This window comes from Gymnodraco acuticeps, unplaced genomic scaffold, assembly GCF_902827175.1.
Source record: "Gymnodraco acuticeps unplaced genomic scaffold, fGymAcu1.1, whole genome shotgun sequence".
In the NCBI taxonomy this organism is placed as follows: domain Eukaryota; kingdom Metazoa; phylum Chordata; class Actinopteri; order Perciformes; family Bathydraconidae; genus Gymnodraco; species Gymnodraco acuticeps.
This window is the reverse complement of record NW_022990986.1, coordinates 1-52,896: the sequence shown is the minus strand read 5'-3', so window position 1 is coordinate 52,896 and position 52,896 is coordinate 1. Positions and strand designations below refer to the sequence as shown.

General features: G+C 41.3%; 2 protein-coding genes across 2 annotated transcripts; both read right to left on the bottom strand.

Moving 5' to 3' along the window:
- Positions 1-42,680: 42,680 nt before the first annotated feature.
- On the bottom strand, positions 42,681-48,795 carry tap2a (transporter associated with antigen processing, subunit type a). The gene is made up of 11 exons (XM_034235773.1): positions 48,205-48,795; positions 47,543-47,657; positions 47,321-47,451; positions 46,760-46,965; positions 46,442-46,639; positions 46,080-46,208; positions 45,618-45,806; positions 45,210-45,383; positions 44,543-44,702; positions 44,154-44,290; positions 42,681-43,265 (listed from the first exon to the last, which is right to left on the bottom strand). Exons 1-11 carry the CDS (start codon positions 48,710-48,712, stop codon positions 43,059-43,061), a joined length of 2,154 nt encoding a protein of 717 aa, XP_034091664.1. The 5' UTR covers positions 48,713-48,795; the 3' UTR covers positions 42,681-43,058.
- An 891-nt stretch (positions 48,796-49,686) lies between these two features.
- Positions 49,687-52,169, bottom strand: psmb9a (proteasome 20S subunit beta 9a; the record flags this gene model as incomplete). Its single annotated transcript, XM_034235772.1, is given in 4 exon segments — positions 49,687-50,550; positions 50,742-50,883; positions 51,768-51,897; positions 52,038-52,169. Coding segments are annotated over 4 exon segments (532 nt in total), but the record flags the coding sequence as incomplete, so codon positions are not given.
- Between the last annotated feature and the right edge of the window lie 727 nt (positions 52,170-52,896).

Below are 52,896 nucleotides of genomic sequence, written 5' to 3'. Positions count from 1 at the left end.
AAAAACCATGTTAAAGAGAGAAGAAACCCGTGAGTCTCTTGCACTCTGTAAAAACATGGAAAACAGTCTCTCTAAAACCACAAAATGGACACTTGTTAAAAACAGCAGGATTAATAATGGAGATAAAAGAATTACAGGCGATGGCACCGTGTAAAATTCTCCACTGGAGGTCGGCAGTACGTTTTTTAATGGGAGGTTTTTATAAAATCCTCCACTGTGTGCCAGGTCCTTTTCTCCACCCTGTATGGTGCTCCACACCGTGGAGGCCCTGTCCTTCAGTGCATTTTTGTTGGTCGTCTTTACAATGTTCATGTATATTGTTTTCTTGTCAACTGTTGGATGTGTCATTTGTCCTTGGTTTGCGACCTTGAGCAGGGGGCCGGTCAGTTCTCCGAGCCCTAGGCTCAGGTAGATCTCCGGGAAAGGGTCTGCTGGGTCCGGCTTGGCTCTTCCCTGTCCGTAGCTCCTTAAAAGTATTTTGTCATCAGGGGAGAGGATCTGGCTCCAGAGTTGCAGGATCCTCTCGGCCACCCGGACAGAGTGCAGACACAGCAGAGAGCCCAAGGCCCGGGCATCGCTCAGCTCCGGCCCCACTGCATCCACCAGCTGCTGAAGGCACAGGGTCTTGGATCGGCACAGCGCCACCGTCAGGCCGGGTGTTTCGCTGCTGCTGACGTCCAACCTGGCTTTGTGAATCAGAGGCTCCTTCAACAACCAGTACAGAGAGTCAGTCTTTGGACACCTCTTATGGTTAAAAAGGGCCCAAGATTTAAAAACACCCTGATAAAAAGGAGGTAGCCCACTTAACTTTAAAATGTTTAAATCAGTTAAAAACAGAGCAGCATCCAGCCCCAGGTTACTCACGCGTCGGAGAATGCAGCTGCTCACATCTCTCCACACCAAATCAGCCGGGCCGGTCAGATACCTCTGTAAAAACTGTATCCTAAAAGTGGCTGTTCGGCTGGCCAGGTGGATAAGGCCCTGTCCCCCCTCCTCTCTAGATAAAAACAGCACCCCCTGTGGCACCCAGTGTAGACCCTCCCAAAAGAAATCCACCAACTTCTTTTGTATTTGGGCTAGTAAGCCTGAGGGAGGGTCCACACAGGTAAGACGGTGCCACAGTTGGGATGCCACAAGGTTGTTTAAAACCAACACTCTACCTTTAAAAGACATCTGAGGGAGCAGCCACCTCCACTTGGACAGCTTTCCCTCTATCTTTCCTATGACGTCCTCCCAGTTCTTCAGGACTATGCTTTTATTACCCAGGAACACACCCAGGTACTTTAGCCCATCTTTCTTCCATATCATGTTCTGGGGAAGAACTGGGAGACCGCCACTCCACTCACCGACAGCGAGGGCCTCACTTTTCCTCCAATTCACCCTCGCTGCCGATGCTGAACTAAAATCCCTCACGATGTTAACTAAAATGTCTGTATCTTTTTGGTCTCTAATAAAAACAATGATATCATCCGCATATGCTGATAAAACCATGCCTCCACTAAAACCAGGTAAAAACAGCCCTTGCAGTTTGGAGCGTATTTTGTTGAGGAGGGGTTCTAGGGAGAGTGCATAGAGCATGCCAGACAGAGCACAGCCCTGTCGGACCCCTCTACACACTCTAAACGGAGCACACAGCCCACCGTTGAACTTCAGCACACTCTCAATCTATTGTACAACACCTTGATCTTGGCTATGAAACCAGCGCTGAACCCAAACTTCTCCATTACTTTCCAGAGGAAGTGTGCTCAACGCGGTCGAAAGCCTTTTCCTGATCTAGAGAAATCAGACCAGTATTAATGCCCAATGAGCTGGAGACCTCCAAAACATCTCGAATTAGGTGGACATTGTCCACCATGGACCTGCCGGGCACACAGTAGGTCTGGTCCCGGTGGATGACCTGCTCCACAGCCCTCACCAGCCTGGTGGCCAAAGCCTTGGACAGGAGTTTGTAATCCACACACAGCAGAGACACAGGGCGCCAGTTTTTGATGTCCTGCAGGTTTCCTTTTTTTGGTAGCAGCGTGATCACCGCTCTCCTGCAGGACATCGGCATCGAGCCAGAGGCCAGACTTTCATTAAAAACGTCTAAAAGGTCATGTGACAAGACGTCCCAGTAGGCTTTATAAAACTCTACGGAGAGGCCATCGATACCAGGAGCCCGCCGTCCCTGCATGCCTTGCAGGGCGGTCTGCAGCTCCTGGATCGTTAACGGCCCTTCGAGCTGTGAGTTGGTCTCCTCGGAGACCTGAGGTAGTTCGTTGCAGAACCCCTCGGACAGAGTTTCCCCATACTCGCTTGTGTAGAGGGTGGAATAAAAGCTCACAGCTCGCCTCCTGATCTGGCTTGGCTCTGTTATTTCTTGCCCTGTGTCTGACAGCAGTGAGTGGATCACTCGCCTCTGCCCATTCTTTTTCTCCAGGCCGAAGAAGAAGCTAGTGGGAGCATCCATCTCATTGGTGTTGAGGAACCGGGACCTGACTAGTGCACCCTGAACTTTAACGTCCAGCAGGTTGGCTAAAGCCATTTTTTTCTCTTTGAGGATTTCAATATATCCTCGATCTCCTGTGGTCTCACTTATTGTTTCTAGTTCCACGATATCACTCTCCAGGTCTTTCATAGATCTAATGATGTCTTGTGTGACATTGAGGGTGTGCTGTTGGCAGAGCAATCTTATCTCAGTCTTACCATGGTCCCACCACTGCCTAAGACTGCTAAAATCTCCCTCCTCTGCCTAAAAACACTCCAGAAATAAATAAGGGCCTCTTTAAAATGTTTATCAAATGTTAAAACCGAGTTAAAATGCCAATATGCACTTCTGGGTAAAACATTTCTAATAAAAACATTACATAAAAGCAAAGAGTGATCCGTAAAACCAGCAGGTGATATGCTGCACATTTAAAAATATTAAAATGATGCTTAAAACAATAAAAACGATCTAGTCTAGCTGATGAGATTCTATTCTCTCTGATGTGGGACCAGGTGTACTGCCTGTTGTCTGCGTGCATCCTTCTCCACATCCACCAGGCCGTGGGAGTGGACCAGCTGCCTCAGAGCATGCTGGGATGCTGGATGCGGCTCTGCATGGTTGCGATCCAAAGATGCATTTTCTGTACAATTAAAATCCCCACCCAAGAATAAAAAATCCTCCGTGGCACAACCGTTTAAAACATCATTAACTTTGAGTAAAAACAGCTTCCTCTCTGTACCGTTTGTTGGAGCATACACATTTATAAAAACAGCTGTAAAAAGGTCAAACCGTGCTTTTATTAAAAGCAACCTCCCATTGATAAAATGCTCGACCTCCAGAGAGACAGGATAAAAGACTTGGAGAGGAGGAAGCCCACCCCCCCACTGAGAGAGGTGTTGTGGCTTAAAATGACTTCCCCCTCCTACTCCCCTCTTCCAGTCCGTCTCATTAAAACATCGCTGTGCGTCTCTTGTAAAAAGAGGACATCGACATGTTTTTTTTTTACAGTCTGAAATATTAAAGCCCTCTTTTCTTTCCTCTCTGGCTCCATTTACAGTGGGGCAAAAAAGTATTTAGTCAGCCACCAATTGTGCAAGATCTCCCACTTAAAAAGATGAGAGAGGCCTGTAATTTTCATCCTAGGTACACTTCAACTATGAGAGACAGAATGGGGGGAAAGAATCCAGGAAATCACATTGTAGGATTTTTAATGAATTAATTGGTAATTCCTCTGTAAAATAAGTATTTGGTCACCTAAAACAAACAAGATTTCTGGCTCTCACAGACCTGTAACTTCTTCTTTAAGAGCCTCCTCTGTCCTCCACTTGTTAACTGTATTAATGGCACCAGTTTGAACTCGTTATCAGTATAAAAGACACCTGTCCACAACCTCAAACAGTCACACTCCAAACTCCACTATGGCCAAGACCAAAGAGCTGTCAAAGGACACCAGAAACAAAATTGTAGACCTGCACCAGGCTGGGAAGACTGAGTCTGCAATAGGTAAGCAGCTTGGTGTGAAGAAATCAACTGTGGGAGCAATTATTAGAAAATGGAAGACATACAAGACCACTGATAATCTCCCTCGATCTGGGGCTCCACGCAAGATCTCACCCCGTGGGGTCAAAATGATCACAAGAACGGTGAGCAAAGATCCCAGAACCACACGGGGGGACCTAGTCAATGACCTGCAGAGAGCTGGGACCAAAGTAACAAAGGCTACCATCAGTAACACACTACGCCGCCAGGGACTCACATCCTGCCGTGCCAGACGTGTCCCCCTGCTTAAGCCAGTACATGTCCAGGCCCGTCTGAAGTTTGCTAGAGAGCATTTAGATGATCCAGAAGAGGATTGGGAGAATGTCATATGGTCAGATGAAACCAAAATAGAACTTTTTGGTAAAAACTCAACTAGACGTGTTTGGAGGAGAAAGAATGCTGAGTTGCATCCAAAGAACACCATACCTATTGTGAAACATGGGGGTGGAAACATCATGCTTTGGGGCTGTTTTTCTGCAAAGGGACCAGGACGACTGATACGTGTAAAGGAAAGAATGAATGGGGCCATGTATCGTGAGATTTTGAGTGACAACCTCCTTCCATCAGCAAGGGCATTGAAGATGAAACGTGGCTGGGTCTTTCAGCATGACAATGATCCCAAACACACCACCCGGGCAACGAAGGAGTGGCTTCGTAAGAAGCATTTCAAGGTCCTGGAGTGGCCTAGCCAGTCTCCAGATCAAAACCCCATAGAAAATCTTTGGAGGGAGTTGAAAGTCTGTGTTGCCCAGCGACAGCCCCAAAACATCACTGCTCTAGAGGAGATCTGCATGGAGGAATGGGCCAAAATACCAGCAACAGTGTGTGAAAACCTTGTGAAGACTTACAGAAAACGTTTGACCTCTGTCATTGCCAACAAAGGGTATATAACAAAGTATTGAGATGAACTTTGTTATTGACCAAATACTTATTTTCCACCATCATTTGCAAATAAATTCTTTAAAAATGTGATTTTCTGGATTTTTTTTTCTCATTCTGTCTCTCATAGTTGAAGTGTACCTAGGATGAAAATGACAGGCCTCTCTCATCTTTTTAAGTGGGAGAACTTGCACAATTGGTGGCTGACTAAATACTTTTTTGCCCCACTGTATACATTTAAACGTCCCACTCTAAAAGTATCCATTGCGAGTGAGATATTAAAAGCAAAAATAAAAACAAATAAATTAAACACAGACATTGAGGTTTTTAAAATCACCGCTGCCCATTTGCTTCCTTACTTTAGTTACAATTCTTTTTAGTCTATAAACTTCCAGCTCATCCAAGACAGACTGCTCTTTTCGGCTTACGTATGTAGAGTCTTGTTGAGGCACAAAAAACGGCCAAATCTGGGAAATATTCTTCAATGATTACGTTATGTTGGTTTTTTGTCTGCACCAGGTAATTTTTTATCATTTCAGCTGAGTACATTTTTTTTTGTTGACTACTGCTTAAAAAACCTGGCACATCGCTGCTGTCAGACACACAATCATCCCAACTCTCATCCGCCTGTTCTTGCTCTCTTTCTTCCTTTCCCTCAATCCCTACTTTACTGCTTTTTGCAACGGTTGATACATCTTTTTTATTTCTCCTGCGTTTAGTAGCAGTCTTTTTTTTATTTATAATTTCTGTTGCCACCTCCTCTTCCTCCATCTCAGCAACCTCCACCTGCTCACCCCATATTTTCTTCTCCTCTCCTGTTTTGTCCATATGTGTTTCCCTATCCATATCCTCCTCCTGTGTTTTACTGACTTCACCTGTCCCTACATTTTCTTTTGCCAAATCACCTTGTGGTTCATTGATTATTCCAGTTTTTTTTTCACCATTTGTATTTGTATTTGTTTTTTTATCTTTTTTTCTCCCATCCCCCTTTTCTTCTGCTTCACACAAAACCACCACCTAATTTTCCTGGAAATAATCACCCACACCCGTGCAACACCACCCAACACATCCTCACTCCCAGGTCGGCCTATGTTGACGTTATGTCAAGTCCCCTGTCGGCTTTTTCCAACGCAAGGGGGGGGGCCTTAGCGTCCATTTTCAACGCAAGGGGGGGGGGGGGGGGGGGCCTTAGCGTCCATTTTCAGCTTTCCGGGATGTCCATATGCTTCTATGGACGCTCATGGAAGCACGGCATTCGTTTGTGTCGGCTGCCCTTAAAGGCAATGTGAGCGTCCATTCTCATTGGATAACGGAGAATTGTACACCCGGAAGTAAGTATTCCCCTTACTGTCGATTGATTTTACAGTGATATCTGCACTACTCATCGACTAAAAAACACCAGATTATCCTTGTTAATTACACAACATTGATTGGTTTAAATTGTGTGCAATGCTTTTGTATTTTTCCCCTTCGATTCGGAGAAACAAATATTTTTTCGGAGTAAATGATGGCAGAAGACACTACTACACTACCCAGACTCCCCAGCTATCGTTTGGACTACACCATGTGCTCTGTGTGACGTCACGTGATCTTCACATTTCTCCCTGCAGAAAAAAAAAACATGGCCGAACTTCGTTTGATTCTCGATGGAAAATGCCTATTTTAAAGTTAGTTTGGCCATTAAAACGCGTTTTGATGTCATTTCATGCGAGAAATATGAGTTGTTATTTCAGATTATGTGTGCAGTGGATGTACATGATCTTTAGTTTGCTAGTTATTACGAAGATTACTTCAGGAAATTGCGTCCATAACGTTTTCATTGTTACCAAGGTGGTTGCTAGGAACGCTGATTGATTGATTGATTGATTGAAAAGTTTATTAACAGCTTGTATATTGGGTACAGTATAGTACAGCTCAAAACATACAATTGTTAAGGGATGCAGACCAGAGAAAGACTTTCGTCTTGTTTACATCAGGGTCCCCCATTTCCAATTCATCATGTCATTTAAGACATATAAGACATATTTGACATACAGATGGCTTATTTACAATTATCGATATTATTTCTGTTATGTTGTGTAACTATTTAATGGTGTTATCTTTATTGCTACCCCCTTCCCCGTCAATGTATAGTGTTGGTCCACAGCGAAAAAATATTAGTCCGCATCTAAAGATAGCCTACGTTATTTTCCCCTGTGCAATTCCAGTCTCACATCTCACAGCGCATCGTCATTAACAAATACCGGAAACAGACCGAAAACATTTAAATAAATAAAAATAATACTTTATTCCGAGTGTGCTTGATTTTCTCTTTGGAAGTCATCACATAACGTCATTGTAATACACGGTTCGGCTGCATTAAATATTACATATCTGCCGTAGTTCTGTATTTATAGAGCCCTGATGAGAAGACTTCTCGACAAACATGAGGAACTGAAAACGTGACGTGGATCATAAATATATCAGCCATTAAACAACATCTTACATTTCTTTTCACACAATACGTCTCCTTGCAGTATCAACACTAATTCGGCTGACTTTTATATTTGATCCAATTGGTAGATAGGCTGTATTTACACCATAAAGGTGCACAGCTGATATAAAGGGACACCTAGTGGTTAAAGCATGTTATTGAATTTCATTATTTTTATTATTAGATATTAATAGGATCCCTATAAAGCATATTCACTACTCGTTATTCTCTACTAATAGTTAATTAAAGACTGTATATAATGACTATTTTGCACTTCCCTTTCAAGATTTTCTAAGGTTTATTGACATATCATATAGGCCTACACAACTATGGTGTAGTTATGCATTGAATGAAAAACTTGGGTCGCAGGTTCCTCAATAGTGCATTACAAGACATCTATCAATATTTGTGCATACCTCCAGCAATGTTAACTATGTTGAAGCACTTATTTTAACTGATATTATACATCATGTATTATACTCTTATAAGATGTATGTAGATATTTCATCTCCGGCCTTGTCCGGTATTGAACAATCAATAAATAAAGAACACAGAATTGTTGAATATAAAACACAGAATTTGTGTGATTATACTAATGATTTACAAATAAACACCACTGTATATTTAACTGTTACACATGCTGATGTAACGCAAATGTTCCAACTTGGGATCAATAAAGTATATCTTATCTTAAGCTGATCGATGGCTAAAGCCATATTTGCAAAATGTGCCTCTGAACCTTAACAAGTGCATGTTTCAGGCTTATCAATTAATGTAATGTAATGTAATGTTATCAATTAACAACAGGGGTCACAAACATAAGACCAGTTGTTAAATAAAGCTCTTCTGACCACAAGCAATTTTCACCCATTTATTAATTATATGTTTTAAATGTGAGTGTTTCCTATCCCCTAAACCTCCAGGGATGTACACAGTTTAATACTGGCAACTTCTTATTATGGGAAATACGAAAACGTCTTTTAAAACTACAACTCCCAGTAGAGACGTGCCATAGATAGAGAACAGGCTTGTTTGATACGCGTTGCGGCTCGCCTCGAAAGTAGACGAGAATAGACGATCGCAGCCGGGGGAGGTCTCAAAAAGCTCGCCTGAAGTCGGACAGCTCGGAGTCGGCTTCGTCTTCTTCTTCTTCTTCTTCTCTCGGTTTTTTTGGCGGATTGCAAACAACTTTAAGGTGCATACCGCCACCCCGGAGTCGGCTTGACTCGGTTTGCATTTATAAAGAATGCACACATGTGTTTGATCGTTACTGTCAGATATGTACTAAGTAAATACATTTGTTCCTGCTCAAGATTAGATTCAACTTTATTGTTATTGCACATATTACAGGTACTGAGACAACGAAATGCAGTTTAGCTTCTAACCAGGTGCAACAAGCAGTAAAGTGAAAAGTAATGTACACAATAGACAGAATAACATATAGAATGAATTGAATGATAATAAACAGTGAGGGTATGAATACACTAGATATCACAGCAGCCTGAGCAGTATGAACAGTGTGTATGAATATGGTAAGATATAAAGTATGAAAACGGTAAGCAGTGCAAGTATAGTATAAAATATATGGATATTAATTTAATGATGATAAATATTGTGGAACAATGATGAAAAATGTGAATGGAAGTGGCGACGTAAAACGGACACAAAACAACAACAAACTTTTGCCGAGCCAATTGGAGAGTTTCATCAGCAGCACGTGGAAAAATCCACCAATGAGCGCTCAGCTCGAGATACCAGCGAGTCGTTTCCATGGATGTATAATAAGAACTGGATACAGCGTGGGAGGCGGGGCCTCATTCATTCCTATGAGAGTTGCTCATTAGCGCATGATGATAAAATGGCCCAACTTTTGAGAGAGCGAAACGTCACAGATTACCCGGCATGCCTGAGAAGTACCCGTATGTGCGCTCATAGCGCATGCGCAACTTTAACCAAAATGCTCGTTCACATCAAGCACGTCAATTTGCGTACACGTAACAGCACTGCACGTTCATGACAGCATGGGTAATTATTTGTTATTATGATGGATTTGATATTAACGAGGCGGCAGTTAGCAGCTAGCGGCTAGCTAGTCATTATGCTAGTGTGCACATCAATCGTTATGTACTTATATTACGCAACAGGATCTAGTGATATCCAAGCAACAGAGCTTCATTTAGCATGCAATAATGATTGCACTGTGTATATATATATATATATTAGGGCTATCAAACGATTAACATTTTTAATCAGATTAATCACAGCTTAAAATTAATTAATCATGATTAATCACCATTCGAACTATGTCCGAAATATGCCATTTATTATGTATATTGTTGTGGAATGGAAAGATAAATTAAAGAAGGCGGATATATCCATTTAACATACAGTATCTATGTTTATTATAACATTTTTCTGCGTGTCAAAATGAAAGACAACCCACACACCTATCAATCATCAAACCGTGGGGTCTTAATTCATTACGTGTTGATTTCTATCAACGGGGGAGTACTTCAGGAAAGTCGACAGGGGGGGGGGGCGGCGGCGGCGCGGCGGCTAGTGGAGTAGGCCTACTTCGTGACCAAGAGTGTGAACGTTGTGATCAGCTGTTTTAGCGCAGTTCTCCAGTGAAGGGGGGAGTCTCCCTCCGCTGCCGGTTGGCGTAGTTTTGGCACAATTCCGTTGTACAGACCGACGTTAACAGCAGCCCTGTCTGTGCACACGGAGACCGACTCTGTCGTCCGGTGATCTAACCGCCTTCTGGAAAAGCTTCACAATCACAAGTACGTCGGTACGCAAATGCGCTTTGTGACACAAGTGACGGTACGCATTTCAGATTACGCACATAACCTGCGTACCAGTTATGTGCACCCCTGTACTACAGCAAAAGTATTCTCCGTCGGGACTTCCTGCAACAACACCACGCCGTTATCAAGATGTTCTATTGAGAAGACGATCACTACGTGACAAAAGTTTTCAAAACCGTGGCTACTGAAATCAATCTTACTAACTGCTGTCTGTGCAATTTACTCCGCGCGAGTTGGCAGACTTTATTTTGCTTACTTTAACATCATTTTTCATGGTGGGGCTAAGCCATTTCTTGGTATGGGTGTAGCCTACCCCAGCCATACCCTGGGGCTGCCACTGGTGGTACGTATGGGGCGGGCCATTCTGCACATGCGTTAAATGCGTTAAATATTTAACGCAATTAATTCAAAAAAATTAATTACCGCCGTTAACGCGATAATTTTGACAGCACTAATAGATATACTTATAATAATAAGCAATATTAACTTTATTTAATACAACATTTACGGTACAATATGTAATCATACAGCCCATGTAGTATGATAATGAATTACAGCCAACATGTGCAATATATCCATTATTACAGCTCCGTGGGCTGGCAGTAAGACGATATGGGTCCGTTCTTATTGTGCATCCATGGGTAAAGATAAACACAACTCACATTGGTTTTCTCAAACAGCATCTCTGTAAACTACGTGTATTGTATTCACTGAATTTCACTCTCTGCCTTTAACGGCTCGTTGTCGCTCCAATAGCTCCAGCCCCCCCCTTCCTGTGAGCACACTGTGCTCTGATTGGTCGGGACACGTAACATGAACGTGCCGGGCGACGCGGTCCCGTGGGTTAGATGCGCGTTCATAATGCAGAGGGAAATAACTCTCAGAATAACGTTATTAGCACATTATTACAACTTGAGGAACGAATGTTTTTAATAAGGGCTATACAAGTGTTCATACTTGGTAGTTTATTTAGTTTAAAAAAAATTATCCAACGATTTACAGACCACTCTTTCCCCCTGTAAGTCAATGGGAAAAAGTGTTTCCGGATCTGGCAACCAAACGGAAGTGTAGTACCGCCGTTTGGCCAGCACGAATATTTTCATCTGAGTCCGGCGCACTTCCTGGGGGCTTGGTCGTTTACCATCAAGCATTTCGCTTCCGCAGCCTGTGGAGAGGAACTGCGCCGCCTCGCTCTCAAGGCTGCGGGCGTCTTTGTCCCGCGAGATTTCAACGTCTCATGTAGAGCAAGTCGGACAAAATGACTAACCATCATGCAACGCACTAGCAACGTTGATCGAAATTGCGCAGGTCTGCGCAGGTCTCGCTCGTCTCAAACAGCCTAACATGTTGCGAAACAGAATAGCCAGCATGTGTAGTTCTGGGGACGGGGTGGGGGAGGGCGGGGGACGCGGGGACCCGTTTCAAATCCAGTTTTGGACAGTCTGCCGTGATTCCATCCCATTTTCAAGTGCTGTTCGAGGCTCGGCGTAACCCTCGGAGCACACTCTCCAATCACAGAGCTTGAGGACTATCACAGGGTTTGTCAAACAGAGCACATGGTGTAGTCCAAACGATAGCTGGGGATTCTGGGTAGTATAGTGTCTTCTGCCATCCTTTACTCCGAAAAACATTTGTTTATCCAATCGAAGGGGAAAAATACAAAAGCATTGCACACAATTTAAACCAATCAATGTTGTGTAATTAACAAGGATAATCTGGTGTTTTTTAGTCGATGAGTAGTGCAGATATCACTGTAAAATCAATCGACAGTAAGGGGAATACTTACTTCCGGGTGTACAATTCTCCGTTATCCAATGAGAATGGACGCTCACATTGCCTTTAAGGGCAGTCGACACAAACGACCGTGCTTCCATGAGCGTCCATAGAAGCATATGGACATCCCGGAAAGCTGAAAATGGACGCTAAGGGCCCCCCCCTTGCGTTGAAAATGGACGCTAAGGCCCCCCCCCTTGCGTTGGAAAAAGCCGACAGGGCTTGACATAACGTCAACATAGGCCGACCTGGGAGTGAGGATGTGTTGCACCACGCACCGCAAGCCGGGCACAGCAGCAGAACCGCGCTATGTAGCGCGCCCTCGCCGCGTCCGAGACGTCACATCGCGCGCCACCGCCGACTGCTCAGGAGCAGTGTTGCTGTCAGTAGCAGCGGCCCTACGTTTTTGTTCACCATTCATTTCCAATGGCTGGTGTCTATGTCACGTGATCTTCAAATTTCTCCCTGCAGAAAAAAAAAACATGGCCGACATTTGTTTTATTCTCGGTGGAAAATGCATATTTTAAGGTTAGTTTGGCCATTAAAATGCGTTTTGATGTCATTTGATGCGAGAAATATGAGTTGTTATTTCAGATTATGTGTGCAGTGGATGCACATGATCTTTAGTTTGCTAGTTATTACAAGAGTACTTCAGGAAATTGTGTCCATTCAACGTTTTCATTGTTACCAAGGTGGTTGCTATAGGGACGCTGCTATCGATATTATTTCTGTTATGTTGTGTAACTGTTTAATGGTGTTATCTTTATTGCTACCACCCTTCCCCGTCCTGTATGTGTATAGTGTTGGTCCACAGCGCAAACGTATTAGTTTAACAAAATCCGCATCTAAAATTGTGGCATAAGCCTACGTTATTTTCCCCTGTGCAATTCTCCTTTACTCAACAATAACACATCATTATTCTTGTGTTTATTTATTTGTTTGATTAATAAACACAGTTGGAGTCCGTCAGGACCGAGGGTCGGAGCAGCTCATTTGCTTTAGAGAATATTACACCCGGAAGTAAGTATTCTCTCCGCTTCGCTTGACAAACCCTGTGATAGTCCTCAAGCTCTGTGATTGGATGTTTGAATGTGCTCCGAGGGTTACGCCGAGCGTCGAACAGCACTTGAAATGGGATGGAACCACGGCAGACTGTCCAAAACTGGATTTGAACGAGTCCACCCCGTCCCCGTCCCCAGAACTACACATGTTGGCTATTGTGTTTCGCAACATGTTTCTCTATGGCACGTCTCTACTGGGAATTGTAGTTTTAAAAGACGTTTTCGTATTTCCCATAATAAGAAGTTGCCAGTATTAAACTGTGTACCCCGGTCAACCCGGTCCCTCAGATCCACCTCAGCCGGTTTGCTTTCCATCCCCAAGGCCAAACTCTGGAGCTTCGGGGATGAGCCTTCTCTGTGGCAGCCCCGAAGCTCTGGAACTCCTCCCCCAATACCCTCCGTGAGTCTGAGTCCCTCACCCTGTTCCAGTCCCGCCTCAAAACTCACCTCTTCAACTCTGTATCCATAAGCCCCCCCCCCCCCTCTCAACCAACTTCCTCCTGACTGCTTTTCTGTTTGGTTTTTTCTTTGTTTCTTTTTGGCTTTGTTTTTTGTTTTGTTTGTCTACCCTACCTCCCAAATGTAAAAGCGTCTTTGGGTTCAAGAAAAGCGCTATAGAAATTAAATGTATTATTATTATTATTATTACATCCCTGGAGGTTTAGGGGATAGGAACACTCAAATTTAAACATATAATTAATAAATGGGTGAAAATGGCTTGCCCATAATGGGCAGCATTAATATATACACACATGTCAGCTAAGGTCAGAAGCTTTATTTAACAGCTGGTCTTATGTCTGTGACCACTCATGTTGTTAATTGATAAGCCTGACTTGTCAAGGTTCAGAGACACATTTTGCAAATATGGCAGTAGCCATCGATCATCTTAATAGATATGCTTTATTGATCCCAAGTTGGAAACATTTGCGTTACATCAGCAGTTGTAAATATGCAGTGGTGTTTATTTGTAAATCATTAGTATAATCACACAAATTCTGTGTTTTATATTGAATAATTCTGTGTTTTATATTGAATAATTCTGTGTTCTTTATTTTTTGATTGTTCAATACCTGACAAGGTCGAAGATGAAAAACTTGGGTCGCAGGTTCCTCAACAGTGCATTACAAGACATCTATCAATATGTGTGTACCTCCACCATTAAACTGTCATATTCTGCACATTTCTTATACTATCTACATAGGGCCGTATCCAGGATTTCCTAAATACCGAGGTCCAAACATGCTAGGGGGGTTCGGGGGATACCCCCGAGATTTTTGGTTTCATGATCTAGTTAGGTGCTTTTTAAGTCCTGTGGGGGGTCACAATTGGATAATATATTGATTTCAAACCATGTCAGTGGGCTGACAATGTCAGCATAAATTATTTTTGAAAGTGTAATACATCATAAGAATCAGTTGATTGTTACTATTAATGATCTGGACATGCAGAAGAGGCTAAATGTCAACATTCATTTTCCATGTCTCTCTCCTTTCCATAACCTGCAGCCTCTCTTCCATCTTCTTTAGTCTCTCTGTCCTCTTCATTACTCTCTCTGTCCTCTACTCTTTCTCTTTGTTCATCTCTCCCTCGTTGTTCACTTTTTGCTCCTCCTCACTTGTCGCTCCTGCCAGTGAATTAAAAGCAATTCAGCAATTTAGTTCATTTCACTTGTTTGTTTTGCATTATTTTTTTAATTTAAATCTGTTTTGTTTGATTCTCAAAAGAGAACAAAGATGTAAGCAATTGTGTTTTATACAATTGTATGTTATTCTGACATAACTGCAATAGATGTATGTTGTTTTACAATTATGCGTTTATGCCTATTGTAAATGAAGACTATTGTTATAGATTATAGATAGATGGAGTTATTAAACCTACAGCCCTCTCTCTCTCTCTCTCTCTCTCCCCCTCTCTCTCTCTCTCTCTCTCTCTCTCTCTCTCTCTCTCTCTCTCTCTCCCTCTCTCTCTCTCTCTCTCTCTCCTCTCCTCTCTCTCTCTCTCTCTCTCTCTCTCTCTCTCTCTCTCTCTCACCAATGCTGAGCTTCGACTGACGTAGTCTTTTCATTATATCTGAGTGAGTCAGTGTAAAAAGAAAACAATACAATGTTATATCGTTATATGTTTTACTCAAATTGAAATGAAATAACTGCATTACAACGTTTGTTAAAAGGTAATCCTTCTGACATTGGATGGATGTAATTAACTTTAGCTCAGCTAGTTTATTCACGCAATGCAATTTAACCAAAGTATAGCCTATAGCTGCAATATAAGTTGTGTGCATGTTGTCGGACGTCCACTGACTAACGTACAGCGTTCACACAGGATCTGCTGGTCATATGATCGATGTCCTGATGAACAGAACACAAGCAGCCCGCTGGACTCAGATCTCTAGATACTTCCACTCCTCCGCTGCTCCGGTTCAAGTCCGGGCTGCGGTCTATGGTGGTTTGTTCAGAGCCATATAATAGAGAGTTTGACATCTCCGTTCACTCCAATGGACCACTTTTTTACAGCAATGGCGGATCGTGGAGCCTCTCAATCGTTCCCCGGAAGTTAGCGCCAAGGCTAGCAGAGCTGTAGAGTTGCAGCATAATAGACCGTTCGTGACGGACTTTTAAAGGTAAGAAGAAGTTTAAAGATTTATATTGCGGATATTATCAGTACATCTGATTCAATTTAACATGTGTATTAAAGGATGTCGGTGGATTATCCCTAAATTAGTAGATTTAGGGAACGTTTACAGATAACAGATCAAGCTAGGATACCGAATCAAGTTAGCAACACACGTTGAACAGCCTTTTAATTGTAAATTCCGTTCTCTTAATGTCATTTGGTCCAACGTTGTTGAATTAGAGAAGAGGGGCTTCTAAACGGGATTGTATGCGGGGGTGGAGGGAGTTAAATATTAGATAAATATAACTTTGGTGCGTGTAAGAGTGAGTGTTTTTAGCAGAGCCATATTGTGTCCTTGTGATTATGTTGATTATTACCTGTCTGTATAATGTTGCAGCTCAGCTGATTTTGGATTGATGGCAAAGGGAGAGGGACTTAAGTGAGAGTGAAAACACAAGGTAAGTTTAATACTACTGTTTTTATATAAGTAAGCATACTAAACATGTATTCTATCACTGTATTATATAAGTAATCTTGTTAGTAACCTACTGTATGGCAGGTGGAGGGGCAGTGATGTTACAGGTGGAGGAGCAAAACTGCAAGACTGCAAACTCACAAGACAGAGAAATCAAAGTTTGTTCTCCAGAGAAGGGTTGATTTCACTTCAATTTTTTCATATTTTCTAAAGATGTGGAAATGGCACAAAAAAAAACTTGAGAGCTGTAACCAAGACAACTGTAACAACATGAGTAGACAGCCACCAAGGTTTTTCAAGTCCCTCTCTTACTCCATTTTGCCAACCCAAACTTCCATGTACATGACGGGACACCTTGCTTGTTTTTGTTGTTTGCGCTCCTCTGGCAGGTGGAGGGCAGTGATCCCTTCCCTTCTTCCCTCAATCTTTGAGACTAATGTAAGTAGAAGACATGGCACTGTAAATGTTCGAACATTTAAAATATGATACCACTTAAAATAATATACTTTTGTTACTAAGAGTTCATACTTATTATACCTGTGTCACCTTTCACACTATCGCTGTGATCATGAGCTATGGGCTTTGTAGATACAGGTCCCGGGGTGAATCGTGGTGCAGGGGCCCTTCTCTTTTTGACCACAGGGCGATGCACAAAATGGTGGGTATAATAATAATAGATTTAATTTGTTAGCGCTTTTACAGGTGCTCAAAGACGCTTTACAGATATAGTGAAGGGAAAAGAAAAGGAAGGAACAACAAATAAATATATAGTTAAGTTAAAGTCAAATAATACAAAACAATCACACATTAAAAGCCAGATTGAAGAGGTGAGTTTTTGTGAGTTTTTGAAGGTGGTGAGGTCAGTGCAGTCTCTGATGGGTTGGGGGAGAGAGTTCCAGAGGGAGGGGGCAGCGATGGAGAAGGCTCTGTCCCCCCAGGTCCGGTGATTGGTGCGGGTGGGGATGGATAGGAGGTTGGCTTCTGATGAGCGGAGGCAGCGGGAAGGGGCGTGGTGGTGCAGCAGGTCTGTGAGGTAGGGGGGGGCCTGATTGTTGAGGGCTTTGTGAGTAATGAGGAGGACTTTGAAGTTGATTCTTTGACGGACGGGGAGCCAGTGGAGGTTCTGGAGGACGGGAGTGATGTGGTCTCGGGAGCAGGTGTGGGTGAGGAGGCGGGCAGCAGAGTTCTGGATATGTTGGAGTTTATTGATTAGGTTGGATGGTATGCCGTAGAGGATGCTATTGCAGTAGTCGAGTCGTGAAGTGATGAATGCATGAATCAGGGTTTCAGCAGCAGAGGAGAGAGTGATGGGCGGAGATGGGCAATGTTTTGAGGTGGAAAAAGGCGGTCCTGGTGATGTGATTTATGTGGTGGTTGAATTTGAGCTGACTGTCGAAGATGACTCCGAGGTTGCGGATGTGAGGGGGGGAGATAGAGTGTGGCTGTCAATGGTGAAGTTGAAATTATGGATGTCTTTGATACTGGATGGGGGGGCCGATGATGACGATGTCTGATTTGGCACTGTTCAGTTGGAGATAGTTTGTTTGCATCCATGCTTTTATTTCTGAGAGACAGTTGGTGAGAGTGGAGTGGTGTGTGGGGGTGATGGTTTTGTTGAGATATAAAGTTGGATGTCATCGGCGTAGCAGTGAAATTGAAGGTTGTGGCGACAAATTATTTTGCCAAGGGGGAGCATGTAGAGGATGAAGAGGAGGGGGCCAAGCAACCGAACCCTGGGGGACACCTTGGGACAGAGGAGCAGTGGAGGAGGTGCAGTTGTTGATGTTGATAAACTGATGTCTGTCGGTGAGGTAGGATTTCAGCCAGGAGAGTGCAGTGTCGGTGATGTTGAGTGATGATTCGAGGAGGGGACAGCAGGATGCGTGGTTGATGGTGTCGAATGCTGCGGTGAGGTCGAGGAGGATGAGGATGTTAAGGTTGCCGGAGGTCAGAGGAGAGGAGGAGGTCGTTTGTGATTTTGAGAAGAGCTGTTTCGGTGCTGTGTTTTGATCGGAAACCGGATTGAAATGGCTCAAAGACATCATTGGGGCTGAGGTGGGCTTTAAGTTGTGAGGCAACGACACGTTTCAAGTATTTTTGACAGAAAGGGGAGATTTGAGATGGGCCGGAAGTTGGACATGATGTCAGGTGTGAGTCCAGGTCTTTTGAGAATGGGTGTGACAGCAGCCAGTTTGAGAGAGGGGGGGAACTGATCCAGATCTGAGGGAGGAGTTAATGATGGTGGCGATGAGTTGGGAGATGGCAGGGAGGCTCTCTTTAACAAATTTGGAGGGCATTGGGTCAAGTGTGCAGGTGGAGTTAATTCCAGTCATGAAGTCGGACAGTTGCATGGGGGTCACAGGGGAGAAGTGGGACAGGGGCTGTGAGGTGAAGGGGGGGGAGCCAGGAGGGGAGGTGGGGGGTGCTGATGAGGGTGTCAGATTGCTGTAAATGTTGCTTGATTTTGGTTTGGAAAAACAAGAGGAAGGAGTTTCACTGTTCTGTGGTGAAGGGGACGAGGTGGGCGTTGTCACAGGGTTTGAGAAGTTTGCTGATGGTGGAGAACAGACTGAATGAGTTGTGAGTAGTAATTAGACCCGGGTTGCTTTGAGTGCGTTACTGTACTGCTGGAGATAGTCTTTGTAGATTCTTTGTACATTCTTTGTTTCTTTGTATAGCCTCTGCTCTCAGCCTAGTCTTGCCCTTTTTTGTCTTGACAAACTGGTCTGCATCAAAATGTGCCTGCGGAGTTACTTGAGGTACTTCACACACCAGAACAACTCAGTTTTGTCTGCCCACATACATATTCCATAGTGGTTGACTACACAGTATTAGGAAACACTTTATACTTACTGGACATGTTATATTCATTACATACTGTATATACAATATGACCAAGAATGTGAGACAACTTTATAGAAATTCATATCACATCTGTTACTGATGCCATTTGTCATACTTTGTTAAACTCACAAATAATAAAGTTCCATAACTTCAGTTGGGAACAAAGACCACACCTTATCTCCCCAAGGCAATTTCCCATCCAATAGGTGTGCTATATAGGTGTGTATAACCCTTTCTCCTGTCTGTTACTTCCCTCTTTCAGCACAAGAACCAGAGGGGGATTCAATGGAGCCTGAATACCTGCACTGAGACCCTCACCCTGCACCCTGAGTCTCAACTCTGTGTTTTCAAAGCCTTTCCCTGTTTTTTGTATTAAACAAAACATTAAGCTTTCCCCAATGGTGTGGTTTTCGTTTTGTGAAAAAGTGCAAATGCAGTGTTTGTATATAAATCACATTTTTTTTTTCTGTTGGTTGTGAAATTGCTCCTGCTTCCTCCGCTCTGTGTCAGTGGGGAAGCTGTACATTCGTACTCCTTTCTCTGAGCGATTGGAGCATCAGGCAGCACAGCAAACCAGGACAACACGGAGGAAGAGGCACAGACAAACTGCATGACAAACTTCAATGTTTATTGAATTCCATGTATTTGCAATGGATGTTCCTAAAACAACACATTTAACATCATCATCATCATCATGCTGCTGCTGCTAGTCCTTTGATAGTCACCTGTCGGTCTCCTGTCCTTTCTGAAAGCCATAAAGATGACATTAGTCATTTAGATAACTTGTGTCCTCAATTACCAGGGGATTACTGAAACTACCATGAATTTAAGAAAATGGTAGACATTAATCTAATCTGAATTTTAAAGCATTACTTTAGATCCCCTCCCTCTAAATATATCAATAAACATTAGAAAGTGATGCTCCTGACTACCATACAAGTTTAAGAAGATAATATTGGTTTTAAAGAATTCAAAGCTATAAATAAACAGCAACAGGCTCTTTAACCAACATGTAAACTAGTTGTTCACACTAATCCTAATATTATCACTTAATATTAGCAAATTCTACTTGATTTTTTAAAACATATTGATGTAAATACATACACATATCGATTTGTTGTATAAATATTGCAAATGAAAACCTTTATTCACTAATAATTACCAAAAATCGTAGTTCTATCTCCTGTTATCAATGCATTCACATTGCCCGCCATGACTTCCGTCTTCTGTTTGCTTTAATCGAGGCTACGTAGTTATGCAGCGCCCCCATCGTCAGTAAATGGAAGTATTACAAAGAACCCCTTTTAGTGCAGTTATTTCACAAGTTTAGTTATATACACAAGCTCGGAAAATATTACCGAGGTCCGGACCTCGGTGACCTCAATGGTAGATACGGCCATGTATCTACATACATCTTATAAGAGTATAATACATATGTATAATATCAGTTAAAATAAGTGCTTCAACATAGTTAACATTGCTGGAGGTATACACACTTGATAGATGTCTTGTAATGCACTGTTGAGGAACCTGCGACCCAAGTTTTTCATTAAATTCCATAACTACACCGTAGTTTGTGTATATGATATGTCAATAAACCTTAGAGAATCTTGAAATCTTGAAAGGAATGTGCAAAATAGTCATTATATACAGTCTTTAATCAACTATTAGTAGAGAATAACGAGTAATGAATATACTTTATGGGGATCCTATTAATATCTAATAATACAAATAATGAAATTCAATAAGTGCTTTAACCACTAGATGTCCCTTTATATCAGCTGTGCACCGTTATGGTGTAAATACAGCCTATCTACCAATTGGATCAAATATAAAAGTCAACCGAATTAGTGTTGATACTGCAAGGAGACGTATTGTGTGAAAAGAAATGTAAGATGTTGTTTAATTGCTGATATATATGGGTATGCTGGGTAAATCAGAGTGAAATCAAGGGCAAAATGGATATTGCAGACAGCTTTAATAATTATTTTATTTCTGCTGGCTCAATCTTTGATTCTAGCAACTCAGGGATGATTGCTGCAGAAGGAGAGCCAGGTCCTCCGCCACTTGACCCTGATCAACTGTTCACCTTTGCCCCCATCTTGACCTCTCAGGTTCACAAAGCTTTAATGAGCCTAGATGTAAAGAAATCTTCAGGCCCAGACAAGATAGAGCCGTTCTTCTTCAAAGTTGCTGCAGGTCTGATTGCAGAACCCATAACCTCTATTTTGAATCTCAGTCTTTGTGCTGGTGAATTGCCTAGCTCCTGGAAGTCGGCCATGGTTCTCCCCTTGTTAAAGGGCGGAGACCCCTCTGACCTAAATAATTATCGCCCTATTTCCAGACTGTCTGTAATGGCCAAAGTCTTTGAATCTCTTGTAAACGAACAACTGAAAAAGTTTCTAACTGACCATAATATTCTTAACGAGTCTCAGTCAGGCTTCAGATCAGGCCATAGTACTACTTCAGCGGCTATGCTAGTCTCAAATGACATAATTGAAGCACTAGACAAGAAAAAACACTGTGCAGCATTGTTTGTTGATCTGTCTAAAGCTTTTGATTCTGTGGATCATGCATTGCTACTGCAGAGGCTTGGCTGCATAGGTCTTGGCAAAATGGCTTTGAGCTGGTTTAAAAACTATCTATCTGAAAGAACTCAGTGTGTCTCAGTAGAAGATTATACCTCAGCTGCTCTTACTGTAAACAAAGGTGTTCCACAAGGTTCTATTTTGGCCCCTGTCTTATTCTCCATCTTTATAAATGAACTAGGAAATGGGATAAACCCAGCACGGTTTCATTTATACGCCGATGATACAGTTGTTTACACAGTGGCTTCCTCTTTAACCCAGGCCATAGAGCTTCTACAGGATGCTTTTAATACATTGCAACACTCCTTGCTAAGGCTAAGACTGGTCCTTAATGCAAAAAAGACCAAGTACATGACCTTCTCTCGCTCTCGAGCTAATACAAGCTGTCCCTCCGATTCTGACACTGGAAGGGACATGCCTTGACAAAGTAGCATCCTACAAATATCTGGGCATATGGATTGATGAAAAGATGGCCTTTGATGTTCATATTGGGAACCTACTGAGAAAACTTAGACCTAAACTGGGCTTTTTCTTCCGTTTAAAGAAATGTTTCCCGTCTGAAGCCAGGAAGAGAATTGTGCAGAGTTCCTTTCTGTCTGTATTAGACTATGGCGATGTGATCTATATGCATGCTCCTTCCTCCCTGCTTAAAAAGCTGGATTCTGCGTACCATACTGCTATACGTTTTGTAACGGGTGCAGGCTCTCGCACCCACCACTGCACTTTGTATCAATCCCTAGGATGGTCCTCTCTGTACCAAAGAAGACAATCACACATGTTGATTTTTATCCTTAAGTCATTGCTAGGTAAGCTGCCCTTATATATCTCCAGACTTCTGTCCTTTTATACTTGCTTTTTTAATACCAGACGAGCAGCAAATGGGATGCTTTTAAATGTTCCTTTGATGCAGTCAGAGCTTGGTAAAACTGCATTCTCCCACTATGCTCCCTTTTTATGGAATACGCTGCAAGTAAAACTTTGTCGAGAGGCACTTCCTACTGTAAATGCTTTTAAAGGTATGCTACGATTAGCCCTTCATGAAACATGTAACTGTTTTACCTGATGCTATTGCTGATGTGATTATGCTTCTTGCCACTGCACAAATGGCCTTCTGTATTTATATTTAAATTGTATGTTTTTTGTTTAATGCCCTTGTTTTATGTTGAAACTTGTTGTGTGCCGTGTTGGTCAGGACTCCCTGGAAGAAGAGATCTTGTATCTCAATGGGACATTCCTGGATAAATAAAGGATAAATAAAATAAAATAAAAATATTTATGATCCATGTGACGTTTTCAGTTTGGCGGCAGGTCCTCATGTTTGTCTCTAGATAGAAGTCTTCTCATCAGGGCTCTGTAAATAGAGAACTACGGCAGATATGTAATATTTAATGCAGCCGAACCGTGTATTACAAAGCCGTTATGTGATGACTTTCAAAGAGAAAAGCAAGCACACTCGGAATAAAGTATTATTATTATTTTTTTAAAATGTTTTCGGTCTGTTTCCGGTATTTGTTTATGACGATGTGATGTGAGATGTGAGACTGGGTTGGAGAATTGCACAGGGGAAAATAACGTATCTATGCCACCATTTTAGATGCGGATTTTGTTAAACTAACGGTACGTCCACACAGCAGCTTTTCAAAAATCTTGAAAATCTTGGAGCTGGGCGTGTCTGAAAGCTTGGGGATTTCGCGACTAACAACCAATCACATGAATCTCCCGCCCCCGACATACAAAGCAAAAAACCCCGGTTCTTCTCCACTATTTCTTTTTACATTTTGAACATTTATGAGATTAATGTCTATGGTGCTATTTTATGCTACAATTCCATGCTGGCTAATGATACTGTCTATGCTTGCTAGCAACGAAGTAAACTAGCAACGAAGTAAACTGGATATAAAATCCCCAAACAAGCGAAAACCTACCAGTTTCACCCACTGTCTCTGCCACCTCCCTCCATGCCTGGTTCCTCCGATTTGTATCCCGGTAAGTAAATAGGGACTGGTCATAAAGAACCGGGTGATTTGCTACCGCAATAACTAACTTATCCTCCATTTTTATTAGGAATATAGAATGAACTGCTGTCTGGCTCTCCCAGCTTGCACGCGGTTTGATTGGCTCGCTTGAACTGTCAGATTTGCATAAACGGGATTTGATTGGCTGACGCTTCCAGCTCAGCTTCAAAAGTTGAACATTGCTCAACTTTGAAATCCTGAAAATCCTGGAAATCCTGGAAATCTTCGCCTCGTCCCCCCACAATGCAGTTCGGCGACAAGCGAGGGAAAGTGACGTCATCCCCATTCAAAGTCAATGGGCGGAGACGCGCTGGAAGCGGTGGACAAATCGCCAAAAGCTGCTGTGTGTACGGGTCGTAATACGTTTGCGCTGTGGACCAACACTATAAATTGACGGGGAAGGTGGTAGCAATAAAGATAACACCATTAAACAGTTACACAACATAACAGAAATAATATCGATAGCAGCGTCCCTAGCAACCACCTTGGTAACAATGAAAACACAATTTCCTGAAGTAATCTTTGTAATAACTAGCAAACTAAAGATCATGTAGCCTACATCCACTGCACACATAATCTGAAATAACAACTCATATTTCTCGCATCAAATGACATCAAAACGCATTTTAATGGCCAAACTAACGTTAAAATAGGCATTTTCCACCGAGAATAAAACGAATGTCGGCCATGTTTTTTTTTTTCTGCAGGGAGAAATTTGAAGATCACGTGACAGACGCCAGCCATTGGAAATAAATGGTGAAAAAAACGTAGGGATCTTACAATTTCAGAGGTGTTTTCTAGAAATACTACGTCCCAAGTTGTGGACCAACGTAGTTATTACATGTTTTTTTGTGAGACTGGGTTGGCGCAGCCGCGGGTGTTCCCGGTGCAGCGGTGGACGGCCCCGCCGCTGGCGCGTTGGACGGCCCAGCCTGCGGGTCATCCAGACCAGGCGGAGCCGGATCCCCGCGCCTCAGACAGGCATTCCCGGTGTGCCCCTCCTCCCCGCAACCAAAAACACTTCATGATGATGTTGCAAAAATCACATAGTCATAATCATCTAGGCTACTTTAACGTAAAAACGGAGGTTAAGCTCTGCATTCCGATTGTTCAGTATCATATACATTTGTCTGCGGTGAGACACTACGTGTTTCAGTAACTGAGACTTAAGGCCCTAAAGGCCCTGACACACCAAGCAGTCACCAGAGGACTCGCCGACGCCGACGCCGGCTGTTGCGTCGCCGTGTTCTCCTGCGTCTTGGCCATGTGTTGCACGGGAACACACCGCAAAGACTTCAGTGCGTGAGTGGCAATAACTCTCCTTACCAGCAGGCGGCGGTAGTGTGTATTCGTCATTCAAAAGAGGCAACAACCGGAAGACAGAGAATAAGAACAGACCGTGATATAAACAAACAACAAATAGTGCGTTCCATTTTCACTCTCGTCCATCGAAAACATGTTTTGTGCGGCACTGGAGCTAGATTTGGGTTCTGCCCGCTCTGTATTAATGTCATGTTGACAGGTTATCATCATGTAGGCGTTGATAAAAGCTCATTCTAATGGTGTGTTATAACTTATGTGTGTATGAAGGTACGAAATAAAGTTTTGCATTGCCTATCCTGCTATTTGTGTTTATTCTTTTAATCACACAGCAATAAGAAACAATAACAATGTGCCTACATAACTGTCAGTTGCAGCCCTAGCATTAGTATTGGTTATAGTAACAGCTACAACATTAAAATACTTCTAGGCAGATTGAGGAGGATAATGGGAGAATGAACAGAGGGGCAGAAACATCCATCTGAATAATAATAATAACTTTATTTGTATCGCACCTTTCATACAGGGGATTGCAGTTCAAAGTGCATTACATCAGTAAGAAATAAGATATAAAATCAGTGTAAAATAAGCAGCAAGAGTAAAGCATAAAGTGGGATAAAATAATGCAGATAATAGTAATCCCAACAGGCCACCTTGTTTATGATTTGATTCAGTTTTACATTACATTTATTTGATAACTTCAGTTAACTTTGAAGATTCCGAACACTACAAAATATAATCAAGACATATTTTATCATGTATTATAGTAGAAATTAGAAATAGTTTGTGTGAGTAGTTTTTAGTAGAAATATCCCTTACAATAAAGGCAGTATAGTATGCCCAACCCGGTATCACGGCAAGACGTGAACATGTGATGATTTACCATGCTGGGAGACGTGAACATGTCACGGTTTTGTCCCCTTCAAACGTGACAGCTACACGGTATTGTTAACCCATGTTAACCAGTGGAGAAATAACCGGAAATACCAAGCAAATGCTACCCTGACGTAATGATTTATTTTTTAATAGTCACACTCGATTACAGCGATTTTCTTGTTGCCCCAGCTGGTCAACACCTCTTTTAGCATAAACAAAGGCTACATTAATGTATTAAATCGATGTTAATCCATGCGTGTGGATGTGGAATTAACGGACGTGACGTTATGCGATTGAGTTGCCAAGCAACAGCTTCGGTTCATGTTGATTGATTGATTGATTGATTGAAAAGTTTATTAACAACTTGTATATTGGGTACAGTACAGTACAGCTCAAAACATACAATTGTTAAGGGGATGCAGACCAGAGAAAGACTTTCGTCTTGTTTACATCAGGGTCCCCCATTTCCAATTCATGCATGCATGCAATGTTAATTTACAAACTATTCAACTACAACCGTAGTTATATTTAAAAACATGTTAGAAGGCCTCACCAAATACTTTAATGCACATTAAAATGTAAATGTGAAGGAATGTGTGTATAACAAAATACATCGGTCATTAAACGAAACCGGAAACAGACGTAGGCAAGATCCTCAGCTCGATGATTGGATGGTTATCCGCAATGCATGCTGGGATTTGGTGTTTATGTGATGTGAAATCTGAAAACGTTTTTTAAAAATACAATAATACTTTATTCCGAGTGTGCTTGCTTTACTCTTTGAAAGTCATCACATAACGGCTTTGTAATACACGGTTCGGCTGCATTAAATATGACATATCTGCCGTAGTTATCTATTTATAGAGCCCTGCTGAGAAGACTTCTGGACAAACAGGAGAACTGCCGCCAAAACTGAAAACGTGACGTGGATCATAAATATATAAACAATTATACAACATCTTACATTTCTTTTCACACAATGCGTCTCCTTGCAGTATCAACACTAATTCGGCTGACTTTTATATTTGATCCAATTGGTAGATAGGCTGTATTTAAACCATAACCGTGCAGAGCTGATAGAAAGGGACACCTGGTGGTCAAAGCACGTTATTGAATTTTATTATTTTATTATTAGATATTAATAGGATCTCTATAAAGTATATTCATTACTCGTTATTCTCTACTAATAGTTCATTAAAGACTGTATATAATGACTAGTTTGAACATCCCTTTCAAGATTTCAAGATTTTATAAGCTAAGGTTTATTGACATATCATATTATACACAACTACTGTGTAGTTATGCAATGAATGAAAAACTTGGGTCGCAGGTTCCTCAACAGTGCATTACAAGACATCTATCAATATATGTGTATACTCCACCATTAAACTGTCATTCTGCACATTTCTTATACTATCTACATACATCTTATAAGAGTATAATACATATGTATAATATCAGTTTAATAATAAACAAATAATAAACAAATAAGTGCTTAAACATAGTTAACATTGCAAGAAAGCAATATATTAGACGTTAAGTACTTTGTCAGGCTTAATATTTATCTGTAGATACAAATGTCACTGTGTGTGCTGTGTACTCTGCATGTGTGACCATTAAAGAATCAGAATCAGAATACCTTTATTAGTTCCACAGAGGGGAAATGTGCAGCGTTACAGCAGGAAAGAGCCACAGACAGCTTAGTGTTGCATATCTTACATGCGTTAAAAAAGTACTAAGTTAGAATAAAATAAACAATATGCTAAAAAAGTACTAAGTTATAATATAATAAACAATATGCTAAAAAAAAGATAAAAAGTTACATAATTTTCAAAAATACAGATCAAAAACAAAACGGCATATATATTGATTTAGTGGCCAGGTATAAATTATACAGTTATTAATGGCATATATATATTGCACATATTGCACAAAGTTGGTTTGTATTTAGCAGCAAGGGGTGTTATAGTCTGTGTTGTGGTGTGTGTAGGAGGGTCTACAAGGGGCAGTGCTGGTTGAAAAGTCTGACCGCTACAGGAAGGAAGGACCTGCGGTTTCAAGAGGGTTTCATCCCTCCATATTCTTTTTAAAGCTTTTTTCTTATTCAAAATAAGACCTTAACCTAAAGTACTCTTTAATGTTTAAATTAAGCCTTATTAGTTTGTCTGTTTTGCACATCCTCCTATTAATATCTAATAATAAAATAATACAATTCAATAACGTGCTTTGACCACCAGGTGTCCCTTTCTATCAGCTCTGCACGGTTATGGTGTAAATACAGCCTATCTACCAATTGGATCAAATATAAAACTCAGCCGAATTAGTGTTGATACTGCAAGGAGACGTATTGTGTGAAAATAAATGTAAGATGCTGTTTAATTGCTTATATATTTATGATCCACGTCACGTTTTCAGTTTTGGCGGCAGTTCTCCTGTTTGTCTAGAAGTCTTCTCAGCAGGGCTCTATAAATAGAGAATTACGGCAGATATGTAATATTTAATGTAGCCGAACCGTGTATTACAATGCCGTTATGTGATGACTTTCAAAGAGAAAAGCAAGCACACTCGGAATAAAGTATTATTGTATTTTTTAAAAACGTTTTCAGATTTCACATCACATAAACACCAAATCCCAGCATGCATTGCGGATAACCATCCAATCATCGAGCTGAGGATCTTGCCTACGTCTGTTTCCGGTTTCGTTTAATGACCGATGTATTTTGTTATACACACATTCCTTCACATTTACATTTTAATGTGCATTAAAGTATTTCGTGAGGCCTTATAACACGTTTTTAAATATAACTACAGTTGTAGTTGAATAGTTTGTAAATTAACATGAACCGAAGCTGTTGCTTGGCAACTCAATCGCACAACGTCACGTCCGTTAATTCCACATCCACACGCATGGATTAACATCGATTTAATACATTAATGTAGCCTTTGTTTCTGCTCAAATAGGTGTCGACCAGCTGGGGCAACAAGAAAATCGCTGTAATCGAGTGTGACTATTAAAAAATAAATCATTACGTCGGGGTAGCATTTGCTTGGTATTTCCGGTTATTTCTCCACTGGTTAACATGGGTTAACAATACCGTGTAGCTGTCACGTTTGAAGGGGACGAAACCGTGACATGTTCACGTCTCCCAGCATGGTAAATCGTCACATGTTCACGTCTTGCCGTGATACCGGGTTGAGTATGCATGTGTGTCTTCTCCAATAAATGGCTTCAACCATCCTTTAAACTCAGGGTTTGATTCCCACTCCTTTCTGTACTTTTGTGAATACAGTTTAGACTGTGACATGATGACCTACGTGGATGTTTAGCTTGTCACAGAGAGGCACACAATAATTTCGCTTAACCTCAATTTTTACGTTAAAGTAGCCTAGATGATTATGACTATGTGATTTTTGCAACATCATCATGAAGTGTTGCGGGGGAGCACACCGGGAATGCCTGTCTGAGGCGCGGGGATCCGGCTCCGCCTGGTCTGGATGACCCGCAGGCTGGGCCGTCCAACGCGCCAGCGGCGGGGCCATCCACCGCACCGGGACCACCCGCGGCTGCGCTAACCCAGTCTCACAAAAAAACGTGTAATAACTACGTCAACATGTTGAATCGGCCGTGCGTCGGCCACAGGCAGTCGGACAAAGAAATCACTCTGATTGGCTGTTCAGCTAGCGAATCAGTGCATGAGAAGCGAAACGGTTGCTTGAGAATGTCTTCCACAAGCAACACTCCAATGGCTGATAGCTCCAGTACCCGCACGAAACATGTTTTCGATGGACGAGAGTGAAAATGGAACGCACACGCTATTTGTTGTTTGTTTATATCACGTAGTCTGTTCTTCTTCTCTGTCTTCCGGTTGTTGCCTGTTTTTAATGACGAATACACACTACCGCCTCCTGCTGGTAAGGAGAGTTATGAAACGAGTGCTCAGGGACCGTCTGCAAAGTGCAACTCCGAAAAAAGAGAATACAATAATATTCAATCACTATTATACAGCTTATTACTACCAAACTCACTACACATAGGCCTATCAATAGTCTCCTGTGTGTCATACTACAGCAGAGAATTTGGAAGAATATGCTTTGAATAATTTTGGGGAATATTTATAATGTAAATATTCAATAAATATGGCATCATCTTCAATAACTTTACTATTATACAGTATATTTCTACCAAACTCACTATTTGCATTGTTGTTGTTAGCATCTGGTTAGCTTAACGGATATTAAAAGCTGTTTCTAAAACAAGGAAAGGGAGAGCTCTGTCCTGTCAGACTGAGAGATAACTACAGCTCAGTGAGGTAAGGGACTCTCTGTTTAGATGGTTAACTTATCTCAGTGGGTCTCAAACGGTTTGGTCACCATTTATGAGAATGAATGAAAAACAGTTATGAAATACTATATGACAGTAAAACAAGAATACAGTTTAAAAGGGGAGTCATTTGTAAAAATATCCATAAAGAAAAAGAAAATCTGTTTACAGTTCTGTTTCATATGGGTGTTGAGAGATGTATCCATAAATTCATTTTGCTCTCAAAGTGCACCAGGTTGATGCATTTAACTTCAATATTTAAAAAAAAATCTCCCCCCCCACACTTATAAAATAGCACTTTACCTCTGCTTACACCTATATGCCTTATGCTGTGAGCTGATTATCGAGCCTTCATTGTAAGAGTTGCGGGTACACTGTGTATGTGCGTATTCCACTGTAGCGCCCGGTACATTAATGGGAAACCCTAGTTTGTACATGTTCAATATATACACATGAACGTTTCTTTTTTCGGTTCAGCAAAAAAAAATCTCACTCCAAGCTGAACTCAAATGTTGGCAGCCCTGCATCCAGACAGCATCTTTTTTACGGGAGAAACAAGTTTCCCGTGTCTGGACAGTTCTTTACTGAGGAACTCATAAGTTATGAAGGGAGGGACATTAGATAGTACAACTTTGGTTGCGGGAAGCATCAGCGGCTGTACTTGTACAAACATTTCTCTCACCGTGATGCCCGTCTCGATGACTCGGTTCACTTTCTCCACCTGATCCAGAAAGATCACCACCGCGCTGTTCATCCGCGCCAGGGACTTAACGCTGCTGTGCCCGACCTTCTCTCCCACAGCCAGCCCGATCTCCTCCACAGTGCATGCGAAGCCGGCTGAGATTTTAATGCCGTGCTTCCGTGTGAGTTTGGCAAACTCCCCATTTACCATGCCGCCACCTTCTGCTCTGGAGTGGGAATCATATGTACCCTAATCCCTTTGTGTCAGTTTATCTCAACATGAATGAATCTAATAAATGTGAACCATACATGTTTTCATCACGTTCATCTTGGAAACATGAAATTATTACGTTGAAAATACATGTTACATTTTATTTGATGTAACAGCCAGCCAAAGTCCTTTTTTTTAGTGTGGCGTCAGACGCCGGCCGGCGAGACACCGGCAGGAGAAGCCCACAAAACACCCCACAAACACCACCAAAAAGCACGTAAAGCAAATCAAACCACCACCGATAAACTATATTAAATGAACACCCATTACACCAAAATAAACGGAAAATATAACGAAAAAGTCTCGCTCTTCTCTTTCTCTCACACCTCAAAATGTCCCAGCATGATGATGATGATGATGAAGAAAAAGAAGAAGAAGAAGAAGAAGAAGAAGAAGAAGAAGAAGAAGAAGAAGAAGAAGAAGAAGAAGAAGAAGAAGAAGAAGAAGAAGAAGAAGAAGAAGAAGAAGAAGAAGAAGAAGAAGAAGAAGAAGAAGAAGAAGAAGAAGAAGAAGAAGAAGAAGAAGCTTTATTAATTCCCCTAGGGAGGGAGAAATTCTGTTTGTCATGTATGTATTTGAAAGAGACTGCTATGTGACTGAAGATCAACTGCTTTGAGCCCCAATCTAAAATTGACCCCAATCCTATGACCTCTTGTGGCTCTGCTTTTTCTTCCGGGAAAAGAGTGTCAACATCGGCCCCTCTGTTGTTTCCCTGACTCAGACAGACTGCAAGGAATCTGGGTGTGACCCTAGATAACAAACTGTCCTTCACTGCCAACATCGCTGCAACAACCCGCTGCTGTAGACAGGGCCGGCCCTAGACATTTTGGTGCCCTAGGCGAGATTATGATTTGGTGCCCCCCCCCCCCCTCCAAGCAATACACAATAGAATATATAAAGAATACATGAAAAGTCTCTACAGAAGACCAATACACTACAAAAACTGAAACGTATTGACATGTTGTTATATACATAAAGAAGGTTTCAAATGTATTCAGTATTGTATGAACATGTTTTAATTGGGGGGTGGACGTCACATCCTCTAGGGCAGGGGTGGCCAACCAGTCAGAGGTTAAGAGCCACATTTTTTTCTATGTTATTGCAAAGAGCCACATCAAACACACAGTCACTGATACCGCTTGTTTCCGTTTTTTGTTTTCTGGAGACAAGATTTCAACCACGTCACTGATGCATTTTTGTGGCATTGGGATATATATTTTTCAAATCCTCTGGAGCAGAGAGAGGAGCTGTGGATTATTGTTATTGATTAATGCATCAGTGTTTCTTAGGGTCAAAAACACTAAACTCACAACTTAAGATGAAAGCGTTTAGTTTATTTAATAAAAGAGCACATGTTCAATGTGAAAAGTGACAGTAGTTATAGATTATTTGCAATTTGGTGGTATATATATATAGATTTTTTTATTTATTATATATATAACTCCTTGAATTCCAGGGGGGGGCGCGGGGCTCCGTTGGCGGGCAGCGCCCCTCCAAGACAATGGTAGGGGAAACACTGGATAGTGTTTAATCAACGATAGGTTTTCCCCCCCCTCAAAGGTGATTGGTTCACTGCATTGCAGGTATTATTGTGATTGGCTCTTGGGCCACATCAAAATTAGACGCGCTGTCATCCTCTCATACTGACACCTGACACCACACATACACACGTAGGGAGAGCCGGGACGAAAGTAACACGGGACCAAAGTAACGGAGCTATTTTATCCGAGCCCGAACAACTTTGACCAGCCAAATTACGTCCGAATTATCAGTATTCAATACTTAACAGACCTACTAAATATCAGGTTTAACTGTCAGTGTTGTCACGATACCAACATTTTGGTTTCGATACCAAGTCAAGAATTGCGATTCCGATTCTTTTTCTTAAAAAAAGGGAAACAGTCTTAAATGTAATTATTGTGCTTTATTTCACACCAGAACCATAACCATAACACCAACTTTTAAACAATGAGAACAATAAATAAAATAAATGACAAGAATTCGTATTAAATAAAATTAATACATTTCTCACAGACAGGCCTCATGGTGTCCGTAGGCTTGCCCTCACTGTCAGAGATATAGCTAAAATACATCGCTTCTGGCGTCTTTTTTCTCAACAAGCCGAGGCGCAGCGGCAGCTGCACTCCCACTTGCAGCCATGCTTCTGGTTTTCTCACATGCTCTGGCAGCTAGCGCGTGCACGAGAGAGGGGAGGGACTTAGAGCGTGCTTGAGAGGGGAGGGACTTAGAGCGTGCTTGAGAGGGGAGGGACTTCGAGCGTGCTTGAGAAGGGAGGGGCTGCAGGCACGGCTGCAGTGCAGGGAGTGGAAGCAGAGCGCTGAACACACACGGCTCTTATTAAAACGGCGCTTTCTCACCGGAGTACTTTTCCCCGTCATTCTTAAAGTACCGATACTAATGAAACGGAGGAATCGTAACGTTTTTAACGGCAGGGTATCGCGGTATACCTTTCAAGTATCGGTACACCATGCAACACTAGTCAGGAGTCAGTGTCTCTCCCCCAAACTCACACATATAAAATTCGATATGAACTGAAGAGCCGCATGAAACTAGGCAAAGAGCCGCATGCGGCTCGAGAGCCGCGGGTTGGCCACCCCTGCTCTAGGGGGATCCGGGGGAATGCTCCCCCGGAAAGATTTGTTTTTAACATTTTAAAGTAAAATGCTTCAGTGATTCCCACAGCATGTTAATACTTTGGGGGGCCCCCAAAGTATAATGGCTCCCCCCAAAGTATAATTTGTGTGTTTATTTTTATTTTTTTACTCAGTGAGCACTCATTTGCATTTGCATTGGTGGCAATGAGTGCTCAGTGAGTAAAAAAAACTTAAAAAACCATAAATTATACTTTGGGGGGAGCCACCCATAAATTATACTTTGGGGGGAGCCATTATATTGGTAAACAGCCTCTATGGGCGCAAGTCCAGACCCACTTTTGGAATCAAATGATGACGTCAGTGGGATTATCTCCTTTATCAACTCCTCAGCATCCCCGGGACAACATCACTAGCCCCGCCCCTAAAAAGGTGTGAACTTGAGCCAATCAAGGACTACTACTACTTGGTCGTCCTTAGACGAGTTTGCCAACGGGTTCGCCAATCCTCACGGTCCTCCATACACCCGGCCAGCTCTGTGGAGCTTTCCACCCCCACATCCTTCCTCAGCACCTCCACGTATGTTGGCGTGGGGCGCCCTCTTGGTCGGTGCCCGTGTGTTGGCTCCCAGAGTACTAACTTGCCAGCTGGAAGTTCCTGGTGTCGATGGCAGTGACCTGCAAATTTCAGTTTCCTGGATGCCACCTTGTCACTCAGCCTGGGTAGCCCACCAGGACTAGCCCCGCTCCTAAATTTTTGAGAGATTTCTGAGGAGATTTTTTTTCACGCAGCACCCCCCACCCCACCCCGAGTCGTTCCCCCAAAGTATATTTCATTTCTGCGGGAATCACTGTGCTTCAATCTGGTGCACTTTGAGCATAATTACTAGAGACTAGATCTAGGGGGTACAACTCTAAAACACCCATATGAAAAAGATCGGTTTACATTTTAATAATCAAATAAGTATGTGAACATAACCAATAACCTCCCAGGTAAAAAAAATAGTATGCTTAAATTATACTTTTAGAAGAATGTACTAAGTACACTTTTAGATAAATGTGCTATTTTGGTCACATTCAAGTATACTAAAGTGTACTCAAGTAGTACTGGAGTACTACTTAATCATTAGTTGAGTATACTTGAAGTGTAAATAGTGTGCTAAATTGGCACAACTTTTGTAAACTTTAAGTGTACTAAAGTACACCAGTTAAAATCATTTATTTATGTGCATTCGAAACAGACTTTAAGCACAATTGTATTATATCACCAGTGTGTTGGAAATATACTTAAAAGGGCATTCGTGTGCATTCGAAACATGCTTCAAGTATAATTGTATTGTATCACCAGTGTGTTGGAAATATACTTAAAAGGGCATTCGTGTGCATTCGAAACATGCTTCAAGTATAATTGTATTGTATCACCAGTGTGTTGGAAATATACTTAAAAGGGCATTCGTGTGCATTCGAAACATGCTTCAAGTATAATTGTATTGTATCACCAGTGTGTTGGAAATATACTTAAAAGGGCATTCAGCTCAATTCATAGTAATTCATAAGTGTGTTTTCAACATACTATTATCATACTTATTCAAGCACACCTGTTATATTTCCAATTAACTTCAAATGCACTTACTGACTGTATTTAATACTTTTAAATTGTGCTATCATGTTAATGAAAATGTATTTATAGTAAGGTTCTATCACAATTTAAGCACCATAAATCCATGTATTTTAAGTATAATGTTATTATACTATAATGTAGAGTAGAAGTGTATGGTATCACTGCTTATACTACAGAATAGAAGTATATTTTACAATAATATTACCACTGCAAGTACTGGGTTATGTGTTACAGAAGCATACTTACAATACATCACTATTATACTTCATACACTGTAAGCTACTTCCGGATACCACTTAAGTACACACCAAGTGTGCTATTCTGTTTCATGACAAATTGCACTTCAATTATGAGAAAAACATAATTTTAATGACATAAAAACAACAACAAACCAAAAAACGTGTTTATACTAAATTTAACAATTAACAAAACATGATGGCTAAACTGACTAACTAACTTGCAAAGTCTATATAAACTAAATGGTGACCATCAGTGAGGAGTAACGTTGCTTGTATATCTCTCGTTGTTGCATTTCCTCCGCAGCAGGGCCCGGATCGCACTCACCTCGGTGCCCGGACATTTTTCTCTCACGGTGTCTTACAAAACAGGAAGGAAGCATGGGATTTAATACTTGATAATATAGACAATATATTAGATTGAAATCCATTCATAATGATAACATTAATACAGAATATCTGTACCTATAATGGCATTGACTTTCTCCGGGTCAAGGGTCTCTGCGGTTTTCCCCTTCCCAGTAAGGGTAGACTTCGCCAGGGTCTCTTTCCCAAAGATTAGCGTTGCTAGTTCCTGGGCAAAGAGAGACATCCTTCTGTTGCCTAATCTGTGGAAGAGGCGTGTGGAGACCTGGACGGAGGAGTTGCCTAGGAACATCTGTAAAAACAAAGAGGCGGATTAAAACAAGATAAATTACAAATATTGTACCTGTACCATCAAATGAACTTGAATGCTTTGCTATATTTTAAACACACTGGAGATATAATATAATAGTCATGCAAGTGTATTTCTTATGGCAACAAAACATATTTGTAATGGTAAATGGACTGTACTTGGAGAGCGCTTTATCTGGTCAGCAGACTACTTAAAGCGCTTTTACACCACATATCACATTCACACACATTCATACACTGATGGCGGAAGATAAACCATCAGAGGTAACACATTCACTCACATCCACACACCAATGCACAGCATTCTGAGCAATTTGGGGTTAGGTGTCTTGCTCAGGGACACAACAGCGCATGGCTGCCGGTGGCGGGGTGGGGATCGAACCACCGACCTTCCGATTGGTCTGCTCTACCACAGCCTTCCCCCATAATCAAGTCAAGGTGTACTCAAACAGTACTCGAGTACACTTCTGTATATTATGTGGGGCAGCACTCGTCTTGGCTTCAAGGGTGTGAAAATACAATTCCATTGATCCGCAGTGATTAATTTTGTATAGAACAATAGCAATAGAGTATCATTACTATGTAGGTCATACCAAGTAATTACTGCCAGTATTGCGGCCAGTTTGCTGGGAGTCACTACTGGAACAAGATCCTGATGAGGACGACCCTGAAATGTTGTCCAGTGCTGTCTTCATGGTAGCCACCAATCTTGGCATCTCTAAAAAGTGGGTATAAAAAAGTATCCAGGTGTAAATAACAAATTCAGTCATAAAATAGTGTCAACCGCAAAATACTAAATACTATGATTGACCATGGTGTATTCCAACAGTCCTGATTTTCTGAAATTACGCTTTTCTTTTGCATTTGTTTACTGTTGTATAAATGCAATAGATAGTTTATTTTCAAATTTTTAACATGTGGGAAGTCGGGTCGGGTCTCAAAATAAATGTGGGAATTCATGAATTTTACTTCACAACTTCATTCAAATTATTGCAGGTGGGTCAATAAACTGTGTGGGATAGGGATGTGCATCTCCATCACTGAGGCCGATGCGATGCGCATCTCGATAAGTTGCCCAGCGATACGATACCTTTGAAGCACCGGGCGATGCAATACGATTCACCCTATTGCCATACAGTTCGATACGATTTGATTCAATAATATGCGATTCGTGGCGATACGATGCGATTCAACACGATGCAAAATAATGATATAATTCAATATGGTACAACAGAGGATTTTGTTTTATTCCTTATTGACCAGCATTAACAATGTGCAAAAACAATTACCATATAGCAATGACCATACAACTGCCAGACTGACGTACATTTTGCTGTATGATGTCCTTTTGTTGTTCTGTTGTTTATGTCTTCTTGTGGAACCTACTGCTGCAGGTCTCCCTTGAAAAAGAGATCATTGATCTCAATGGGATTTTACCTGGATAAATAAAGGTTTTGAATTGAATTGAATAACACTCAGTAAGCAGTAAGCAGCAGTTTCTATTATGAACATATTATAAATAAGACAAATAACCTTTCACAAATAGGTCTTAATAACTGCTTACAATTGTAAGCAAGACAATTAAACTATTATTGGCAGTCACAGGCTTCTGTAAAATAAAAACCACTCTCACTGACATAACACCTCACTGAGTGATTTAACTCATATGTCTAGCTTGCAGGTTTTTCTTCAGGAATATTAGTTGATCAACATGATCAGGATGAAGCAACCTGCGCTTAGCTGTCACTACATAGGCGCGGGAAGTCATTGGACTTACGGCCCCTACACACGGCGGCGTGCGTTGCCGCTTCGCCGAACTGCATTGTGGGAGCAAAGCGTAGCTTCTCTCGCGGCGCTCGCTGCAAAAGTAGAGCAATGTTCTACTTTTGCCGCCTCGACGGAGGCGTCAGCCAATCAAATCCCGCGTATGCAAATCTGACATTCCAAGCGCTAGCCAATCAAACCGCGTGTATGTTGGGAGAGCCAGACCGCAGTTATTTCCCATATGTCAAAAAATGGAGGAGAAAAAGATCGTGGCGGTACTATATGACCAGTCCCTCTTTACATACAGGGATACAAACCGGAGGAGCCAGGCATGGAGGGAGGTGGCAGAGACAGTGGGTGAAACTGGTAGGTTTTCGCCTGTTTGGGGATTTTATATCCAGTGTACTTCGTTTGAATGGACAGCTAGCAAGCATAGACAGTATATTTAGCCAGCATCGATGTAGCATGAATGCTTTGCTTTGTATGTCCGGGGCGGGACATTCATGTGATTGGTTGTTGGTCTCGTTGTTCGTAAAAAATCCCCAAGCTTCAGACACGCCCACCGCCAAGCGGTAACGCACGCCGCCGTGTGTAGGGGCCGTTAGGGGGTGCGGTGAATTGTCAACGGGGAGGGGGGGGGTAACCTCGCTGCGGGGACAAGGTGGATCTCTGTCGCCTGTCAGCACAACTTCAATGATGCCGTTTTAAGAACACATTCAGGGCGGTGCCGGCCGTGAGCACTGTGTATTTCGTTCTCCTCGACTTCCATGTTTGTTGATAACTGACGCGTCTCGCGGGCTCCGTAGTAGCGAAGCAAAGATCGAAGATCGTCTCTGCAGAGTGCTGACAAGTGGATGAGTGAATAATATGATATCAATTAATCAGTTTTTACCGATGCAAATGACGCCACAATCGATGCATCGCGAGTTCAACCCAAACTGTAGCCGATGTGCACTTTCAACCGGTGCACTCGCATCTTGAACATTTATGCCGGTGCACCGATGCGAATCTTAACATCACTAGTGTGGGAGGATTCAGGTTAGCGGTCGACCGATTATCGGCCTGGCCAATTATCGAGGCCGACATCCCGCATTTGACCGATTATCGGTCTCAAATATCAGAACAAACAAGTTTTAGTAGTTTTTATTTTATTTTTTACTTAATTTTACTCAGGGTCACAGAGAGGAAAACAGTTTTAAGATGTTGAAAAGTTCATTAAACATATGCTTAAAGGCATTTCAAAGAAATTGTGTTGGAGTTTGTGTTATTTAAGTCATAGACATAAAAATATAAAAATATTTTTATGAAGTATGTTTGGACACTTTACGGGCAGAAGAAACATTTCTATTAAAGAAAGAATTATACATTTCTGTCTTTTTACGCCTTTAATAGCTACTAAGTTGAATTGTTATTCAAATTAATTAATCAATTATTTTTTATATTTTATTGTAATGTAGAGACAAGGCTTTTAGTGACAATCATGTATTGCTTTACAATTATATGTAAAAAAAAAAAAAAGTCTAAATATGATATTTGGCCTCAAATCATCTGAGGCCTGGCGCCCCCCCTGCTATCTTTGGCGCCCCCCAGGTTGGGAACCACTGCTCTAGCCAATGAAACCGCTGCTTGTGTGTCCGGGGCGGGAGATTCATGTGATTGGTTGTTGGTCGAGCGTCAGACATGCCCGTCGGCAAGCTTCAATGCAAGCCGCCGTGTGTAAGCTCCGTCACTGCTAGAATCCACTTCAAGACACTGGTACTTGCGTACCATGCTGTGAATGGATCTGGCCCTTCCATCCTACATCCAGGACATGGTTAAACCATACACCCCAGCACGTGCACTCCGCTCTGCATCAGCCAAATGGCTCGCTGCACCTGCACTGCGAGGGGGACCCAAGTTCCCATCAGCAAAAACACATCGGTTTGCTATCCTGGCTCCAAAATGGTGGAATGAGTTTACACATCTTCCGGCGCAGGATAAAAACTAATCTCTTTCGACTCCACTTCGAGCAATAAAATTGCTAACAAAGTACTTATATATTAACAAAGGACTGGTTTATCTAAAGCCAGTTGAAGTAGCACTTGAACTGTTTTGGCTCATTCTTGGTCGAATGCACTTATTGTAAGTCGCTTTGGATAAAAGCGTCAGCTAAATGCAATGTAATGTAATGTCTATGGCTTCAAATGTTGCTGTGCCTCTCGTTGGTGTGGTTTTCTGTGGACCTGACCATATATTTTTTTGATTTGCAGTAGCCTGTATTTTTGTATTGCTCTCACTAGATGGCACTCAGGAGCAATGGTTTCAACTTTTGCTTGGTCATCTGAAAATCCCCTACTATTTATTACCAATCTGCCAGGCAGGCTGTTTCCAGGAAATCACATGACTTGGTGAAAGTGCCAAATGCAACCAACCGGGGAGCTGTTACACCACCTAGGCTTTTTCACATCTTAGGGTTGCTTTGTTTTTAGTGACATAAGAAGTTGCAATGTATCAATTGCCACACTCCCCAGGGGAAATTAGGGGATTTAAATAAAAGACAGTGGGGTTTTACCTGACCATGAAGCAGTACAAAGATCTCCCTGCTCAGTAAAAATCTAAATTATTATTGTGTGACTATATCATTTTAATTGTAAATACTTTTTATAGTATGTTTCCCCTGTCTGTCGTGCTCTATTCAAATTGATTTTAACTGTCAAACAAAGTGAGCCAAGGTGTAAAGAATCAAGATAGGTGTCATTTCTGTTGTGCTTTATGCTGCATCAGTTACTCTTTACATTTGGTTTAAAGAGGAAAAGAGAAGCAGGTTTTAGGTTACAGTGAAGCTAAGCTGTCTTGTGACTCTCTTCGTGTATTCAAGTGACAGAAAATAGAAAACAAAATAAACAATAGACTAAAAATGCAGTTATTTATTTGATTATCTTGCAGTGGTAAAACATAACTAGTACTCAATTAGTATTTGCTTTTATGCTGCATTATACTTCTACTCTACAACATTTTAGAGAATACAAAATAAAGTATATTTTTACTTCACCACATTAAAATATAGTATGTTTTCATTTACAGATTAGGATTTGAATAACAGTAACATTACAAAATACTGTATAATCAGTTGAAAAAGCATACATCTACTCTGGCCCTTTGGCACTGTTGAAGAAAAACACTGACACACTTTATTCACTTAAAACTTGCACCGTCAAAGTGTCACCTAACCAAATCCATCTAACTGTTGCTCTGAATGGGTAAAATGGCAGAAGCGTGTCAATCACAGCACAATGCTTTCAGTCACAAGACCTTGGCTGTGGTGTGGAGGAGTCCAACTAAATACACAGTGCAGGAATGGCAGAAAGTGAAAGAAAGAAAGAAGAGAAAGGACTTTCCAGCTAGGCAGTGGCGGTGCGGCAGTATGGTGCAGAACTGGTTATGCAAAAGCTTCTTGGCACAAAAGCACATCCAAAAACATCACATACACAGAATATATGGTGCATACTGAGGTTTGGGGATTAAAAAGGTTTTTACCCATAGCAATGGATACAGCCACTCACTATATCATCTTTTATTTGCCTCTTACTCTACTACATGTTCTGACTTTCTATGTCCACTGTCTTCCATTTGGTGTTTAGGTTTCTAAAGGTCTCATCCTAAGATGGCGCCACATTTTGACATTTGCTCTTCCACTTTGTGCCCTCCTGCCTTTGTAACCCGCAGGCGGCAAACAAAGCTGACAGGTTAGAGTCGCCATGCCCGATTGTATCTCATAACTGTCAGGTTATAAAGAATAACAATGAGAAATAGTTTCGTTTTCAGCCCTACCACTAAACTTTTTTCTATTCAACAAGATGTAAATAAAAAAACAGCAGATGCAGTTTCATAGATAAGCATGATTAATCATCCAGTGACTGTTAGAACATGAAAATAACTTGATTATAAATTAAGAAAATGCAAGCAAATATTGGGGAAAACTTTTCTGAACTTGAGATATTTGAAATATAAGTGTGCATGAAACTCAGTCCTGGCAGTCATTAAACTGCAGGAGAAACAAATGCCAAACGTGGCTCGTGAATCCAGTCACCATTTTGTGGATGCACACACGTGTCTTTACAAAATGGTGCTCAATGTTGTATAAACTAAGCCAAATCTTTGATAGAGGCGATTGCTGTTTTGACATAATGCTGCATTTCACTTCCCTGTGCCTCTGATGTTTATGACACATATCATCAGGCATCTTTCCAAACGGCCTCATTGCCCGAAAAAAAATGCTTCTTGCCAGGGACTTTCCAGGTCAGCTCTGACAATAAAACACAGTCTCCATTGTGTTTGAGCAGTTTAAAACCAGAAATAAATATATGATAAAAAAAGAAAACATATCCTCAATACCTCTGATGTCTAACCAGTCAAATTAATGTTGAATTACCATGCTCGTTAAAATTATTTGAGTTCATCTTTTGGTTTCTATTCACCCAACAGCCCAGTATAAATCAAGACAGGTGAATTAAGTTTGTACGCCTATAAACCTACACATTTTGGAATTTTCACTGTAGAATTAACAAATAAACCAAACCTAACTAAAGGTTGCAACTAAATGCACATTGTTGTACTGTACATAACATACTGCTCTGGATTTAATTTTATTCCATGAATAGAAATTATTCATGGTTAAAAGGACATAGATATCAATATGTGACGAATAGTTTGAAAAAAACCTCAAAAACATTTAGATATGGTTTGACTGGTGTTATAGCAGGAGTTAACTGAGACAATAATCAAAACGTCTGATACTGGTGATCAATCTTTTATTTGGACACACCTGTGAGATAACCTTTGGCCGGTCTGATAATAAAGGAATATTTTAATGTTGTGCTGTCATGTCAAACATTTATACAAGGACATGAAATGGAACTAAATTATAGTGGTCACACATCTATGAGAAAATGGAATGTATTGAATTTAAGGATTTTACAATACAAAAGGTGATTTCAAAATAAATATGATTTAAAGTAAACTATTAGGTCACGTTACAGAATATATATCTCAAACAACGTACAGGCCCATTCTTTCTTTTTCAATATTTACAAAAGAAATACATGCTGCATTTATATACAGAACAATTATCTTCCACACATTGAGCCTCTGCTCAGTGGCGGCTGTCTATCATTGAGGGGAGTTTCCCTCGGTGAACAGCTTCTCTCTCAGTTTGTAGTATCTCCCCTTCTCCTCCATCAGTTCCTGGTGAGTCCCTCGCTCCTGAACTTGGCCGTCCCCGATCAGGACAATCTGATGGGCCTTCTCAATGGTCTTCAGCCTGTGAGCGATCACCAGCAGAGTCTGGTTGGGACAACTAGCCAGGGCCTGCTGAATCTGTGCATAGTCAATGACAGAAATATGCATTATTTCATTGTCTTTCAGTGGATTGTTTTTAGGTAGACGCTACATTAAGTCATATTACTTATAATTTTCTGAATGAGACACTAAAGGTCTGATGAAACGATGTAATGTATTGAATATGAATGAATATGATTGGTTGTCAGTGAGACATTAAAGAATTCATGTATAACAGTGGATTTGTTTTTATCATCGGTCATAAATAATATAGTTTATCATGACTAAATTGTCTTTTATCTTTAGAGCAGTGAAATAAATTGGAGGTGTATAATTGATTTTGTCTGGTAACTACCTCCCATGAAGGTTCATACATGAGCATATGAACTGACCATGTATAAAAAAACATTAATTTCAAAAGAAAAGAGAGGATTTATGCCAGATTAAGCTATTAGCTCATTTACATACGCAGGCCCTAAGCAGGTACACATAACAATCAACAGATATTTAAGGGAAGCAATGCAAATCAATCTTTTTGTCAAGGCTTTATTTTTGCATATATATATATTTGATCTGTTGAGCAATACAAATGTGAATATTTAATGTAAATCAAGTTTTGATTGTAATTATAGAAACTGTAAGACAGACAACTTCTTTATAGAAAAACTGACCAATCTGTGAGCACTTTTTTAACACCTGTGCAGCACATAAATATATCTATGATTTAAATCAGAAATGACCACCTATTGTTTGGGCAACAGGAGAACACTTGCGGACAATAAATGGTATATTAAAGGGTCTTCAGGTCTTTATCTACATAACTCACTATTTAACTTAAGTTAAGAAACTTGTTTGCAATAGGAGCCCAGACGCTTGCGGCCTTGAAGGGACCACAAACGGACACTGCGGTTAGAAGATGCTGCATACCTTATTTTCGCTCTCAGGGTCCAGAGAGCTGGTAATTTCATCCAGAATGAGGACCTGTGGCTGTCTGACCAGAGCTCGAGCAATGGCGATCCGCTGCCTCTCGCTTTGGGCTAACTGCCCGCCACCCTCACCCACCTCTGAGAAAAGGACATTATAAAATAACATCAATAACAGCTTGAGGTTCAAATTGTGACGCAGATGCAGAAAAGACAGGAGGATTTAGTATTTCAAATAATAAAGGTTAGTAGATTATCGTACAAAATAAATAAATAATATGGTTTTTTTTAAAATGTCTTGTCTCATTTAACCAAATTTGATCTTTCACGTTTTTACTGTATGTAGGCTCTCAGGCATATACAATGGCATGTAGGTTGGTTAAAAGAGTTTACCTGTGTCATATCCTTTCTCCAGTTGGTTAATGAAGTCATGGGCGTTGGCTTTGCGTGCTGCTTCCTGGATCTCATCCAATGAGCATTCAGCAACCCCGTAGGCGATGTTGTCTCTGATGGAGCCTGAGAAGAGCACAGGCTGCTGGCTCACCACTGCAATCTATAAAACACACTCTCATCAGCTGAATAAATAACTCATAATATATGAAAACTAAATCCACAGTAGAATCTTCTGTCACAATTAGATATGCATTGATTTTAGCTTGTTCTTGATGGCCCAAACAATAAGAAAGTCTTCAGAAAGTTGGAGGGAAAGATCATTTGAGGGCATTGTAGGATGAATGCTTAGTGCTTGCCTACATTTGTACAGTTTAGCCCTCAAAAAGGACATACACTTGGTGTATTCAGCAGGTGTGTATCACCTAAGTTCTTCCAGTGAGTCGACTCATCAGGCCCATCACCCATTACGCGCCCTGGGTCACTGATGAACTGCATTCTTGTCTAAATATGTTTAAATTGTTGTCTGTACTTCATTAACAATAGATGTCTCCCAGTTTAATCGTTTAAGACTGATGTAGTAAATTAAGGAAATATCAAACAATTAGATCACAGAGAAAAGAGAGAAAAGGGTGGAACATCTTCTGAAAAAGCAGTAATGGTTTATTACCTTCTTGTGGAGGAAACGGTGGTCATAAGACTTCAGTGGTTCATTGTCCAATAGGATTTCTCCATCCTGCTGCTCATAGTACCGCTCCAGCAGACTCACACAGGTGCTCTTCCCTTCTCCGGATGGACCCACCAGTGCCGTCATCTGACCTGCCTTCAGCTCCAAAGAGAAGTCCTGAAGGTGACAATGAACATATAAATCTGAGTGTGGTGTGTGTAATATGTCTGTAATCTATGCATGACTTCATAGGTAACTGTAAATACATTTTAAGGCGATACTCAGTAATTAATCCACATTTTCTATTACCATATTGTTTATTTTCCACAATAAATGTCATTAAAAAAATCAAGAAATGTACAAATCCAAACTGAAGAATTCCCCTTTTAATACCTTGCATTCAGGCCTCACCTGCAGCACTCTTTTGTTGGGGTATGCTGGATAGGCGAAGTTGACGCCACGGAAGCTGACGTCTCCTGTCAGCTGATCCGGTTTGAGTTTTCCCTCCGTGCTGACCTGAGGCTTTCGGTCCAGGTACTCAAAGACCTTCCCAGCAGCCCCCACCGAGTTTATCATATCACCAAAGATGTAGGTAAGTGTCTGAAACAAGGCAGTCATAAAAATGATCACATTATTTTATTTATGGATTCAGAGTTGCAGTATGTCAAATGGAAATATGAGTGTGAGCAAGCATTTTGGGACATGGCCTGACACTTTCATTAGACATGCTTAAAGCTATTAGCCAACAGACTCTCCTTCTTGATGACATGAAAGCTAATTTTATTTATAAGTAACCTTGGAACATTTCTTTCAATCACCTTAAAATTAGTCTAGTGTATGTGTATGCTCATTAAAACAAAGCAGTGTATTTACCCTGATGTTGTCTCCCAGTTCTGACTGGTAGAGGATGAAGGAAACCAGGTTGCCAGTGGTCATCTGTCCACTCCGGATGAACAGCCGGCCATAATACAACATGAGGACCTGCATGACCAGCCCTGTTAACTGTAAGCACACACACACACACACACACACACACGCACGCACACACACACACACACACACACACACACACACACACACACACACACACACACACACACACACACACACACACACACACACACACACACACACACACACAGGAAGAACAACTGTTTAATAGGGTGATATACAATTAAGGGAGCAACACCGGTCTCCAAAAAACACAATTCTCCAAAACATTCAAAACTTCTCACCCTCTGTGCGAGCAGGTAAACGGCCCTGACAGTGTCCCGGCGGGTCCTCAGTGTGTGTGTTTCCATCAGGCGGTCGTCATAGCGCTGAGCCTCTTGTTTTTCTGTGTTAAAGCTCCGGACCGCATGAATACTGGATACTACCTCATTCGCAACTTCATTTGACAGAGCCATTGAGTCCTGCACCGCAAGGGACAGGCGCTGAGGGAAGGATAAAGAAGAAGGATAATGAAGTGATTTTCCCACTACCTCAATTAAATAAGTACGATGGAGAAAACGTGTTTGGTAATGGATATCATATAGTTATGAACCTGCTTTTACCTGGTAGTGAGTGTCATAGATGTTCTGAATAAGGCCAGTGATAGGCGTCTCCATCAACACGATGAATGTGAGCTTCCATGACAGATTCATCATCAGGGAGATCATGCCCATTGTCTTGATGAATGTCCTCAGCAGCACATTGACATTCAGACCCACTGTTCTCCCCATCAAGTTGGTGTCTTTCGACAACCTGGATGTAATTTCACCTAGACAGAAAAAATAATACAAAATAGTATAATAATAAAATATTTCTGTCATGTGCTACTCTGGTGTATTTTGGTCTGAATGTCCTCCTGTCTTTGAGTTGGTCTACTGTATGTTATTTTTATCTTATTTGTTCTGTCGTTTATAGAGGTGGGGGGGAAATCCATGTAAGGATCTGGATGTATTTTTCTAAGATTCTGAGTGGATTCACTACTTCCAAAAATCGCTTTTTAAAAATGTTTTTTTACTACAAAATAAGTTTGGTATGCTACAGATCCACAGTAGTCCCATGTCCTTGATGTGCAGTTTCCTATTATTCATACAGGGTCTTTGCATGTTAAATGATACGATCTTTACCTGTCTTTATGGCCTCGAAGAATCCAATTTCCTGTTTGGTCAAAGCCCCAAACAGCTTGGCTTTCACTCTGCATGCGAAGGCACTGATGGCACAAAGTAAGAGACCTCCTCTGCAGCCTGCACTCACAGAGCTGACAAATCAAAGAGAGTTCAGTTAGATGCTCACCTGTGAGCCCGACACATGCTGCTGGATGAATGTGGAGAAAAAACGGTGTCACGTACCTTCCCAGAGAGTACAGCCCCATGAAGAGGAGTGCAGATATGAATTCAGTGTGCTGGTACTGACTGCCAAGGATGTCAATGACTCTCCCAGTGTAGAACGGGATGAACATCTGACCTGAGGGGACACACAAGTACACCGAATCAGAAACATAAAGAGAGATTTAGATACATCAGCTCAGTGATTCCGTCTGTAGGGACTTGGACTTAGGGCCGAAGGGTTGCCGGTTCACGTCCCGGTCGGACCAAAACAATACGGAGTGTGGACTGGTACTGGAGAGGAGCCAGTTCACCACTGCCGAGGTGCCCTTGAGCAAGGCACCCCCACCCTGACACCCAACTACTCCCTAGCGCTGGTGAGTCTGGCTGGTGAATATAACTGTGTATTTGTGTGTACATATAAGGTGCATGTAAAAAAACAGAGTGGAAAACTGAATTTAAAATAATAAAGTTGCATCTTCATATTCTTCTTGAAATCATTAGATTATCATCATGGTCATGTGTATTGCAAAAGTACTGATTCTACTGCCATATTTAGAATTAAATGATATGCATTTAAAGCTATTAAATTAATATGTGTTTTTAACTTTTTATTTAATTAGCATGTCTGAAATCATCATCATCATCTTCATCATCAGCACCTGCTGTAATAGTATCCTACTTACAGATAACAGCCAGCGTCAGGAACACAAGTCCTCCCAGCAGCAGCAGAGAGTCGGGTCTGTACAGGTGCAGGACTCTCACAAACAGCACTCGGGCTTCCTGCCTCTTCTCTTTACCGGCGGCTGCATCTTCGGTGTCCGGGATGGTGATCTCCCAAAACAGAGCCCCAGCCAGCGATGCCCCGGCGCACATCAGCCAGCAGCGCAGATCCGCCAACATGCCACACTGGGTCTCCTCGTGGTAGAGCACTCTGGTCCCGGTCTCCAGCACCGCAGGCAGCAGACTGTGTGTAAATATAACCCGAAACACTAACGGTCGGACATCTCTGAGGCTGAGCAGAGTAACAGCAGTCAGTGCCAAACACCGGAGAGCCGCAGACACCCAGAGTCGCGCAAGATGTCCAAACACCCTGTGGTTCACTACTAACCCCGATAAATGAAAGAAGGAAATGTCGACAAAAACTGCTAAAATCAAAGCAAAGACTTTTCTAAATACTGTACTGCCTGCCATTTTCACTAACAGTCGTCCTTAAATGACTTGCTATGCTGCGAGACCAGTGTTTTCACAACTTTTCATCTACTTTCATTTTCGTTTTTTGGCAGTACCAGGGGTTTCCCTGAAATCCAAACGACATTGGTTATACTCAGGGCCGTCCCTGGCCAACTTGGGGCCCCAAGCAACATTGCGAGATGAGCCCCCCCCCCCCCCCCAATATAATTAATGCAAATAAACTACTTCTACTACTACTACTAATAATAATATTAATAATCATAATCAATAATATAAATACTATATTATTTTATTATAATATAGGCTAGTTGTAATATAGTCAAGACATGCTTATTACATGCTCAAAAACTGATATTTCTTAAATCTGTATTCAAATGTAGTTCCCTCTATCAGCAATGTATCAACAACTACACACACATTTCTATCAGTATTTCTCTGTGTTGTGGTTGACATGATGATGACTGTTAGGAGTTAAAGGTGGGGTAGGTAATTTTGGAGAAACCAGCTCGAGTGCGCTAGAATTTGAAAATACCCAGCCGGAAAAAATCTGCCACTTCCTTACAGAGCCCCTCCTCCAACACACACATGACCAATGAGGGCACGAGATAAGTTTGTGCACAGATGGAAGGCTGACAGGCAGGTAGGCCATCCAGTTATAGCGGAGAACTGCGCTGAGAACTGCGCACAAGCCGAGCTCATAAGCCGAGGCCCCCTGCGCAATGTGAGGCCCCATGCAGCCTGCATGATCGGCCTGTAGGGAGGGACGGCCCTGGTTATACTGAACTCTGAATAAAGACAATTTTGAATTCTAAAACGTATTGATTACACACATGATTATTTTGTATCTTCTAATTATTGCTATCTTAATCATCATCCCCATCTTTTTCACCTGGATTAACACTTTGGCATTTGACAGCAGAAACAACAGTTTATAAAGAATGGTTTCTTGTTAAGAAGAGACATCAAAAAGAACATTTTTCAATAAAAGGCTTTTATTCAATTTTAAGTGTTACATCATTTACATAAAATAAATAATGCATGGACACTATGCATTACTAATACATGTATGTATGTTTAACCAAACATCAACCAGGCATCTTAATCTGGTTGTATTACTGTGATGACTGAGCAGTGGCTAACAGTGGAGGGTGACACACTTTTGTAGTACTCAAACACCTTTTTTAACTTTTTGGTATGTCTTTGTAAGACTTGCTGTTGCTGCGAATTATAGCATGTGTTTTTGTGGGACTATTTATAAAGAGACTAAAATAATTGTATGGGTTTTGCAGGTTTTGTCCTATTTACTTTTCTCTGCCACCAGTACACACACATTGGTAGTCATTTTGTCATGTTTCAGATTCATGGACTGAATAATGAGTCTTGCAACAAGTTTAAAATATGTAATTGGCATCTGGTGACTCAGGGGTTATAGAGAAAAAGATAATTTGAGGATGGACATAGTGACAATTGCTGTGTCTTATCCTGAAGCTGTCCAAAACTTGGTAAAGGGACATAGCTAACAACACTCTGGTGAGATAATAAACCAAATCAGGTTTATATGATGTGAGGGAACCATCAGCTTTAAGATAACATAAACAATGACATTTCACTTGAAGAAACGTTAAGATTAAATGTATAAGTAAAAAGTAGTCTTGTCCAATATCTTTTTCAAGATATGTTAGTTAGCAGCTGAGCAAAAATGAATATTGATCACTGATCAAAGAAGGTGGGTAAGTCATTTCCCAGAACGACCTTCTCCTCTGCACCATGTTCATCAATAGAGACAATATAGGCCACGCCGCCACTGGAGCCATCGCGGTTCATTGCCAAAGCCAGCGCTACAAGAGAGAAAGACAATAAGATAAGAGATTGGAGGAGAATCTTTATAGGACAAAATGTTTTATACAACATAACACTGTTGAATAGCTATAGCTCTTCTAAGCAGCCAGTACAAGTGTCAGGTTTCCCTTCCTCTATCCTACAAAATTATGACAAAAAAACAACAACTTTCTGGGCGGTAAAAACCTACTGTTGATAACAAACTGCTGGCACTCTTCCTTGGCCATGTCCTTACGATACTCAGCATCAACAAATCCATAAACATAAGAGCTGCCAGAGCCACCGATTGCAAAAGGCTGCCTGGTCAGGAGTCCATTCAGAGTCGCAAACACCTAGAAAAGGTCAAAGGGCAGAGAGGAGCAAGACAGATCACATTATTGTCATATATGACACTTATTATGACACCCATCTTTTAGCTAGAGAACATATTTTGTTCAATGCATCCAGCAGCTACATCAGCAGCTACATCAGCAGCTGCCTGTCAGTCTATTGAGCACCATCAGGGTCACTTAAGCAGAGGTTGCAGGTACATTACTTTGATCCTTTATATGGATAGTTTTTTTATTTTTTGAAGTGGGGTTGTATGAGATCTCTATAATTAGTCAGAGGATTACAAATATTGTGTTCTGAAAGCCCCTAGTTTGGAGAAACAGACAGGAGTTACTGCACGGATGCTAAGCAGTGTACTAATGTGGATGGGGCAGTCAGAAAAAAAATATTTGAGCCACCTAAAATAAAGACCCAGCATTAAAAATCTATATCAGTTTATGTGAGTGATATATTTAAAAGGTTTTTGCTGATTAATCTTGCCATGAAACAGCCCTTTCAGGGTGGGAACATAGCTGTTATATGCTCTCTTCAAAGCCACCAGACTCTGTTGAATTTGACCTCATATAACACAGGAGTTGTTTGTCTAAGGCGTCATCAGTAGACTGTAAATTAGCAAAAAGGTATGTTTTTTTAATAGAATATGGTGGCTTAATGGCATCTTACTGCAAGCTAAAGACATGAAAAAATGCTAAATATAGCGTAAACTTAAAACATATGTTTTTATGTGGGCCTTTTTAGGTGGCTGAATTCTGTTTTGCTGTAACCTCTGTGGGATTCTCCAGACACAGATTATAGATATGTACCTCATACAAGCACACTTCAAAATGGTCTGTTAACATTATTTTTCTCAGTGATCTCAGCGTTTAAGCCAACCTGTGTTACTGACCTGTCCTCCATCTCTTCTGTCCCAGCCGGCCACAATGAGATGTGCTGACAGCTCCTCCTTGTACTTGTATGAGATGTTCCTCACCAGGGTGGCAGCCGAGCAAACCTTTGGGTCCTTATCTATTTCAATACTGATAAAGAAAGACATAAAGAAACATAGGTGACAGGGTCTTTCATAAAAACAAAGAGACAAACAATGTGTGTGGTGTTTGAGTTATGGACACTAGGAAAGCCAGCTGATATCTTTTCAATTCTTTGAGTGTGTAGTTACCTGTGAACATCCAGCTGGTAGTTGACCATCTCAGCGATGGTCTGGGCGTCCGCTGCAGAGCCTGACAGAGCACAGTAGATCTTGTCATGGAGAGGAGACAACTTGTTCATCACCCTGTTCACCACTGATTCCCTGGATGGAGGGACAAAGAAGTGTTTGTTATAAGGGGTATTCACATGGTAAATACATAAATGTAATCCCCAGTGTTGGATAGTACAAAAGTACATTCACTCAAGTATACTTAAGTACAATTTTGAGGTACTGAGGTAATTTTCGGAGTATTTTTAGTTTACGCTACTTTACTCCACTACATTTTAGAAGCCAATATTGTACTTTTTACACTACATTTATTTGACAGCTTTGGTTACTATCTACTTTTTAGGTTATATTATTAGCTAATACAAAATCTAATTCAATGATTGAATAAACTTGTACCATATTTATAGGTTAAGATAGCCAGCAGCAGTATATCAAGTAATTCAAATTAGCTCTACAGTTGTTAAAAAAAATAGAAACCCTGTAACTCAATTCTGAAATGGGCAATTATGCATAAGAAGTAGTTTAAGTTTTGGTGCTTAAAGATTAAGAAGAAGAAGAAGAAGAAGAAGAAGAAGAAGAAGAAGAAGAAGAAGAAGAAGAAGAAGAAGAAGAAGAAGAAGAAGAAGAAGAAGAAGAAGAAGAAGAAGAAGAAGAAGAAGAAGAAGAAGAAGAAGAAGAAGAAGAAGAAGAAGAAGAAGAAGAAGAAGAAGAAGAAGAAGAAGACATACTTTATTAATCCCTTTCAGGGACATTTCTTTCCCCACTCAGTTGTGTTTACACACATTACACACACAGGGGAGGACATGCACAAACACAACCA

Bases quoted from the DNA above. Each gene is read 5' to 3' on its own strand.
- tap2a (XM_034235773.1), bottom strand. From the start codon at position 48,712: ATGGCAGGCAGTACAGTATTTAGAAAAGTCTTTGCTTTGATTTTAGCA. The intron at 44,291-44,542 runs GTAAACTCTTTT...TCCTTTTCTCAG, and splicing joins GGAGAAAGGATATGACACAG to AGGTGGGTGAGGGTGGCGGG. The intron at 43,266-44,153 runs GTATGCAGCATC...GACTATGCACAG, and splicing joins ACCCTGAGAGCGAAAATAAG to ATTCAGCAGGCCCTGGCTAG.